A 67,970-nucleotide genomic window follows, 5' to 3' on the forward strand; every position below is an offset into this window, starting at 1 on the left:
GGGCCTATACTGCAAGTCCAGGAAGAGAGGTGGTCCCCTGGGTAGCTTGCAGGGGTCAGAGGCCCCTAGGTTGAGGGACAGGGGGCACCCTGGGGCCTATTCTGCAAGTCCACAAAGAGAGGTGGACATCTGGGTAGCTTGCTGGGGTCAGAGGCCCCTAGGTGGAGGGCCAGGGAGCACTCTGGGGCCTATACTGCAAGTCCAGGGAGAGAGGTGGAACCCTGGTTCGCTTGCTTATGTCAGAAGCCCCTAGGTAAAGGGAAAGGGGGCACCCTGGGGCCTATACTGCAAGTCCAGGGAGAGAGGTGGACCCCTGGGTAGCTTTCTGGGGTCAGAGGCCCCTAGGTAGAGGGCCATGGGGCACCCTGGGGCCTATATTGCAAGTCCAGGGAGAGAGTTGGACCCATAGGTAGCTTGCTGGGGTACGAGGCCTCTAGGTGGAGGGCCAAGGGGCACTCTGGGACCTATACTGCAAGTCCATTGAGAGAGGTGGACCATTAGGTAGCTTGCTGGGGTCAGAGGCCACTAAGTGGAGGGCCAGGGGGCACCCTGGGGCCTATACTGCAAGTCCAGGGAGAGAGGTGGACCCCTGGGTGACTTGCTTGGGTCAGAGTCACCTAGGTTGAGGGCCTGGGGGCACCCTTGGGCCTATGCTGCAAGTCCAGGGAGAGAGGTGGACCCCTGGGTAGCTTGCTGGAGTCAGACGCCCCTAGGTGGAGGGCCAGGGGGCACCCTGGGGCCTATACTGCAAGTCCAGGGAGAGAGGTGGAACCCTGGGTTGCTTGCTGGGGTCAGAAGCCCCGAGGTGGAGGGCCAGGGTTCACCCTGCGGCCTATACTGCAAGTCCAGGGAGAGAAGTGGACCCCTGGGTAGCTTGCTGGAGTCAGAGGCCCCTGGGTTTAGGGCCAGGGGGCACCCTGGGGCCTATACTGCAAGTCCAGGGAGAGAGGTGGACCCCTGGGTTGCTTACTGGGGTCAAAGGCCCCTAGGTGGAGGGCCAGGGTTTACCCTGGGGCCTATAGTGTAAGTCCAGGAAGAGACGTGGACACCTGGGTAGATTGCTAGAGTCAGAGGCCCCTAGGTGGAGGGCCAGGGAGCACTCTGGGGCCTATAGTGTAAGTCCAGGAAGAGACGTGGACACCAGGGTAGCTTGCTAGAGTCAGAGGCCCCTAGCTTCAGGGCCAGTGGGCACCCTGGGGCCTATATTGCAAGTCCAGGGAGAGAGGTGGACTCCTGGGTAGCTTGCTGGGGTCAGAGGCCCCTTGTTGGAAGGCCAGAAGACACCCTTGGGCCTATACTGCAAGTCGAGGGAGAGAGGTGATCCCCAGGGTAGCTTGCAGGGGTCAGAGGCCCCTAGGTAGAGGGACAGGGAGCACCCTGGGGCCTATACTGCAAGTCCACAAAGAGAGGTGGACCCCTGGGTAGCTTGCTGGGGTCAGAGGCCCCTAGGTTGAGGGCCTGGGGGCACCCTGGGGCCTATACTGCAAGTCCAGGGAGAGAGATGGACCCCTGGGTAGCTTGCTGCGGTCAAAGACCCCTTGTTGGAGGGCAAGGGGGCACCCTTGGGCCTATGCTGCAAGTCCAGGGAGAGAGGTGGACCCCTGGGTAGCTTGCTGGGGTCAAAGACCCCTTGTTGGAGGGCAAGGGGGCACCCTTGGGCCTATACTGCAAGTTCATTGAGAGAGGTGGACCCCTGGGTAGCTTGCATTGGTCAGAGGCCACTAGGTGGAGTGCCAGGGGGCACCCTGGGGCCTATACTGCAGGACCAGGGAGAGAGGTGGACCCATGGGTAGCTTGCTGGAGTGAGAGGCCCCTATGTGGAGGGCCAGGGAGCACCCTGGGTTTTAAACTTCAAGTCCAGGGAGAGTGGTGGACAACTGGGTTGCTTGCTGGGGTCAGAGGCCCCTAGGTGGAGGGAAAGGGGGCACCCTGCGGCCTATACTGCAAGTCCAGGGAGAGAGGTGGACCCCTGGGTAGCTTGCTGGGGTCCGAGATCCCTAGGTGGAGGGCCAGGGGGCACTCTGGGGCCTATACTGCAAGTTCATTGAGAGAGGTGGGCCCCTGGGTAGCTTGCAGGGGTCAGAGGCTACTAGGTGGAGGGCCAGGGGGCACCCTGGGGCCTATACTGCAGGACCAGGGAGAGAGGTGGACCCCTGGGTAGCTTGCTGGAGTGAGAGGCCCCTATGTGGAGGGCCAGGGAGCACCCTGGGTTCTAAACTTCAAGTCCAGGGAGAGTGGTGGACAACTGGGTGGCTTGCTTGGGTCAGAGGCCACTAGGTTGAGGGCCCAGGGGCACCCTTTGGCCTATACTGCAAGTCCAGTGAGAGAGGTGGACCCCTGGGTAGCTTACTGGGGTCAGAGTTCCCTAGGTGGAGGGCCAGGGGGCAACCCTGGGGCCTATACTGCAAGTCCAGGGAGAGAGGTGGTCCCCTGGGTAGCTTGCAGGGGTCAGAGGCCCCAAGGTTGAGGGCAAGGGGGCACCCTGGGGCCCATACTGTAAGTCCACAAAGAAAGGTGGACCCCTGGGTAGCTTGCTGGGGTCAAAGGCCCCTAGGTGGAGGGCCAGGGGGCACTCTGGGGCCTATACTGCAAGTCCAGGGAGAGAGGTGGAACCCTGGGTCGCTTGCTGGGTTCAGAAGCCCCTAGGTGGAGAGAAAGTGGGCACCCTGGGGCTTATACTGCAACTCCAGGGAGAGAGGTGGACCCCTGGGTAGCTTGCTGGGGTCAGAGGCCCCTAGGTGGAGGGCCAGGGGGCACTCTGGGGCCTATACTGCAAGTCCAGGGAGAGAGGTGGAACCCTCGGTCGCTTGCTGGGGTCAGATGCCCCTTGTTGGAAGGCCAGAAGGCACCCTGGGGCCTATACTGCAAGTCCAGGGAGAGAGGTGGTCCCCTGGGTAGCTTGCAGGGGTCAGAGGCCCCTAGGTTGAGGGACAGGGGGCAAACTTGGGCCTTTTCTGCAAGTCCACAAAGAGAAGTGGACCCCTGGGTAGCTTGCTGGGGTCAGAGGCCCCTAGGTGGAGGGCCAGGGAGCACTCTGGGGCCTATACTGCAAGTTCAGGGAGAGAGGTGGAACCCTGGGTTGATTGCTTGGGTCAGAAGCTCCTAGGTGGAGGGAAAGGGGGCACCCTGGGGCCTATACTGCAAGTCCAGGGAGAGAGGTTGACCCCTGGGTAGCTTGCTGGGGTCAGACGCCCCTAGGTGGAGGGCCATGGGGCACCCTGGGGCCTATATTGCAGTTCCAGGGAGAGAGTTGGACTCCTGGGTAGCTTGCTGGGGTACGAGGCTTCTAGGTGGAGGGCCAGAGGGCACTCTGGGGCCTATACTGCAAGTCCATTGAGAGAGGTGGACCCCTGGGTAGCTTGCTGGGGTCCGAGGCCACTAGGTGGAGGGCCAAGGGGCACCCTGGGGCCTATACTGCAAGTCCAGGGAGAGAGGTGGACCCCTGGGTGGCTTGCTTGGGTCAGAGTCCCCTAGGTTGAGGGCCAGGGGGCACCCTGGAGCCTATACTGCAAGTCCAGGGAGAGAGGTGGACCCCTGGGTAGCTTGCTGGGGTCAGAGGCCCCTAGGTGGAGGGCCAGGGTTCACCCTGGGGCCTGTAGTGCAAGTCCACAAAGAGAAGTGGAACCCTTGGTCGCTTGCTGGGGTCAGAATCCCCTAGGTGGAGGGCCAGTGGGCACCCTGGGGCCTATACTTCAAGTCCAGGGAGAGAGGTGAACTCCTGGGTAGCTTGCTGGGGTCAGAGGCCCTTTGTTGGAAGGCCAGATGGCACCCTGGGGCCTATACTGCAAGTCCAGGGAGAGAGGTGATCCCCTGGATAGCTTGCAGGGGTCAGAGGCCCCTAGGTTGAGGGACAGGGGGCACCCTGGGGCCTATACTGCAAGTCCAGGGAGAGAGGTGATCCCCTGGGTAGCTTGCAGGGGTCAGAGGCCCCTATGTTGAAGGACAGGGGGCACCCTGGGGCCTATACTGCAAGTCCACAAAGAGAGGTGGACCCCTGGGTAGCTTGCTGTGGTCAGAGGCCCCTAGGTGGAGGGCCAGGGGCACTTTGGGGCCTATACTGCAAGTCCAGGGAGAGGGGTGGAACCTTGGGTCACTTGCTGGGGTCAGAAGGCCCTAGGAGAAGGGAAAGGGGGCACCCTAGGGGTCTATACTGCAAGTCCAGGGAGAGAGGTGGACCCCTGGGTAGCTTGCTGGGGTCAGAGGCCCCTAGGTTGAGGGGCAGGGGGCACCCTGGGGCCTATACTGCAAGTCCACAAAGAGAGGTGGACCCCTGGGTAGCTTGCTGGGGTCAGAGGCCCCTAGGTGGAGGGCCAGGGGCACTCTGGGGCCTATACTGCAAGTCCAGGGAGAGAGGTGGAACCTTGGGTCACTTGCTGGTGTCAGAAGGCCCAAGGTGAAGGGAAAGGGGGGACCCTGGGGCCTATACTGCAAGTCCAGGGAGAGAGGTGGACCCCTGGGTAGCTTGCTGGGGTCAGAGGCCCCTAGGTGGAGGGCCATGGGGCACCCTGGGGCCTATAGTGCAAGTCCATGGAGAGAGTTGGACCCCTGGGTAGCTTGCTGGAGTACAAGGCCTCTAATTGGAGGGCCAGGGGGCACTCTGGGGCCTATACTGCAAGTCCATTGAGAGATGTGGAGCCCTGGGTAGCTTGCTGGGGTCAGAGGCCACTAGGTGGAGGGCCAGGGGGCACCCTGGGGCCTATACTGCAAGTCCAGGGAGAGAGGTGGACCCCTGGGTGGCTTGCTTGGGTCAGAATCCCCTAGGTTGAGGGCCAGGGGGCACCCTGGAGCCTATACTGCAAGTCCAGGAAGAGAGGTGGACACCTGGGTAGCTTGCTAGAGTCAGAGGCCCCTAGGTGCAGGGCCAGTGGGCATCCTGGAGCCTATACTGCAAGTCCAGGAAGAGAGGTGGACACCTGGGTAGCTTGCTAGAGTCAGAGGCCCCTAGGTGCAGGGCCAGTAGGCATCCTGGGGCCTATACTGCAAGTCCAGGGAGAGGGGTGGACCCCTGGGTAGCTTGCTGGGGTCAGAGGCCCCTTGTTGGAAGGCCAGAACGCAATCTGGGGCCTGTACTGCAAGTCCACAAAGAGAGGTGGTCCCCTGGGTAGCTTGTAGGGATCAGAGGCCCCTAGGTTGAGGGACAGGGGTCACCCTGGGGCTTATTCTGCAAGTCCACAAAGAGAGGGTTAACCCTGGGTCGCTTGCTGGGGTCAGAAGCCCCTAGGTGGAGGGAAAGGGGGCACACTGGGGCCTATACTGCAAGTCCAGGGAGAGAGGTGGAACTCTGGGTCGCTTGCTGGTGTCAGAGGCCCCTAGGTTGAGGGCCAGGGGGCACCCTGGGGCCTATACTGCAAGTCCAGGGAGAGAGGTGGCACCCTGGGTAGCTTGCTGGAGTCAGAGGCTCTAGTTGGAGGGCCAGGGGGCACTCTGGGGCCTATACTGCAAGTTCAGGGAGAGAGGTGGAACCCTGGGTTGATTGCTTGGGTCAGAAGCTCCTAGGTGGAGGGAAAGGGGGCACCCTGGGGCCTATACTGCAAGTCCAGGGAGAGAGGTTGACCCCTGGGTAGCTTGCTGGGGTCAGACGCCCCTAGGTGGAGGGCCATGGGGCACCCTGGGGAATATATTGCAGGTCCAGGGAGAGAGTTGGACTCCTGGGTAGCTTGCTGGGGTCCGAGGCCACTAGGTGGAGGGCCAAGGGGCACCCTGGGGCCTATACTGCAAGTCCAGGGAGAGAGGTGGACCCCTGGGTGGCTTGCTTGGGTCAGAGTCCCCTAGGTTGAGGGCCAGGGGGCACCCTGGAGCCTATACTGCAAGTCCAGGGAGAGAGGTGGACCCCTGGGTAGCTTGCTGGGGTCAGAGGCCCCTAGGTGGAGGGCCAGGGTTCACCCTGGGGCCTGTAGTGCAAGTCCACAAAGAGAAGTGGAACCCTTGGTCGCTTGCTGGGGTCAGAAGCCCCTAGGTGGAGGGCCATGGTTCACCCTGGGGCCTATAGATCAAGTCCAGGAAGAGAGGTGGACACCTGGGTAGCTTGCTAGAGTCAGAGGCCCCTAGGTGTAGGGCCAGTGGGCACCCTGGGGCCTATACTTCAAGTCCAGGGAGAGAGGTGAACTCCTGGGTAGCTTGCTGGGGTCAGAGGCCCTTTGTTGGAAGGCCAGATGGCACCCTGGGGCCTATACTGCAAGTCCAGGGAGAGAGGTGATCCCCTGGATAGCTTGCAGGGGTCAGAGGCCCCTAGGTTGAGGGACAGGGGGCACCCTGGGGCCTATACTGCAAGTCCAGGGAGAGAGGTGATCCCCTGGGTAGCTTGCAGGGGTCAGAGGCCCCTATGTTGAGGGACAGGGGGCACCCTGGGGCCTATACTGCAAGTCCACAAAGAGAGGTGGACCCCTGGGTAGCTTGCTGTGGTCAGAGGCCCCTAGGTGGAGGGCCAGGGGCACTCTGGGGCCTATACTGCAAGTCCAGGGAGAGGGGTGGAACCTTGGGTCACTTGCTGGGGTCAGAAGGCCCTAGGAGAAGGGAAAGGGGGCACCCTAGGGGTCTATACTGCAAGTCCAGGGAGAGAGGTGGACCCCTGGGTAGCTTGCTGGGGTCAGAGGCCCCTAGGTGGAGGGCCAGGGGCACTCTGGGGCCTATACTGCAAGTCCAGGGAGAGAGGTGGAACCTTGGGTCACTTGCTGGTGTCAGAAGGCCCAAGGTGAAGGGAAAGGGGGGACCCTGGGGCCTATACTGCAAGTCCAGGGAGAGAGGTGGACCCCTGGGTAGCTTGCTGGGGTCAGAGGCCCCTAGGTGGAGGGCCATGGGGCACCCTGGGGCCTATATTGCAAGTCCATGGAGAGAGTTGGACCCCTGGGTAGCTTGCTGGAGTACAAGGCCTCTAATTGGAGGGCCAGGGGGCACTCTGGGGCCTATACTGCAAGTCCATTGAGAGATGTGGAGCCCTGGGTAGCTTGCTGGGGTCAGAGGCCACTAGGTGGAGGGCCAGGGGGCACCCTGGGGCCTATACTGCAAGTCCAGGGAGAGAGGTGGAACTCTGGGTGGCTTGCTTGGGTCAGAATTCCCTAGGTTGAGGGCCAGGGGGCACCCTGGAGCCTATACAGCAAGTCCAGGAAGAGAGGTGGACACCTGGGTAGCTTGCTAGAGTCAGAGGCCCCTAGGTGCAGGGCCAGTGGGCATCCTGGAGCCTATACTGCAAGTCCAGGAAGAGAGGTGGACACCTGGGTAGCTTGCTAGAGTCAGAGGCCCCTAGGTGCAGGGCCAGTAGGCATCCTTGGGCCTATACTGCAAGTCCAGGGAGAGGGGTGGACCCCTGGGTAGCTTGCTGGGGTCAGAGGCCCCTTGTTGGAAGGCCAGAACGCAATCTGGGGCCTATACTGCAAGTCCACAAAGAGAGGTGGTCCCCTGGGTAGCTTGTAGGGATCAGAGGCCCCTAGGTTGAGGGACAGGGGGCACCCTGGGGCTTATTCTGCAAGTCCACAAAGAGAGGGTTAACCCTGGGTCGCTTGCTGGGGTCAGAAGCCCCTAGGTGGAGGGAAAGGGGGCACACTGGGGCCTATACTGCAAGTCCAGGGAGAGAGGTGGAACTCTGGGTCGCTTGCTGGTGTCAGAGGCCCCTAGGTTGAGGGCCAGGGGGCACCCTGGGGCCTATACTGCAAGTCCAGGGAGAGAGGTGGCACCCTGGGTAGCTTGCTGGAGTCAGAGGCTCTAGTTAAAGGGCCAGGGGGAACTCTGGGGCCTATACTGCAAGTCCATTGAGAGATGTGGAGCCCTGGGTAGCTTGCTGGGGTCAGAGGCCACTAGGTGGAGGGTCAGGGGGCACCCTGGGGCCTATACTGCAAGTCCAGGGAGAGAGGTGGACCCCTGGGTGGCTTGCTTGGGTCAGAGTCCCCTAGGTTGAGGGCCAGGGGGCACCCTGGAGCCTATACTGCAAGTCCAGGAAGAGAGGTGGACACCTGGGTAGCTTGCTAGAGTCAGAGGCCCCTAGGTGCAGGGCCAGTGGGCATCCTGGAGCTTATACTGCAAGTCCAGGAAGAGAGGTGGACACCTGGGTAGCTTGCTAGAGTCAGAGGCCCCTAGGTGCAGGGCCAGTAGGCATCCTGGGGCCTATACTGCAAGTCCAGGGAGAGGGGTGGACCCCTGGGTAGCTTGCTGGGGTCAGAGGCCCCTTGTTGGAAGGCCAGAAGGCAATCTGGGGCCTATACTGCAAGTCCAGGGAGAGAGGTGGTCCCCTGGGTAGCTTGCAGGGGTCAGAGGCCCCTAGGTTGAGGGACAGGGGGCACCCTGGGGCCTATTCTGCAAGTCCACAAAGAGAGGGTTAACCCTGGGTTGCTTGCTGGGGTCAGAAGCCCCTAGGTGGAGGGAAAGGGGGCACCCTGGGGCCTATACTGCAAGTCCAGGGAGAGAGGTGGAACTCTGGGTCGCTTGCTGGTGTCAGAGGCCCCTAGGTTGAGGGCCAGGGGGCACCCTGGGGCCTATACTGCAAGTCCAGGGAGAGAGGTGGCACCCTGGGTAGCTTGCTGGAGTCAGAGGCTCTAGTTGGAGGGCCAGGGGACATCTTGGGGCCTATTCTGCAAGTCCAGGGAGAGAGGTGGACACCTGGGTAGCTTACTGGGGTCAGAGGCCCCTAGGTGGAGGGCCAGGGGGCAACCCTGGGGCCTATACTGCAAGTCCAGGGAGAGAGGTGGTCCCCTGGGTAGCTTGCAGGGGTCAGAGGCCCCAAGGTTGAGGGCAAGGGGGCACCCTGGGGCCCATACTGCAAGTCCACAAAGAGAGGTGGACCCCTGGGTAGCTTGCTGGGGTCAGAGGCCCCTAGGTGGAGTTCCAGGGGTCACTCTGGGGCCTATACTGCAAGTCCAGGGAGAGAGGTGGAACCCTGGGTCGCTTGCTGGGTTCAGAAGCCCCGAGGTGGAGGGAAAGTGGGCACCCTGGGGCTTATACTGCAACTCCAGGGAGAGAGGTGGACCCCTGGGTAGCTTGCTGGGGTCAGAGGCCCCTGGGTGGAGTGCCAGGGGGCACTCTGGGGCCTATACTGCAAGTCCAGGGAGAGAGGTGGAACCCTCGGTCGCTCGCTGGGGTCAGAAGCCCCTAGGTGGAGGGAAAGGGGGCACCTTGGGGCCTATACTGCAAGTCCAGGGAGAGAGGTGGACCCCTGGGTAGCTTGCTGGGGTCAGAGGCCCCTAGGTGAAGGGCCATGGGGAACGCTGGGGCCTATACTGCAAGTCCAGGGAGAGAGGTGGACCTCTGGATAGCTTTCTGGGGTCAGAGGCCCCTAGTTGGAGGGCCAGGGGGCACCATTTGGCCTATACTGCAAGTCCAGGGAGAGAGGTGGACCCCTGGGTAGCTTGCTGGGGTGATAGGCCTCTACGGGGGTAGGGGGGGCAGGGGGCACCCTGTGGCCTATACTGCAAGTCCAGGGAGAGAGGTGGACCCCTGTGTAGCTTGCTGGGGTGAGAGGCCCCTAGGTGCAGGGCCAGGGGGCACCCTGGGGCCTATACTGCATGTCCAGGGAGAGAGGTGGACCCCTGGGTAGCTTGCCGGGGTCAGAGGCCCCTTGTTGGAAGGCCAGAAGGCACCCTGGGGCCTACACTGCAAGTCCAGGGAGAGAGGTGGTCCCCTGGGTAGCTTGCTGGGGTCAGAGGCCCCTGGGTGGAGGGCCAGGGGGCACTCTGGGGCCTATACTGCAAGTCCAGGGAAAGATGTGGAACCCTCGGTCGCTTGCTGGGGTCAGAAGCCCCTAGGTGGAGGGAAAGGGGGCACCTTGGGGCCTATACTGCAAGTCCAGGGAGAGAGGTGGACCCCTGGGCAGCTTGCTGGAGTCAGAGGCCCCTAGGTGAAGGGCCATGGGGCACGCTGGGGCCTATATTGCAAGTCCAGGGAGAGAGGTGGGCCCCCGGGTAGCTTGCTGGGGTACGAGGCCTCTAGGTGGAGGGCCAGGGGGCACTCTGGGGCCTATACTGCAAGTCCAGGGAGAGAGGCGGACCCTTGGGTGGCTTGCTTGGGTCAGAGGCCCCTATGTTGAGGGCCAGGGGGCACCCTGGGGCCTATACTGCAAGTCCTGGGTGAGAGGTGGACCCCTGAGTAGCTTTCTGGGGTCCGAGGCCCCTAGTTGGAGGGCCAGGGGGCACCATTTGGCCTATACCGCAAGTCCAGGTAGAGAGGTGGACCCCTGGGTAGCTTGCTGGGGTGATAGGCCTCTACGGGGGTAGGGGGGGCGTGGCAGGGGGCACCCTGTGGCCTATACTGCAAGTCCAGGGAGAGAGGTGGACCCCTGTGTAGCTTGCTGGGGTGAGAGGCCCCTAGGTGCAGGGCCAGGGGGCACCCTGGGGCCTATACTGCAAGTCCAGGGAGAGAGGTGGACCCCTGGGTAGCTTGCCGGGGTCAGAGGCCCCTTGTTGGAAGGCCAGAAGGCACCCTGGGGCCTATACTGCAAGTCCAGGGAGAGAGGTGGTCCCCTGGGTAGCTTGCTGGGGTCAGAGGCCCCTAGGTGGAGGGCCAGGGGGCACCCTGGAACCTATAGTGCAAGTCCAGGGAGAGAGGTGGACCCCCGGGTAGTTTGCTGGGGTCAGAGGCCCCTAGGTGGAGGGAAAGGGGGCACCCTTGGGCCTATACTGCAAGTCTAGGGAAAGAGGTGGACCCCTGGGTAGCTTGCTTGGGTCAAAGACCCCTTGTTGGAGGGCCAGGGGGCACCCTTGGTTCTATGCTGCAAGTCCAGGGAGAGAGGTGGAACCCTGGGTAGCTTGCTGGGGTCAGAGGCCCATAGCTGGAGGGAAAGGGGGCACCCTTGGGCCTATACTGCAAGTCCAGGGAGAGAGGTGGACCCCTGGGTAGCTTGCTTGGGTCAAAGACCCCTTGTTGGAGGGCAAGGGGGCACCCTTGGTTCTATGCTGCAAGTCCAGGGAGAGAGGTGGAACCCTGGGTAGCTTGCTGGGGTCAGAGGCCCATAGGTGGAGGGAATGGGGGCACCCTTGGGCCTATACTGCAAGTCCAGGGAGAGAGGTGGACACCAGAGTGGCTTGCTGTTGTCAGAGGAACCTAGGTGGAGGGCCAGGGGGCACCCTGGGGTCTATAGTTCAAGTCCAGGGCGAGATGTGGACCCCTGGGTAGCTTGCAGGGGTCAGAGGCCCCTAGGTGGAGGGCCAGGATTCAGCCTGGGGCCTATAGTGCAAGTCCAGGAAGAGAGGTGGAACCCTTGGTCGCTTGCTGGGGTCAGAAGCCCCTAGGTGGAGGGCCAGGGTTCACCCTGGGGCCTATAGTGCAAGTCCAGGGAGAGAGGTGGACTCCTGGGTAGCTTGCTGGGGTCAGAGGCCCCTTTTTGGAAGGCCAGAAGGCACCCTGGGGCCTATACTGGAAGTCCAGGGAGAGAGGTCATCCCCTGGGTAGCTTGCAGGGGTCAGAGGCCCCTAGGTTGAGGGACAGGGGGCATCCTGGGGCCTATACTGCAAGTCCACAAAGAGAGGTGGACCCCTGGGTAGCTTGCAGGGGTCAGAGGCCCCAAGGTTGAGGGCAAGGGGGCACCCTGGGGCCCATACTGCAAGTCCACAAAGAGAGGTGGACCCCTGGGTAGCTTGCTGGGGTCAGAGGCCCCTAGGTGGAGTTCCAGGGGTCACTCAGGGGCCTATACTGCAAGTCCAGGGAGAGAGGTGGAACCCTGGGTCGCTTGCTGGGTTCAGAAGCCCCGAGGTGGAGGGAAATTGGGCACCCTGGGGCTTATACTGCAACTCCAGGGAGAGAGGTGGACCCCTGGGTAGCTTGCTGGGGTCAGAGGCCCCTGGGTGGAGGGCCAGGGGGCACTCTGGGGCCTATACTGCAAGTCCAGGGAGAGAGGTGGAACCCTCGGTCGCTTGCTGGGGTCAGAAGCCCCTAGGTGGAGGGAAAGGGGGCACCTTGGGGCCTATACTGCAAGTCCAGGGAGAGAGGTGGACCCCTGGGTAGCTTGCTGGGGTCAGAGGCCCCTAGGTGAAGGGCCATGGGGCACGCTGGGGCCTATACTGCAAGTCCAGGGAGAGAGGTGGACCCCTGGATAGCTTTCTGGGGTCAGAGGCCCCTAGTTGGAGGGCCAGGGGGCACCATTTGGCCTATACTGCAAGTCCAGGGAGAGAGGTGGACCCCTGGGTAGCTTGCTGGGGTGATAGGCCTCTACGGGGGTAGGGGGGGCAGGGGGCACCCTGTGGCCTATACTGCAAGTCCAGGGAGAGAGGTGGACCCCTGTGTAGCTTGCTGGGGTTAGAGGCCCCTAGGTGCAGGGCCAGGGGGCACCCTGGGGCCTATACTGCAAGTCCAGGGAGAGAGGTGGACCCCTGGGTAGCTTGCCGGGGTATGAGGCCTCTAGGTGGAGGGCCAAGGGGCACTCTGGGACCTATACTGCAAGTCCATTGAGAGAGGTGGACCATTAGGTAGCTTACTGGGGTCAGAGGCCACTAAGTGGAGGGCCAGGGGGCACCCTGGGGCCTATACTGCAAGTCCAGGGAGAGAGGTGGACCCCTGGGTGACATGCTTGGGTCAGAGTCACCTAGGTTGAGGGCCTGGGGGCACCCTTGGGCCTATGCTGCATGTCCAGGGAGAGAGGTGGACCCCTGGGTAGCTTGCTGGAGTCAGACGCCCCTAGGTGGAGGGCCAGGGGGCACCCTGGGGCCTATACTGCAAGTCCAGGGAGAGAGGTGGAACCCTGGGTTGCTTGCTGGGGTCAGAAGCCCCGAGGTGGAGGGCCAGGGTTCACCCTGCGGCCTATACTGCAAGTCCAGGGAGAGAAGTTGACCCCTGGGTAGCTTGCTGGAGTCAGAGGCCCCTGGGTTTAGGGCCAGGGGGCACCCTGGGGCCTATACTGAAAGTCCAGGGAGAGAGGTGGACCCCTGGGTTGCTTACTGGGGTCAAAGGCCCCTAGGTGGAGGGCCAGGGTTTACCCTGGGGCCTATAGTGTAAGTCCAGGAAGAGACGTGGACACCTGGGTAGATTGCTAGAGTCAGAGGCCCCTAGGTGGAGGGCCAGGGAGCACTCTGGGGCCTATAGTGTAAGTCCAGGAAGAGACGTGGACACCAGGGTAGCTTGCTAGAGTCAGAGGCCCCTAGCTTCAGGGCCAGTGGGCACCCTGGGGCCTATATTGCAAGTCCAGGGAGAGAGGTGGACTCCTGGGTAGCTTGCTGGGGTCAGAGGCCCCTTGATGGAAGGCCAGAAGACACCCTTGGGCCTATACTGCAAGTCGAGGGAGAGAGGTGATCCCCAGGGTAGCTTGCAGGGGTCAGAGGCCCCTAGGTAGAGGGACAGGGAGCACCCTGGGGCCTATACTGCAAGTCCACAAAGAGAGGTGGACCCCTGGGTAGCTTGCTGGGGTCAGAGGCCCCTAGGTTGAGGGCCTGGGGGCACCCTGGGGCCTCTACTGCAAGTCCAGGGAGAGAGATGGACCCCTGGGTAGCTTGCTGCGGTCAAAGACCCCTTGTTGGAGGGCAAGGGGGCACCCTTGGGCCTATGCTGCAAGTCCAGGGAGAGAGGTGGACCCCTGGGTAGCTTGCTGGGGTCAAAGACCCCTTGTTGGAGGGCAAGGGGGCACCCTTGGGCCTATACTGCAAGTTCATTGAGAGAGGTGGACCCCTGGGTAGCTTGCATTGGTCAGAGGCCACTAGGTGGAGTGCCAGGGGGCACCCTGGGGCCTATACTGCAGGACCAGGGAGAGAGGTGGACCCCTGGGTAGCTTGCTGGATTGAGAGGCCCCTATGTGGAGGGCCAGGGAGCACCCTGGGTTTTAAACTTCAAGTCCAGGGAGAGTGGTGGACAACTGGGTTGCTTGCTGGGGTCAGAGGCCCCTAGGTGGAGGGAAAGGGGGCACCCTGCGGCCTATACTGCAAGTCCAGGGAGAGAGGTGGACCCCTGGGTAGCTTGCTGGGGTCCGAGATCCCTAGGTGGAGGGCCAGGGGGCACTCTGGGGCCTATACTGCAAGTTCATTGAGAGAGGTGGGCCCCTGGGTAGCTTGCAGGGGTCAGAGGCTACTAGGTGGAGGGCCAGGGGGCACCCTGGGGCCTATACTGCAGGACCAGGGAGAGAGGTGGACCCCTGGGTAGCTTGCTGGAGTGAGAGGCCCCTATGTGGAGGGCCAGGGAGCACCCTGGGTTCTAAACTTCAAGTCCAGGGAGAGTGGTGGACAACTGGGTGGCTTGCTTGGGTCAGAGGCCACTAGGTTGAGGGCCCAGGGGCACCCTTTGGCCTATACTGCAAGTCCAGTGAGAGAGGTGGACCCCTGGGTAGCTTACTGGGGTCAGAGTTCCCTAGGTGGAGGGCCAGGGGGCAACCCTGGGGCCTATACTGCAAGTCCAGGGAGAGAGGTGGTCCCCTGGGTAGCTTGCAGGGGTCAGAGGCCCCAAGGTTGAGGGCAAGGGGGCACCCTGGGGCCCATACTGCAAGTCCACAAAGAGAGGTGGACCCCTGGGTAGCTTGCTGGGGTTAAAGGCCCCTAGGTGGAGGGCCAGGGGGCACTCTGGGGCCTATACTGCAAGTCCAGGGAGAGAGGTGGAACCCTGGGTCGCTTGCTGGGTTCAGAAGCCCCTAGGTGGAGAGAAAGTGGGCACCCTGGGGCTTATACTGCAACTCCAGGGAGAGAGGTGGACCCCTGGGTAGCTTGCTGGGGTCAGAGGCCCCTAGGTGGAGGGCCAGGGGGCACTCTGGGGCCTATACTGCAATTCCAGGGAGAGAGGTGGAACCCTCGGTCGCTTGCTGGGGTCAGAAGCCCCTAGGTGGAGGGAAAGGGGGCACCTTGGGGCCTATACTGCAAGTCCAGGGAGAGAGGTGGACCCCTGGGTAGCTTTCTGGGGTCAGAGGCCCCTAGTTGGAGGGCCAGGGGGCACCATTTGGCCTATACTGCAAGTCCAGGGAGAGAGGTGGACCCCTGGGTAGCTTGCTGGGGTGATAGGCCTCTACGGGGGTAGGGGGGGGGGCAGGGGGCACCCTGTGGCCTATCCTGCAAGTCTAGGGAGAGAGGTGGACCCCTGGGTAGCTTGCTGGGGTCAGCGGCCCCTAGGTGGAGGGCCAGGCGGCACCCTGGGGCCTATAGTGCAAAACCAGGGAGAGAGGTGGACCCCTGGGTAGCTTGCTGGGGTCAGAGGCACCTAGGTGGAGGGCCAGGGGGCACCCTGGAGCCTATACTGCAAGTCCAGGGAGAGAGATGGAACAATGGATAGCTTGCTGGGGTCAGTGTTCCCTAGGTGGAGGGCCATGGGGCAACCCTGGGGCCTTTACTGCAAATCCAGGGAGAGAGGTGGACCCCAGGGTAGCTTGCTGGAGTCAGAGGCCAATAGGTGCAGGGCCAAGGAGCACCCTGGGGAATATAGTGCAAAACCAGGGAGAGAGGTGGACCCCTGGGTAGCTTGCTGGGGTCAGATTCCCCCAGGTTGAGGGCCAGGGGGCACCCTTGAGCCTATACTGCAAGTCCAGGGAGAGAGGTGCACCCCTGGGTAGCTTACTGGATTCAGAGGCCCCTTGTTGGGGCGCAAGGGGGCACCCTTGGGCCTTTACTGCAAGTCCAGGGAGAGAGGTGGACCCATGGGTTGCTTGCTGGGGTCAGAGGCCCCTAGGTGGAGGGCCAGGGGGCACCCTATAACCTATAGTGCAAGTCCAGGGAGAGAGGTGGACCCCTGGGTAGCTTTCTGGGGTCAGTGGCCCTTAGGTGGAGGGCTAGGGGCACCCTGGGGCCTATACTGCTAGTTCAAGTAGAGAGGTGGACCCCTGGGTAGCTTGCTGGAGTCAGAGACCCCTAGGTGCAGGGCCTGGGGGCACCCTTGGGACTATACTGCAAGTCCAGGGAGAGAGGTGGACCCCTGGGTAGCTTGCTGGAGTCAGAGGCCAATTGTTGCAGGGCCAAGGCGCACCCTGGGGCCTATACTGCAAGTCCAGGGTGAGAGGTGGACCCCTGGGTAGCTTTTTGTGGTCAAAGGCCCCTAGGTGGAAGGCAAGGGGGCACCCTGGGGCCTATACTGCAAGTCCAGGGAGAGAGGTGGACCCCTGGGTAGCTTGCTGGGGTCAGAGACCCCTTGTTGGAGCGAAAGGGGGCACCCTTGGGCCTATACTGCAAGTCCAGGGAGAGAGGTGGACCCATGGGTAGCTTGCTGAGGTCAGAGGCGCCTAGGGGGAGGGCCAGGGGGCACCCTATAACCTATAGTGCAAGTCCAGGGAGAGAAGTGGACCCCTGGGTAGCTTTCTGGGGTCAGTGGCCCTTAGGTGGAGGGCTAGGGGCACCCTGGGGCCTATACTGCTAGTCCAAGTAGAGAGGTGGACCCCAGGGTAGCTTGCTGGAGTCAGAGACCCCTAGGTGCAGGGCCTGGGGGCACCCTTGGGACTATACTGCAAGTCCAGGGAGAAAGGTGGACCCCTGGGTAGCTTGCTGCGGTCAAAGACCCCTAGGTGGAAGGCCAGGGGGCAACTTGAGGTCTATACTGCAAGTCCAGGGAGAGAGGTGGACCCCTGGGTATCTTGCTGGGGTCAGAGGCCCCTAGGTGGAGGGCCATGGGGCACCCTGGGGCCTATATTGCAAGTCCAGGGAGAGAGGTGGACCCCTGGGTAGCTTGCTGGGGTGATAGGCTTCTACATGGGGGGCCAGGGGGCACCATGGGGCCTATACTGCAAGTCCAGGGAGAAAGGTGGACCCCTGGGTAGCTTGCTGCGGTCAAAGACCCCTAGGTGGAAGGCCAGGGGGCACCTTGAGGTCTATACTGCAAGTCCAGGGAGAGAGGTGGACCCCTGGGTATCTTGCTGGGGTCAGAGGCCCCTAGGTGGAGGGCCATGGGGCACCCTGGGGCCTATATTGCAAGCCCAGGGAGAGAGGTGGACCCCTGGGTAGCTTGCTGGGGTGATAGGCTTCTACATGGGGGGCCAGGGGGCACCATGGGGCCTATACTGCAAGTCCAGGGAGAAAGGTGGACCCCTGGGTAGCTTGCTGCGGTCAAAGACCCCTAGGTGGAAGGCCAGGGGGCACCTTGAGGTCTATACTGCAAGTCCAGGGAGAGAGGTGGACCCCTGGGTATCTTGCTGGGGTCAGAGGCCCCTAGGTGGAGGGCCATGGGGCACCCTGGGGCCTATATTGCAAGTCCAGGGAGAGAGGTGGACCCCTGGGTAGCTTGCTGGGGTCAGAGGCCCTTAGGTGGAGGGCTAGGGGCACTCTGGGGGATATACTGCAAGTCCATGGAGAGAGGTGGACCTCTGGGTAGCTTGCTGGTGTCAAAGGCCCATAGGTGCAGGGCCTGAGGGCACCCTGGGGCCTTAACTGCAAGTCCAGGGAGAGAGGTGGACCCCTGGGTAGCTTGCTGGGGTCAGAGACCCCTTGTTGGAGCGCAAGGGGGCACTCTTGGGCCTATACTGCAAGTCCAGGAAGAGAGGTGGACGCCTGGGTAGCTTGCTGGGGTCAGAGGCCCCTTGTTGGAAGGCCAGAAGGCACCCTGGGGTTTGTACTGCAAGTCCAGAAAGAGAGGTGGACCCCTTGGTAGCTTGCTGGGGTCAGAGGCCCGTTGGTGGAGAGCCAGGGGGCACTCTGGGGCCTATACTACAGTTCCAGGGAGAGAGGTGGAACCCTGGGTCGCTTGCTGGGGTCAGAAGCCCCTAGGTGGAGGGAAAGGGGGCACCCTGGGGCCTATACTGCAAATCCAGGGAAAGATGTGGACCCCTGGGTAGCTTGCTGGAGTCAGAGGCCCCTAGTTGGAGGTCTAGGGAGCACCCTGGGTTCTATACTGCAAGTCCAGGTAGAGAGGTGGACCCCTGCGTGGCTTTCTTGGGGTCAGAGGCCCTTAGGTTGAGGGCCAGGGGGCACCCTGGGGCCTATACTGCAAGTCCAGGGAGAGAGGTGGACCCCTGGGTAGCTTGCTGGAGTCGGAGGACCCTAGTTGGAGGGCCAGTGGGCACCTTGGGGCCTATTCTGCAAGTCCAGGGAGAGAGGTGGACCCCTGCGTAGCTTGCTGGGGTCAGAGGCCCCAAGGTGGAGGCAAGGGGGACACCCTGGGGCTTTTACTGCAAGTCCAGGGAGAGAGGTGGACCCCTGGGTAGCTTGCTGGGGTTAGAGGCCCCTAGGTGGAGGGCCAGGGGGCAACCTGGAACCTATAGTGCAAGTCCATTGAGAGAGGTGGACCCCTGGGTAGCTTGCTGGGGTCAGAGGCCCCTAGGTGGAGGCAAGGAGGCAACCCTCGGGCCTTTACTGCAAGTCCAGGGAGAGAGGTGGACCCCTGGGTAGCTTGCTGGGGTCAGAGGCCCCTAGGTTGAGGAAAAGGGGTCACCCTGGGGCCTATACTGCAAGTCCACGGAGAGAGGTGGACCCCTGGGTAGCTTGCTGCGGTCAAAGACCCCTAGGTGGAAGGCCAGGGGGCACCTTGAGGTCTATACTGCAAGTCCAGGGAGAGAGGTGGACCCCTGGGTAGCTTGCTGGGGTCAGAGGCCCCTAGGTGGAGGGCCAGGGGGCCCCCAAGGGTCTATACTGCAAGTCCAGGAAGAGAGGTGGACACCTGGGTAGCTTGCTAGAGTCAGAGGCCCCTAGGTGCAGCGCCAGTGGGCATCCTGGGGCCTATACTGCAAGTCCAGGGAGAGAGGTGGACCCCTGGGTAGCTTGCTGGAGTCAGAGGCCAATAAGTGCAGGGCCAAGGCGCAACCTGGGGCCTTTACTGCAAGTACAGGGTGAGAGGTGGACCCCTGGGTAGCTTTTTTGGGATCAAAGGCCCCTAGGTGGAGGGCAAGGGGGCACCCTGGGGCCTATACTGCAAGTCCAGGGAGAGAGGTGGACCCCTGGGTAGCTTGCTGGGGTCAGATGCCCCTTGTTGGAAGGCCAGAAGGCACCCTGGGGCCTATACTGCAAGTCCAGGGAGAGAGGTGGTCCCCTGTGTAGCTTACAGGGGTCAGTGGCCCCAAGGGTGAGGGACAGGGTGCACCCTGTGGCCTATTCTGCAAGTCCACAAAGAGAGGTGGACCCCTGGGTAGCTTGCTGGGGTCAGAGGCCCCTAGGTGGAGGGCCAGGGGGCCCCCAAGGGTCTATACTGCAAGTCCAGGAAGAGAGGTGGACCCTTGGGTAGCTTGCTGGGGTCAGAGGCCCCTAGGTGGAGGGCCAAGGGGCCCCCAAGGATCTATACTGCAATTCCAGGAAGAGAGGTGGACACCTGGGTAGCTTGCTGGAGTCAGAGGCCCCTATGTGCAGCGCCAGTGGGCATCCTGGGGCCTATACTGCAAGTCCAGGGAGAGAGGTGGACCCCTGGGTAGCTTGCTGGAGTCAGAGGCCAATATGTGCAGGGCCAAGGCGCACCCTGGGGCCTTTACTGCAAGTACAGTGTGAGAGGTGGACCCCTGGGTAGCTTGCTGGGGTCAGATGCCCCTTGTTGGAAGGCCAGAAGGCACCCTGGGGCCTATACTGCAAGTCCAGGGAGAGAGGTGGTCCCCTGGGTAGCTTACAGGGGTCAGAGGCCCCAAGGGTGATGGACAGGGTGCACCCTGGGGCCTATTCTGCAAGTCCACAAAGAGAGGTGGACCCCTGGGTAGCTTGCTGGGGTCAGAGGCCCCTAGGTGGAGGGCCAGGGGGCCCCCAAGGGTCTATACTGCAAGTCCAGGGAGAGAGGTGGACCCTTGGGTAGCTTGCTGGGGTCAGAGGCCCCTAGGTGGAGGGCCAGGGGGCCCCCAAGGGTCTATACTGCAAGTCCAGGAAGAGAGGTGGACACCTGGGTAGCTTGCTAGAGTCAGAGGCCCCTAGGTGCAGCGCCAGTGGGCATCCTGGGGCCTATACTGCAAGTCCAGGGAGAGCGGTGGACCCCTGGGTAGATTGCTGGGTCAGAGGCCCCTTGTTGGAAGGCCAGAAGGCAATTTGGGGCCTATACTGCAAGTCCAGGAAGAGAGGTGGTCCCCTGGGTAGCTTGCAGGGGTCAGAGGCCCCTAGGCTGAGGGACAGGGGGCACCCTGGGGCCTATTCTGCGAGTCCACAAAGAGAGGTGGAACCCTGGGTCGCTTGCTGGGGTCAGAAGACCCTAGGTGGAGGGAAAGGGGGCACGCTTAGGCCTATACTGCAAGTCCAGGGAGAGAGGTGGAACTCTGGGTCGCTTGCTGGTGTCAGAGGCCCCTAGGTTGAGGGCCAGGGGGCACCCTGGGGCCTATACTGCAAGTCCAGGGAGAGAGGTGGACCCCTGGGTAGCTTGCTGGGGTCAGAGGCCCCAAGGTGGAGGCAAGGGGGACACCCTGGGGCTTTTACTGCAAGTCCAGGGAGAGAGGTGGACCCCTGGGTAGCTTGCTGGGGTTAGAGGCCCCTAGGTGGAGGGCCAGGGGGCAACCTGGAACCTATAGTGCAAGTCCATTGAGAGAGGTGGACCCCTGGGTAGCTTGCTGGGGTCAGAGACCCCTAAGTGGAGGGCAAGAAGACAACCCTGGGGCCAATACTGCAAGTCCAGGGAGAGAGGTGGACCACTGGGTAGCTTGCTGGAGTCAGAGGCCCTTAGGTGCAGGGCCTGGGGGCACCCTGGGGCCTATACTGCAAGTCCAGGGAGAGAGGTGGACCCCTGGGTAGCTTGCTGGGGTCAGAGGCCCCTAGGTGGAGGGCCAGGGGGCAAACTGGAACCTATAGTGCAAGTCCAAGGAGAGAGGTGGACCCCTGGGTAGCTTTCTGGGGTCAGAGGCCTTTAGGTGGAGGGCTCGGGGCACCCTGGGGCCTATACTGCAAGTCCAGGGAGCGAGGTGGACCCCTGAGTAGCTTGCTGCGGTCAAAGACAACTTGTTGGAAGGCAAGGGGGCACCCTTGGGCCTATGCTGCAAGTCCAGGGAGAGAGGTGGACCCCTGGGTAGCTTGCTGAGGTCAGAGGCCCCTAGGTGGAGGGAAAGGGGGCACCCTGCGGCCTATACTGCAAGTCCAGGGAGAGAGGTTGGCCCCTGGGTAGCTTGCTGGGGTACGAGGCCTCTAGGTGGAGGGCCAGGGGGCACTCTGGGGCCTATAGTGCAAGTCCAGGGAGAGAGGTGGACCGCTGGGTAGCTTTCTGGGGTCAGAGGCCCCTAGTTGGAGGGCCAGGGGGCACCCTTTGGCCTATACTGCAAGTCCAGGGAGAGAGGTGGTCCCCTGGGTAACTTGCTGGGGTGAGAGGCCCCTAGGTGTACGGCCAGGGGGCACCCTGGGGCCTATACTGCAAGTCCAGGGAGAGAGGTGGACCCCTGGGTAGCTTGCTGGGGTCAGAGGCCCCTAGGTGAAAGGCCATGGTGCACCTTGTGGTCTATACTGCAAGTACTGGGAGAGAGGTGGAACCCTGGGTCGCTTGCTGGGGTCAGAGGCCCCTAGGTGGAGGGCCAGGGGGCACTCTGGGGCCTATACTGCAAGTCCAGGGAGAGACGTGGAACCCTCGGTCGCTTGCTGGGGTCAAAAGCCCCTAGGTGGAAGGAAAGGGGGCACCCTGGGGCCTATACTGCAAGTCCAGGGAGAGAGGTGGACCCCTGGGTAGCTTGCTGGGGTCAGAGGCCCCTAGGTGAAGGGCCATGGGGCACGCTGGGGCCTATATTGCAAGTCCAGGGAGAGAGGTGGGCCCCCGGGTAGCTTGCTGGGGTACGAGGCCTCTAGGTGGAAGGCCAGGGGGCACTCTGGGACCTATACTGCAAGTCCAGGGAGAGAGGCGGACCCTTGGGTGGCTTGCTTGGGTCAGAGGCCCCTATGTTGAGGGCCAGGGGGCACCCTGGGGCCTATACTGCAAGTCATGGGTGAGAGGTGGACCCTTGGGTAGCTTTCTGGTGTCAGAGGCCCCTAGTTGGAGGGCCAGGGGGCACCATTTGGCCTATACTGCAAGTCCAGGGAGAGAGGTGGACCCCTGGGTAGCTTGCTGGGGTGATAGGCCTCTACGTGGGGGGGGGCAGGGGCACCCTGTGGCCTATACTGCAAGTCCAGGGAGAGAGGTGGACCCCTGGGTAGCTTGCTGGGGTCAGAGGCCCCTGGATGGAGGGCCAGGGGGCACCCTTGGGCCTATATTGCAAGTCCAGGGAGAGAGGTGGACCCCTGGGTAGCTTGCTGGGGTCAGAGGCCCCTAGGTTGAGGGCCAGGGGGCACCCTGGGGCCTATACTGCAAGTCCATGGAGAGATGTGGACCCCTGGGTAGCTTGCTGGGGTCAGAGGCCCCTAGGTGGAGGGCCAGGGGGCACTCTGGGGCCTATACTGCAAGTCCATGGAGAGAGGTAGAACCCTGGGTCTCTTGCTGGGGTCAGAGGCCCCTAGGAGGAGGGCCAGGAGGCACAGGGGGCCCTATACTGCAAGTCCAGGGAGAGAGGTGGACCCCTGGGTAGCTTGTTGGGGTCAGCGGCCCCTTGGTGGAGAGCCAGGGGGCACCCTGTGGTCTATACTGCAAGTCCACAAAGAGAGGTGGACCCCTGGGTAGCTTGCTGGGGTCAGAGGCCGCTAGGTGGAGGGCCAGGGGGCACCCTGGAGCATATACTGCAAGTCCAGGGAGAGAGTTGGACCCGTTGGTAGCTTGCTGGGGTCAGAGGCCCCTAGGTGGAGGTCCAGGGGGCACCCTGGAACATATAGTGCAAGTCCAAGGAGAGTGGTGGACCACTGGGTAGCTTGATGGAGTCAGAGGCCCCTAGGTGAAGGGCGTGGGGGCACCCTGGGGCCTATACTGCAAGTCCAGGGAGAGAGGTGGACCCCTGGGTAGCTTACTGGGGTCAGAGGCAGCTGGATGGAGGGCCAGGGGGCACCATTGGGCCTATATTGCAAGTCCAGGGAGAGAGGTGGACCCCTGGGTAGCTTGCTGGGGTCAGAGGCCCCTAGGTTGAGGGCCAGGGGGCACCCTGGGGCCTATATTGCAAGTCCAGGGAGAGAGGTGGACCCCTGGGTAGCTTGCTGGGGTCAGAGGCCCCTAGGTTGAGGGCCAGGGGGCACCCTGGGGCCTATTCTGCAAGTCCATGGAGAGATATGGACCCCTGGGTAGCTTGCTGGGGTCAGAGGCCCCTAGGTGGAGGGCCAGGGGGCACCCTGGAGCATATACTGCAAGTCCAGGGAGAGAGTTGGACCCGTGGGTAGCTTGCTTGGGTCAGAGGCCCCTAGGTGTAGGGCCAGGGGGCAGCCTGGAACATATAGTGCAAGTCCAAGTAGAGTGGTGGACCACTGGGTAGCTTGCTGGAGTCAGAAGCCCCTAGGTGGAGGGCCTGGGGGCACCCTGGGGCCTATACTGCAAGTCCAGGGAGAGAGGTGGACCCCTGGGTAGCTTGCTGGGGTCAGAGGCCCCTGGATGGAGGGCCAGGGGGCACTCTGGGGCCTATACTGCAAGTCCAGGGAGAGAGGTGGAACCCTGGGTAGCTTGCTGGGGTCAGAGGCCCCTAGGTGGAGGGAAAGGGGGCACCCTGGGGCCTATACTGCAAGTCCAGGGAGAGAGGTGGACACCAGGGTAGCTTGCTGGGGTCAGAGACCCCTAGGTGGAGGTCCATTGGGCACCCTGGGGCCTATATTGTAAGTCCAGGGAGAGAGGTGGACCCCTGGGTAGCTTGCTGGGGTACGAGGCCTCTAAGTGGAGGGCCAGGGGGCACCCTGGGGCCTATACTGCAAGTCCAGGGAGAGAGGTTGACCCGTGGGTAGCTTGCTGGGGTCAGAGACCCCTAGGTGGAGGGCCAGGAGGCACCCTGGGTCCTATACTGCAAGTCCAGGGAGAGAGGTGGACCCCTGGGTAGCTTGCTGGGGTCAGAGACCCCTTGTTGGAGCACATGGGGGCACCCTTGGGCCTATACTGCAAGTCCAGGGAGAGAGGTGGACCCCTGGGTAGCTTGCTTGGGTCAAAGGCCCCCTGTTGGAAGGCAAGAAGGCACCCTGGGGCCTATACTGCAAGTCCAGGGAGAGAGGTAGTCCCCTGGGTAGCTTACAGGTGTCAGAGGCCCCTAGGTTGAGGGCCAGTGGGCACCCTGTGGCCTATACTGCAAGTCCACAGAAAGAGGTGGACCCCTGGGTAGCTTGATGGGGTCAGAGGCCCCTAAGTGGAGGGCCAGGGGGCACTCTGGGGCCTATACTGCAAGTCCAGGAAGAGAGGTGGAACCCTGGGTAGTTTGCTGGGGTCAGAGGCCCCTAGATGGAGGGAAAGGGGGCACCCTGGGGCCTATACTGCAAGTCCAGGGAGAGAGGTGGACACCAGGGTAGCTTGCTGGGGTCAGAGGCCCCTAGGTGGAGGTCCATGGGGCACCCTGGGGCCTATATTGCAAGTCCAGGGAGAGAGGTGGACCCCTGGGTAGCTTGCTGGGGTACGAGGCCTCTAAGTGGAGGGCCAGGGGGCACCCTGGGGCCTATACTGCAAGTACAGGGAGAGAGGTGGACCCCTGGGTGGTTTGCTTGGGTCATATGCCCCTAGGTTGAGAGCCAGGGGGCGATCTGGAGCCTATACTGCAAGTAAAGGGAGAGAGGTGGACCCCTGGGTAGCTTGCAGGGGTCAGAGTTCCCTGGGTGGAGGGCCAGGGGGCAACTCTGGGGCCTTTACTGCAAATCTAGGGAGAGAGGTGGACCCCTGGGTCGCTTGCTAGAGTCAGAGGCCCCTAGGTGCAGGGCCAGGGGGGCCCCCTGGGGCCTATACTGCAAGTCCAGGGAGAGAGGTGGACACCAGGGTAGCTTGCTGGGGTCAGAGACCCCTAGGTGGAGGTCCATTGGGCACCCTGGGGCCTATATTGCAAGTCCAGGGAGAGAGGTGGACCCCTGGGTAGCTTGCTGGGGTCAGAGGCCCCTAGGTTGAGGGCCAGGGGGCACCCTGGGGCCTATACTGCAAGTCCATGGAGAGATATGGACCCCTGGGTAGCTTGCTGGGGTCAGAGGCCCCTAGGTGGAGGGCCAGGGGGCACTCTGGGGCCTATACTGCAAGTCCATGGAGAGAGGTGGAACCCTGGGTCGCTTGCTGGGGTCAGAGGCCCCTAGGAGGAGTGCCAGGAGGCACCCTGGGGCCCTATACTGCAAGTCCAGGGAGAGAGGTGGACCCCTGGGTAGCTTGTTGGGGTCAGCGGCCCCTTGGTGGAGTGCCAGGGGGCACCCTGTGGTCTATACTGCAAGTCCAGGGAGAGAGGTGGACCCCTGGGTAGCTTGCTGGGGTCAGAGGCCGCTAGGTGGAGGGCCAGGGGGCACCCTGGAGCATATACTGCAAGTCCAGGGAGAGAGTTGGACCCGTGGGTAGCTTGCTGGGGTCAGAGGCCCCTAGGTGGAGGGCCAGGGGGCACCCTGGAACATATAGTGCAAGTCCAAGGAGAGTGGTGGACCAATGGGTAGCTTGATGGAGTCAGCGGCCCCTTGGTGGAGTGCCAGGGGGCACCCTGTGGTCTATACTGCAAGTCCAGGGAGAGAGGTGGACCCCTGGGTAGCTTGCTGGGGTCAGAGGCCGCTAGGTGGAGGGCCAGGGGGCACCCTGGAGCATATACTGCAAGTCCAGGGAGAGAGTTGGACCCGTTGGTAGCTTGCTGGGGTCAGAGGCCCCTAGGTGGAGGTCCAGGGGGCACCCTGGAACATATAGTGCAAGTCCAAGGAGAGTGGTGGACCACTGGGTAGCTTGATGGAGTCAGAGGCCCCTAGGTGAAGGGCGTGGGGGCACCCTGGGGCCTATACTGCAAGTCCAGGGAGAGAGGTGGACCCCTGGGTAGCTTACTGGGGTCAGAGGCAGCTGGATGGAGGGCCAGGGGGCACCATTGGGCCTATATTGCAAGTCCAGGGAGAGAGGTGGACCCCTGGGTAGCTTGCTGGGGTCAGAGGCCCCTAGGTTGAGGGCCAGGGGGCACCCTGGGGCCTATATTGCAAGTCCAGGGAGAGAGGTGGACCCCTGGGTAGCTTGCTGGGGTCAGAGGCCCCTAGGTTGAGGGCCAGGGGGCACCCTGGGGCCTATTCTGCAAGTCCATGGAGAGATATGGACCCCTGGGTAGCTTGCTGGGGTCAGAGGCCCCTAGGTGGAGGGCCAGGGGGCACCCTGGAGCATATACTGCAAGTCCAGGGAGAGAGTTGGACCCGTGGGTAGCTTGCTTGGGTCAGAGGCCCCTAGGTGTAGGGCCAGGGGGCAGCCTGGAACATATAGTGCAAGTCCAAGTAGAGTGGTGGACCACTGGGTAGCTTGCTGGAGTCAGAAGCCCCTAGGTGGAGGGCCTGGGGGCACCCTGGGGCCTATACTGCAAGTCCAGGGAGAGAGGTGGACCCCTGGGTAGCTTGCTGGGGTCAGAGGCCCCTGGATGGAGGGCCAGGGGGCACTCTGGGGCCTATACTGCAAGTCCAGGGAGAGAGGTGGAACCCTGGGTAGCTTGCTGGGGTCAGAGGCCCCTAGGTGGAGGGAAAGGGGGCACCCTGGGGCCTATACTGCAAGTCCAGGGAGAGAGGTGGACACCAGGGTAGCTTGCTGGGGTCAGAGACCCCTAGGTGGAGGTCCATTGGGCACCCTGGGGCCTATATTGTAAGTCCAGGGAGAGAGGTGGACCCCTGGGTAGCTTGCTGGGGTACGAGGCCTCTAAGTGGAGGGCCAGGGGGCACCCTGGGGCCTATACTGCAAGTCCAGGGAGAGAGGTTGACCCGTGGGTAGCTTGCTGGGGTCAGAGACCCCTAGGTGGAGGGCCAGGAGGCACCCTGGGTCCTATACTGCAAGTCCAGGGAGAGAGGTGGACCCCTGGGTAGCTTGCTGGGGTCAGAGACCCCTTGTTGGAGCACATGGGGGCACCCTTGGGCCTATACTGCAAGTCCAGGGAGAGAGGTGGACCCCTGGGTAGCTTGCTTGGGTCAAAGGCCCCCTGTTGGAAGGCAAGAAGGCACCCTGGGGCCTATACTGCAAGTCCAGGGAGAGAGGTGGTCCCCTGGGTAGCTTACAGGTGTCAGAGGCCCCTAGGTTGAGGGCCAGTGGGCACCCTGTGGCCTATACTGCAAGTCCACAGAAAGAGGTGGACCCCTGGGTAGCTTGATGGGGTCAGAGGCCCCTAAGTGGAGGGCCAGGAGGCACTCTGGGGCCTATACTGCAAGTCCAGGAAGAGAGGTGGAACCCTGGGTAGTTTGCTGGGGTCAGAGGCCCCTAGATGGAGGGAAAGGGGGCACCCTGGGGCCTATACTGCAAGTCCAGGGAGAGAGGTGGACACCAGGGTAGCTTGCTGGGGTCAGAGGCCCCTAGGTGGAGGTCCATGGGGCACCCTGGGGCCTATATTGCAAGTCCAGGGAGAGAGGTGGACCCCTGGGTAGCTTGCTGGGGTACGAGGCCTCTAAGTGGAGGGCCAGGGGGCACCCTGGGGCCTATACTGCAAGTACAGGGAGAGAGGTGGACCCCTGGGTGGTTTGCTTGGGTCATATGCCCCTAGGTTGAGAGCCAGGGGGCGATCTGGAGCCTATACTGCAAGTAAAGGGAGAGAGGTGGACCCCTGGGTAGCTTGCAGGGGTCAGAGTTCCCTGGGTGGAGGGCCAGGGGGCAACTCTGGGGCCTTTACTGCAAATCTAGGGAGAGAGGTGGACCCCTGGGTCGCTTGCTAGAGTCAGAGGCCCCTAGGTGCAGGGCCAGGGGGGCCCCCTGGGGCCTATACTGCAAGTCCAGGGAGAGAGGTGGACACCAGGGTAGCTTGCTGGGGTCAGAGACCCCTAGGTGGAGGTCCATTGGGCACCCTGGGGCCTATATTGCAAGTCCAGGGAGAGAGGTGGACCCCTGGGTAGCTTGCTGGGGTCAGAGGCCCCTAGGTTGAGGGCCAGGGGGCACCCTGGGGCCTATACTGCAAGTCCATGGAGAGATATGGACCCCTGGGTAGCTTGCTGGGGTCAGAGGCCCCTAGGTGGAGGGCCAGGGGGCACTCTGGGGCCTATACTGCAAGTCCATGGAGAGAGGTGGAACCCTGGGTCGCTTGCTGGGGTCAGAGGCCCCTAGGAGGAGTGCCAGGAGGCACCCTGGGGCCCTATACTGCAAGTCCAGGGAGAGAGGTGGACCCCTGGGTAGCTTGTTGGGGTCAGCGGCCCCTTGGTGGAGTGCCAGGGGGCACCCTGTGGTCTATACTGCAAGTCCAGGGAGAGAGGTGGACCCCTGGGTAGCTTGCTGGGGTCAGAGGCCGCTAGGTGGAGGGCCAGGGGGCACCCTGGAGCATATACTGCAAGTCCAGGGAGAGAGTTGGACCCGTGGGTAGCTTGCTGGGGTCAGAGGCCCCTAGGTGGAGGGCCAGGGGGCACCCTGGAACATATAGTGCAAGTCCAAGGAGAGTGGTGGACCAATGGGTAGCTTGATGGAGTCAGCGGCCCCTTGGTGGAGTGCCAGGGGGCACCCTGTGGTCTATACTGCAAGTCCAGGGAGAGAGGTGGACCCCTGGGTAGCTTACTGGGGTCAGAGGCACCTGGATGGAGGGCCAGGGGGCACCATTGGGCCTATATTGCAAGTCCAGGGAGAGAGGTGGACCCCTGGGTAGCTTGCTGGGGTCAGAGGCCCCTAGGTTGAGGGCCAGGGGGCACCCTGGGGCCTATTCTGCAAGACCCAGGAAGGAGGTGTACCCCTGGGTAGCTTGCTGGGGTCTGAGACCCCTGGGTGGAGGGCCAGGGGGCACCCTGGAGCACTCTGGGGTCTATACTGCAAGTCCAGGGAGAGAGGTGGACCCCTGGGTAGCTTGTTGGGGTCAGCGGCCCCTTGGTGGAGAGCCAGGGGGCACCCTGTGGTCTATACTGCAAGTCCAGGGAGAGAGGTGGACCCCTGGGTAGCTTGCTGGGGTCAGAGGTCCTTAGGTGGAGGGCCAGGGGGCACCCTGGAGCATATACTGCAAATCCAGGGAGAGAGTTGGACCCTGGGTAGCAAGCTGGGGTCAGAGGCCCCTAGGTGGAGGGCCAGGGGGCACCCTGGAACATATAGTGCAAGTCCAAGGAGAGTGGTGGACCACTGGGTAGCTTGCTGGGGTCAGAGGCACCTGGATGGAGGGCCAGGGGGCACCATTGGGCCTATATTGCAAGTCCAGGGAGAGAGGTGGACCCCTGGGTAGCTTGCTGGGGTCAGAGGCCCCTAGGTTGAGGGCCAGGGGGCACCCTGGGGCCTATTCTGCAAGTCCATGGAGAGAGGTGTAACCCTGGGTAGCTTGCTGGGGTCAGAGGCCCCTAGGTGGAGGGCCAGGGGGCACTCTGGGGCCTATACTGCAAGTCCAGGGAGAGAGGTGGAACCCTGGGTCGCTTGCTGGGTTCAGAAGCCCCTAGGTGGAGAGAAAGTGGGCACCCTGGGGCTTATACTGCAACTCCAGGGAGAGAGGTGGACCCCTGGGTAGCTTGCTGGGGTCAGAGGCCCCTAGGTGGAGGGCCAGGGGGCACTCTGGGGCCTATACTGCAAGTCCAGGGAGAGAGGTGGAACCCTGGGTAGTTTGCTGGGGTCAGAGGCCCCTAGATGGAGGGAAAGGGGGCACCCTGGGGCCTATACTGCAAGTCAAGGGAGAGAGGTGGACACCAGGGTAGCTTGCTGGGGTCAGAGGCCCCTAGGTGGAGGTCCATGGGGCACCCTGGGGCCTATATTGCAAGTCCAGGGAGAGAGGTGGACCCCTGGGTAGCTTGCTGGGGTACGAGGCCTCTAAGTGGAGGGCCAGGGGGCACCCTGGGGCCTATACTGCAAGTACAGGGAGAGAGGTGGACCCCTGGGTGGTTTGCTTGGGTCATATGCCCCTAGGTTGAGAGCCAGGGGGCGATCTGGAGCCTATACTGCAAGTAAAGGGAGAGAGGTGGACCCCTGGGTAGCTTGCAGGGGTCAGAGTTCCCTGGGTGGAGGGCCAGGGGGCAACTCTGGGGCCTTTACTGCAAATCTAGGGAGAGAGGTGGACCCCTGGGTCGCTTGCTAGAGTCAGAGGCCCCTAGGTGCAGGGCCAGGGGGGCCCCCTGGGGCCTATACTGCAAGTCCAGAGAGAGAGGTGGACACCAGGGTAGCTTGCTGGGGTCAGAGACCCCTAGGTGGAGGTCCATTGGGAACCCTGGGGCCTATATTGCAAGTCCAGGGAGAGAGGTGGACCACTGGGTAACTTGCTGGGGTCAGAGGCCCCTAGGTTGAGGGCCAGGGGGCACCCTGGGGCCTATACTGCAAGTCCATGGAGAGATATGGACCCCTGGGTAGCTTGCTGGGGTCAGAGGCCCCTAGGTGGAGGGCCAAGGGGCACTCTGGGGCCTATACTGCAAGTCCATGGAGAGAGGTGGAACCCTGGGTCGCTTGCTGGGGTCAGAGGCCCCTAGGAGGAGTGCCAGGAGGCACCCTGGGGCCCTATACTGCAAGTCCAGGGAGAGAGGTGGACCCCTGGGTAGCTTGTTGGGGTCAGCGGCCCCTTGGTGGAGTGCCAGGGGGCACCCTGTGGTCTATACTGCAAGTCCAGGGAGAGAGGTGGACCCCTGGGTAGCTTGCTGGGGTCAGAGGCCGCTAGGTGGAGGGCCAGGGGGCACCCTGGAGCATATACTGCAAGTCCAGGGAGAGAGTTGGACCCGTGGGTAGCTTGCTGGGGTCAGAGGCCCCTAGGTGGAGGGCCAGGGGGCACTCTGGGGCCTATACTGCAAGTCCAGGGAGAGAGGTGGAACCCTGGGTCGCTTGCTGGGTTCAGAAGCCCCTAGGTGGAGAGAAAGTGGGCACCCTGGGGCTTATACTGCAACTCCAGGGAGAGAGGTGGACCCCTGGGTAGCTTGCTGGGGTCAGAGGCCCCTAGGTGGAGGGCCAGGGGGCACTCTGGGGCCTATACTGCAAGTCCAGGGAGAGAGGTGGAACCCTGGGTAGTTTGCTGGGGTCAGAGGCCCCTAGATGGAGGGAAAGGGGGCACCCTGGGGCCTATACTGTAAGTCCAGGGAGAGAGGTGGACACCAGGGTAGCTTGCTGGGGTCAGAGGCCCCTAGGTGGAGGTCCATGGGGCACCCTGGGGCCTATATTGCAAGTCCAGGGAGAGAGGTGGACCCCTGGGTAGCTTGCTGGGGTACGAGGCCTCTAAGTGGAGGGCCAGGGGGCACCCTGGGGCCTATACTGCAAGTACAGGGAGAGAGGTGGACCCCTGGGTGGTTTGCTTGGGTCATATGCCCCTAGGTTGAGAGCCAGGGGGCGATCTGGAGCCTATACTGCAAGTAAAGGGAGAGAGGTGGACCCCTGGGTAGCTTGCAGGGGTCAGAGTTCCCTGGGTGGAGGGCCAGGGGGCAACTCTGGGGCCTTTACTGCAAATCTAGGGAGAGAGGTGGACCCCTGGGTCGCTTGCTAGAGTCAGAGGCCCCTAGGTGCAGGGCCAGGGGGGCCCCCTGGGGCCTATACTGCAAGTCCAGGGAGAGAGGTGGACACCAGGGTAGCTTGCTGGGGTCAGAGACCCCTAGGTCGAGGTCCATTGGGCACCCTGGGGCCTATATTGCAAGTCCAGGGAGAGAGGTGGACCCCTGGGTAGCTTGCTGGGGTCAGAGGCCCCTAGGTTGAGGGCCAGGGGGCACCCTGGGGCCTATACTGCAAGTCCATGGAGAGATATGGACCCCTGGGTAGCTTGCTGGGGTCAGAGGCCCCTAGGTGGAGGGCCAGGGGGCACTCTGGGGCCTATACTGCAAGTCCATGGGAAGAGGTGGAACCCTGGGTCGCTTGCTGGGGTCAGAGGCCCCTAGGAGGAGTGCCAGGAGGCACCCTGTGGTCTATACTGCAAGTCCAGGGAGAGAGGTGGACCCCTGGGTAGCTTGCTGGGGTCAGAGGCCGCTAGGTGGAGGGCCAGGGGGCACCCTGGAGCATATACTGCAAGTCCAGGGAGAGAGTTGGACCCGTGGGTAGCTTGCTGGGGTCAGAGGCCCCTAGGTGGAGGGCCAGGGGGCACCCTGGAACATATAGTGCAAGTCCAAGGAGAGTGGTGGACCAATGGGTAGCTTGATGGAGTCAGAGGCCCCTAGGTGAAGGGCCTGGGGGCACCCTGGGGCCTATACTGCAAGTCCAGGGAGAGAGGTGGACCCCTGGGTAGCTTACTGGGGTCAGAGGCGCCTGGATGGAGGACCAGGGGGCACCATTGGGCCTATATTGCAAGTCCAGGGAGAGAGGTGGACCCCTGGGTAGCTTGCTGGGGTCAGAGGCCCCTAGGTTGAGGGCCAGGGGGCACCCTGGGGCCTATTCTGCAAGACCCAGGAAGGAGGTGTACCCCTGGGTAGCTTGCTGGGGTCAGAGACCCCTGGGTGGAGGGCCAGGGGGCACCCTGGAGCACTCTGGGGCCTATACTGCAAGTCCAGGGAGAGAGGTGGACCCCTGGGTAGCTTGTTGGGGTCAGCGGCCCCTTGGTGGAGAGCCAGGGGGCACCCTGTGGTCTATACTGCAAGTCCAGGGAGAGAGGTGGACCCCTGGGTAGCTTGCTGGGGTCAGAGGCCCCTAGGTGGAGGGCAAGGGGGCACCCTGGGGCCTATACTGCAAGTCCAGGGAGAGAGGTGGACCCCTGGGTAGCTTGCTGGGGTCAGAGACCCCTTGTTGGAGCGCAAGGGGGCACCCTTGGGCCTATACTGCAAGTCCAGGGAGAGAGGTGGACCCCTGGGTAGCTTGCTGGGGTCAAAGGCCCCCTGTTGGAAGGCAAGAAGGCACCCTGGGGCCTCTACTGCAAGTCCAGGGAGAGAGGTGGTCCCCTGGGTAGCTTACAGGTGTCAGAGGCCCCTAGGTTGAGGGCCAGTGGGCACCCTGGGGCCTATACTGCAAGTCCACAGAAAGAGGTGGACCCCTGGGTAGCTTGCTGGGGTCAAAGGCCCCCTGTTGGAAGGCAAGAAGGCACCCTGGGGCCTATACTGCAAGTCCAGGGAGAGAGGTGGTCCCCTGGGTAGCTTACAGGTGTCAGAGGCCCCTAGGTTGAGGGCCAGTGGGCACCCTGTGGCCTATACTGCAAGTCCGTCCACAGAAAGAGGTGGACCCCTGGGTAGCTTGATGGGGTCAGAGGCCCCTAAGTGGAGGGCCAGGGGGCACTCTGGGGACTATACTGCAAGTCCAGGAAGAGAGGTGGAACCCTGGGTAGTTTGCTGGGGTCAGAGGCCCCTAGATGGAGGGAAAGGGGGCACCCTGGGGCCTATACTGCAAGTCCAGGGAGAGAGGTGGACACCAGGGTAGCTTGCTGGGGTCAGAGGCCCCTTGGTGGAGGTCCATGGGGCACCCTGGGGCCTATATTGCAAGTCCAGGGAGAGAGGTGGACCCCTGGGTAGCTTGCTGGGGTACGAGGCCTCTAAGTGGAGGGCCAGGGGGCACCCTGGGGCCTATACTGCAAGTACAGGGAGAGAGGTGGACCCCTGGGTGGTTTGCTTGGGTCATATGCCCCTAGGTTGAGAGCCAGGGGGCGATCTGGAGCCTATACTGCAAGTAAAGGGAGAGAGGTGGACCCCTGGGTAGCTTGCAGGGGTCAGAGTTCCCTGGGTGGAGGGCCAGGGGGCAACTCTGGGGCCTTTACTGCAAACCTAGGGAGAGAGGTGGACCCCTGGGTCGCTTGCTAGAGTCAGAAGACCCTAGGTGCAGGGCCAGGGGGGCACCCTGGGGCCTATATTGCAAGTCCAGGGAGATGGGTGGACCCCTGGGTAGCTTGCTGGGGTACGAGGCCTCTAAGTGGAGGGACAGGGGGCACCCTGGGGCCTATACTGCAAGTCCAGGGAGAGAGGTGGACCCGTGGGTAGCTTGCTGGGGTCAGAGACCCCTAGGTGGAGGGCCAGGAGGCACCCTGGGTCCTATACTGCAAGTCCAGGGAGAGAGGTGGACCCCTGGGTAGCTTGCTGGGGTAAGAGGCCCCTAGGTGGAGGGTCAGGGGGCACCCTTGGGCCTATATTGCAAGTCAGGGGAGAGATGTGGACCCCTGGGTAGCTTGCTGGGGTCAGAGGCCCCTGGATGGAGGGCCAAGGGGCACCCTTGGGCCTATATTGCAAGTCCAGGGAGAGAGGTGGACCCCTGGGTAGCTTGCTGGGGTGATAGGCTTCTGCAAGGTGGGGGGACAGGGGGCAACTTGTGGCCTATACTGCAAGTCTAGGGAGAGAGGTGGACCCCTGGGTAGCTTGCTGGGGTCAGCGGCCCCTAGGTGGAGGGCCAGGGAGCACCCTGGAGTCTATACTGCAAGTCCAGGGAGAGAGGTGGAACAATGGGTAGCTTGCTGGGGTAAGTGTTCCCTAGGTGGAGGGCCATGGGGCAACCCTGGGGCCTTTACTGCAAATCCAGGGAGAGAGGTGGACCCCTGGGTAGCTTGCTAGAGTCAGAGGCCAATAGGTGCAGGGCCAGGGGGGCCCCTGGGGCCTATACTGCAAGTACAGGGTGAGAGGTGGACCCCTGGGTAGCTTTTTGGGGTCAGAGGCCCCTAGGTGGAGGGCCAGGGGGCACCCTGGGGCCTGAACTGCAAGTCCAGGGAGAGAGGTGGACACCTGGGTAGCTTGCTGGGCTCAGAGGCCCCTAGGTGGAGGGCCAGGGGGCACCCTATAGCATATACTGCAAGTCCAGGGAGAGAGTTGGACCCATGGGTAGCTTGCTGGGGTCAGAGGATCCTAGGTGGAGGGCCAGGGGGCACCCTATAACCTATAGTACAAGTCCAGGGAGAGAAGTGGACCCCTGGGTAGCTTTCTGGGGTCAGTGGCCCTTAGGTGGAGGGCTAGGGGCACCCTGGGGCCTATACTGCTAGTCCAAGTAGAGAAGTGGACCCCTGGGTAGCTTGCTGGAGTCGGAGACCCCTAGGTGCAGGGCCTGGGGGCACCCTGGGCCTATACTGCAAGTCCAGGGAGAGAGGTGGACCCCTGGGTGACTTGCTGGGGTCAGCGGCCCCTAGGTGGAGGGCCAGTGGGCACCCTGGGGCCTATACTGCAAGTCCAGGGAGAGAGGTGGACCCCTGGGTAGCTTGCTGCGGTCAAAGACCCCTAGGTGGAGGGCCAGGGGGCACCTTGGGGTCTATACTGCAAGTCCATGGAGAGATATGGACCCCTGGGTAGCTTGCTGGGGTCAGAGGCCCCTAGGTGGAGGGCCAGGGGGCACGCTGGGGCCTATACTGCAAGTCCATGGAGAGAGGTGGAACCCTGGGTCGCTTGCTGGGGTCAGAGGCCCCTAGGAGGAGTGCCAGGAGGCACCCTGTGGTCTATACTGCAAGTCCAGGGAGAGAGGTGGACCCCTGGGTAGCTTGCTGGGGTCAGAGGCCGCTAGGTGGAGGGCCAGGGGGCACCCTGGAGCATATACTGCAAGTCCAGGGAGAGAGTTGGACCCGTGGGTAGCTTGCTGGGGTCAGAGGCCCCTAGGTGGAGGGCCAGGGGGCACCCTGGAACATATAGTGCAAGTCCAAGGAGAGTGGTGGACCAATGGGTAGCTTGATGGAGTCAGAGGCCCCTAGGTGAAGGGCCTGGGGGCACCCTGGGGCCTATACTGCAAGTCCAGGGAGAGAGGTGGACCCCTGGGTAGCTTACTGGGGTCAGAGGCGCCTGGATGGAGGACCAGGGGGCACCATTGGGCCTATATTGCAAGTCCAGGGAGAGAGGTGGACCCCTGGGTAGCTTGCTGGGGTCAGAGGCCCCTAGGTTGAGGGCCAGGGGGCACCCTGGGGCCTATTCTGCAAGACCCAGGAAGGAGGTGTACCCCTGGGTAGCTTGCTGGGGTCAGAGACCCCTGGGTGGAGGGCCAGGGGGCACCCTGGAGCACTCTGGGGCCTATACTGCAAGTCCAGGGAGAGAGGTGGACCCCTGGGTAGCTTGTTGGGGTCAGCGGCCCCTTGGTGGAGAGCCAGGGGGCACCCTGTGGTCTATACTGCAAGTCCAGGGAGAGAGGTGGACCCCTGGGTAGCTTGCTGGGGTCAGAGGCCCCTAGGTGGAGGGCAAGGGGGCACCCTGGGGCCTATACTGCAAGTCCAGGGAGAGAGGTGGACCCCTGGGTAGCTTGCTGGGGTCAGAGACCCCTTGTTGGAGCGCAAGGGGGCACCCTTGGGCCTATACTGCAAGTCCAGGGAGAGAGGTGGACCCCTGGGTAGCTTGCTGGGGTCAAAGGCCCCCTGTTGGAAGGCAAGAAGGCACCCTGGGGCCTCTACTGCAAGTCCAGGGAGAGAGGTGGTCCCCTGGGTAGCTTACAGGTGTCAGAGGCCCCTAGGTTGAGGGCCAGTGGGCACCCTGGGGCCTATACTGCAAGTCCACAGAAAGAGGTGGACCCCTGGGTAGCTTGCTGGGGTCAAAGGCCCCCTGTTGGAAGGCAAGAAGGCACCCTGGGGCCTATACTGCAAGTCCAGGGAGAGAGGTGGTCCCCTGGGTAGCTTACAGGTGTCAGAGGCCCCTAGGTTGAGGGCCAGTGGGCACCCTGTGGCCTATACTGCAAGTCCACAGAAAGAGGTGGACCCCTGGGTAGCTTGATGGGGTCAGAGGCCCCTAAGTGGAGGGCCAGGGGGCACTCTGGGGACTATACTGCAAGTCCAGGAAGAGAGGTGGAACCCTGGGTAGTTTGCTGGGGTCAGAGGCCCCTAGATGGAGGGAAAGGGGGCACCCTGGGGCCTATACTGCAAGTCCAGGGAGAGAGGTGGACACCAGGGTAGCTTGCTGGGGTCAGAGGCCCCTTGGTGGAGGTCCATGGGGCACCCTGGGGCCTATATTGCAAGTCCAGGGAGAGAGGTGGACCCCTGGGTAGCTTGCTGGGGTACGAGGCCTCTAAGTGGAGGGCCAGGGGGCACCCTGGGGCCTATACTGCAAGTACAGGGAGAGAGGTGGACCCCTGGGTGGTTTGCTTGGGTCATATGCCCCTAGGTTGAGAGCCAGGGGGCGATCTGGAGCCTATACTGCAAGTAAAGGGAGAGAGGTGGACCCCTGGGTAGCTTGCAGGGGTCAGAGTTCCCTGGGTGGAGGGCCAGGGGGCAACTCTGGGGCCTTTACTGCAAACCTAGGGAGAGAGGTGGACCCCTGGGTCGCTTGCTAGAGTCAGAAGACCCTAGGTGCAGGGCCAGGGGGGCACCCTGGGGCCTATATTGCAAGTCCAGGGAGATGGGTGGACCCCTGGGTAGCTTGCTGGGGTACGAGGCCTCTAAGTGGAGGGACAGGGGGCACCCTGGGGCCTATACTGCAAGTCCAGGGAGAGAGGTGGACCCGTGGGTAGCTTGCTGGGGTCAGAGACCCCAAGGTGGAGGGCCAGGAGGCACCCTGGGTCCTATACTGCAAGTCCAGGGAGAGAGGTGGACCCCTGGGTAGCTTGCTGGGGTAAGAGGCCCCTAGGTGGAGGGTCAGGGGGCACCCTTGGGCCTATATTGCAAGTCAGGGGAGAGATGTGGACCCCTGGGTAGCTTGCTGGGGTCAGAGGCCCCTGGATGGAGGGCCAAGGGGCACCCTTGGGCCTATATTGCAAGTCCAGGGAGAGAGGTGGACCCCTGGGTAGCTTGCTGGGGTGATAGGCTTCTGCAAGGTGGGGGGACAGGGGGCAACTTGTGGCCTATACTGCAAGTCTAGGGAGAGAGGTGGACCCCTGGGTAGCTTGCTGGGGTCAGCGGCCCCTAGGTGGAGGGCCAGGGAGCACCCTGGAGTCTATACTGCAAGTCCAGGGAGAGAGGTGGAACAATGGGTAGCTTGCTGGGGTAAGTGTTCCCTAGGTGGAGGGCCATGGGGCAACCCTGGGGCCTTTACTGCAAATCCAGGGAGAGAGGTGGACCCCTGGGTAGCTTGCTAGAGTCAGAGGCCAATAGGTGCAGGGCCAGGGGGGCCCCCTGGGGCCTATACTGCAAGTACAGGGTGAGAGGTGGACCCCTGGGTAGCTTTTTGGGGTCAGAGGCCCCTAGGTGGAGGGCCAGGGGGCACCCTGGGGCCTGAACTGCAAGTCCAGGGAGAGAGGTGGACACCTGGGTAGCTTGCTGGGCTCAGAGGCCCCTAGGTGGAGGGCCAGGGGGCACCCTATAGCATATACTGCAAGTCCAGGGAGAGAGTTGGACCCATGGGTAGCTTGCTGGGGTCAGAGGATCCTAGGTGGAGGGCCAGGGGGCACCCTATAACCTATAGTACAAGTCCAGGGAGAGAAGTGGACCCCTGGGTAGCTTTCTGGGGTCAGTGGCCCTTAGGTGGAGGGCTAGGGGCACCCTGGGGCCTATACTGCTAGTCCAAGTAGAGAAGTGGACCCCTGGGTAGCTTGCTGGAGTCAGAGACCCCTAGGTGCAGGGCCTGGGGGCACCCTGGGCCTATACTGCAAGTCCAGGGAGAGAGGTGGACCCCTGGGTGACTTGCTGGGGTCAGCGGCCCCTAGGTGGAGGGCCAGTGGGCACCCTGGGGCCTATACTGCAAGTCCAGGGAGAGAGGTGGACCCCTGGGTAGCTTGCTGCGGTCAAAGACCCCTAGGTGGAGGGCCAGGGGGCACCTTGGGGTCTATACTGCAAGTCCAGGGAGAGAAGTGGACCCCTGGGTATCTTGCTGGGGTCAGAGGCCCCTAGGTGGAGGGCCATGGGGCACCCTGGGGCCTATATTGCAAGTCCAGGGAGAGAGGTGGACCCCTGGGTAGCTTGCTGGGGTGATAGGCTTCTACATTGGGGGCCAGGGGGCACCCTGTGGCCTATACTGCAAGTCCAGGGAGAGAGGTGGACCCCGGGGTAGCTTGCTGGGGTCAGAGGCCTCTAGGTGGAGGGCTAGGGGCACTCTGGGGCCTATACTGCAAGTCCAAGGAGAGAGGTGGACCCCTGGGTAGCTTGCTGGTGTCAAAGGCCCCTAGGTGCAGGGCCTGAGGGCACCCTGGGGCCTTAACTGCAAGTCCAGGGAGAGAGGTGGACCCCTGGGTAGCTTGCTGGGGTCAGAGACCCCTTGTTGGAGCGCAAGGGGGAACCCTTGGGCCTATACTGCAAGTCCAGGGAGAGAGGTGGACCCCTGGGTAGCTTGCTGGGGTCAGAGGCCCCTTGTTGGAAGGCCAGAAGGCACCCTGGGGCCTATACTGCAAGTCCACAAAGAGAGCTGGACCCCTGGGTAGCTTGCTGGGGTCAGAGGCCCGTTGATGGAGAACCAGGGGGCACTCTGGGGCCTATACTACAAGTCCAGGGAGAGAGGTGGAACCCTGGGTCGCTTGCTGGGGTCAGAAGCCCCTAGGTGGATGGAAAGGGGGCACCCTGGGGCCAATACTGCAAATGCAGGGAGAGAGCTGGACCCCTGGGTAGCTTGCTGGAGTCAGAGGCCCCTAGGTGGAGTGCTAGGGAGCACCCTGGGTTCTATACTGCAAGTTCAGGTAGAGAGGTGGACCCCTGCATGGCTTTCTTGGGTCAGAGGCCCCTAGGTTGAGGGCCAGGGGTCACCCTGGGGCCTATATTGCAAGTCCAGGGAGAGAGGTGGACCCCTGGGTAGCTTGCTGGGGTCAGAGGCCCCTGGATGGAGGGCCAGCGGGCACCCTTGGGTCTATATTGCAAGTCCAGGGAGAGAGGTGGACCCCTGGGTAGCTTGCTGGGGTCAGATGCCCCTAGGTTGAGGGCCAGGGGGCACCCTGGGGCCTATCCTGCAAGTCCATGGAGAGAGGTGGACCCCTGGGTAGCTTGCTGGGGTCAGAGGCCCCTAGGTGGAGGGCCAGGGGGCACTCTGGGGCCTATACTGCAAGTCCAGGGAGAGAGGTGGAACCCTGGGTCGCTTGCTGGGGTCAGAGGCCCCTAGGAGGAGGGCCAGGAGGCACCCTGGGGCCCTATACTGCGAGTCCAAGGAGAGAGGTGGACCCCTGGGTAGCTTGTTGGGGTCAGCGGCCCTTTGGTGGAGAGCCAGGGGGCACCCTTTGGTCTATACTGCAAGTCCAGGGAGAGAGGTGGGCCCCTGGGTAGCTTGCTGGGGTCAGAGGCCCCTAGGTGGAGGGCTAGGGAGCACCCTTGGTTCTATACTGCAAGTCCAGGTAGAGAGGTGGACCCCTGCGTGGCTTTCTTGGGTCAAAGGCCCCTAGGTTGAGGGCCAGGGGGCACCCTGGGGACTATACTGCAAGTCCAAGGAGAGAGGTGGACCCCTGGGCAGCTTGCTGGAGTCAGAGACCCTAGTTGGAGGGCCAGGGGGCACCTTGGGGCCTTTACTGCAAGTCCAGGGAGAGAGGTGGACCCCTGGGTGGCTTGCTGGGGTCAGAGGCCCCTAGGTTGAGGAAAAGGGTTCACCCTGGGGCCTATACTGCAAGTCCACGGAGAGAGGTGGACCCCTGGGTAGCTTGCTGGGGTCAGTGGCCATTAGGTGGAGTCAAGGGGGCACTCTTGGGCCTAGACTGCAAGTCCAGGGAGAGAGGTGGACCCCTGGGTAGCTTGCTGGGGTCAGAGGCCCCTAGGTGGAGGGCCAGTGGGCACCTTATGGTCTATACTGCAAATCCAGGGAGAGAGGTGGACCCCTGAGTACCTTGCAGGGGTCAGAGATCCCTAGGTGGAGGGCAATGGGGCAACCCTTTGGCCTATACTGCAAGTCCAGGGAGAGAGGTGGACCCCTGGGTAGCTTGCTGGGGTCAGAGGCCCCTAGGTGGAGGGCCTGGGGGCCCCCAAGGGTCTATACTGCAAGTCCAGGAAGAGAGGTGGACCCCTGGGTAGCTTGCTGGGGTCAGAGACCCCTAGGTGGAGGGCAATGGGGCAACCTTTTGGCCTATACTGCAAGTCCAGGGAGAGAGGTGGACCCCTGGGTAGCTTGCTGGGGTCAGAGGCCCCTAGGTGGAGGGAATGGGGGCCCCCAAGGGTCTATACTGCAAGTCCAGGGAGAGAGGTGGACCCCTGGGTAGCTTGCTGGGGTCAGAGGCCCCTAGGAGGAGGGCCAAGGGGCACCTTGGGTTTTATACTGCAAGTCCAGGGAGAGAGGTGGACCCCTGAGTAGCTTGCTGGGGTCAGAGACCCCTAGGTGGAGGGCAAGGGGGCAACCCTGGGGCTTATACTGCAAGTCCAGGGAGAGAGGTGGACCCCTGGGTAGCTTGCTGGGGGCAGAAGCCCTTAGGTGGAGGGCCAGGGGGCCCCCAGGGGTCTATACTGAAAGTCCAAGGAGAGAGGTTGACCCCTGGGTAGCTTGCTGGGGTCAGAAACTACTAGGTGGAGGGCCAGGGGGCCCCCAGGGGCCTATACTGCAAGTCCAGGGAGAGAGGTGGTCCCCTGGTTAGCTTGCTGGGGTCAGAGGCGCCTAGGTTAAGGGCCATGGGGCACACTGGGGCCTATACTGCAAATCCTGGGAGAGAGGTGGACCCCTGGGTAGCTTGCTGGGGTCAGAGGCCCCTAGGTGGAGGGCCAGGGGCACCCTGGGGCCTATACTGCAAGTCCAGGGAGAGAGGTGGTCCCCTGGGTAGCTTGCTGGGGTCAGAGGCCCCTAGGTAGAGGGCCAGGGGGCATCCTGGGGCCTATACTAAAAGTCCATGGAGAGAGGTGGACCCCTGGGAAGCTTGCTGGGGTCAGAGGCCCCTAGGATGAGGGCCAGGTGGCACTCTGGGGCCTATACTGCAAGTCCAGGGAGAGAGGTGGAACCTTGGGTCGCTTGCTGGGGTCAAAAGCCCCTAGGTGGAGGGAAAGGGGGCACCCTGGGTTCTATATTGCAAGTCCAGGGAGAGAGGTGGAACCCTGGGTCGCTTGCTGGGGTCAGAGGCCCCTAGGAGGAGGGCCAGGAGGCACCCTGGGGCCCTATACTGCAAGTCCAGGGAGAGAGGTGGACCCCTGGGTAGCTTGTTGGGGTCAGCGGCCCTTTGGTGGAGAGCCAGGGGGCACCCTGTGGTCTATACTGCAAGTCCAGGGAGAGAGGTGGGCCCCTGGGTAGCTTGCTGGGGTCAGAGGCCCCTAGGTGGAGGGCTAGGGAGCACCCTTGGTTCTATACTGCAAGTCCAGGTAGAGAGGTGGACCCCTGCGTGGCTTTCTTGGGTCAAAGGCCCCTAGGTTGAGGGCCAGGGGGCACCCTGGGGACTATACTGCAAGTCCAAGGAGAGAGGTGGACCCCTGGGCAGCTTGCTGGAGTCAGAGACCCTAGTTGGAGGGCCAGGGGCACCTTGGGGCCTTTACTGCAAGTCCAGGGAGAGAGGTGGACCCCTGGGTGGCTTGCTGGGGTCAGAGGCCCCTAGGTTGAGGAAAAGGGTTCACCCTGGGGCCTATACTGCAAGTCCACGGAGAGAGGTGGACCCCTGGGTAGCTTGCTGGGGTCAGTGGCCATTAGGTGGAGGCAAGGGGGCACTCTTGGGCCTACACTGCAAGTCCAGGGAGAGAGGTGGACCCCTGGGTAGCTTGCTGGGGTCAGAGGCCCCTAGGTGGAGGGCCAGTGGGCACCTTATGGTCTATACTGCAAATCCAGGGAGAGAGGTGGACCCCTGAGTACCTTGCAGGGGTCAGAGATCCCTAGGTGGAGGGCAATGGGGCAACCCTTTGGCCTATACTGCAAGTCCAGGGAGAGAGGTGGACCCCTGGGTAGCTTGCTGGGGTCAGAGGCCCCTAGGTGGAGGGCCTGGGGGCCCCCAAGGGTCTATACTGCAAGTCCAGGAAGAGAGGTGGACCCCTGGGTAGCTTGCTGGGGTCAGAGACCCCTAGGTGGAGGGCAATGGGGCAACCTTTTGGCCTATACTGCAAGTCCAGGGAGAGAGGTGGACCCCTGGGTAGCTTGCTGGGGTCAGAGGCCCCTAGGTGGAGGGAATGGGGGCCCCCAAGGGTCTATACTGCAAGTCCAGGGAGAGAGGTGGACCCCTGGGTAGCTTGCTGGGGTCAGAGGCCCCTAGGAGGAGGGCCAAGGGGCACCTTGGGTTTTATACTGCAAGTCCAGGGAGAGAGGTGGACCCCTGGGTAGCTTGCTGGGGGCAGAAGCCCTTAGGTGGAGGGCCAGGGGGCCCCCAGGGGTCTATACTGAAAGTCCAAGGAGAGAGGTTGACCCCTGGGTAGCTTGCTGGGGTCAGAAACTACTAGGTGGAGGGCCAGGGGGCCCCCAGGGGCCTATACTACAAGTCCAGGGAGAGAGGTGGTCCCCTGGTTAGCTTGCTGGGGTCAGAGGCGCCTAGGTTAAGGGCCATGGGGCACACTGGGGCCTATACTGCAAATCCTGGGAGAGAGGTGGACCCCTGGGTAGCTTGCTGGGGTCAGAGGCCCCTAGGTGGAGGGCCAGGGGGCACCCTGGGGCCTATACTGCAAGTCCAGGGAGAGAGGTGGTCCCCTGGGTAGCTTGCTGGGGTCAGAGGCCCCTAGGTTGAGGGCCAGGGGGCATCCTGGGGCCTATACTAAAAGTCCATGGAGAGAGGTGGACCCCTGGGAAGCTAGCTGGGGTCAGAGGCCCCTAGGATGAGGGCCAGGTGGCACTCTGGGGCCTATACTGCAAGTCCAGGGAGAGAGGTGGAACCTTGGGTAGCTTGCTGGGGTCAAAAGCCCCTAGGTGGAGGGAAAGGGGGCACCCTGGGTTCTATATTGCAAGTCCAGGGAGAGAGGTGGACCCCTGGGTAGCTTGCTGGGGTCAGAGGTCAATAGGTGGAGGGCCAGGGGGCACCCTGGGGGCTATACTGCAAGTCCAGGGAGAGAGGTGGACCCCTGGGTAGCTTGCTGGAGTCAGAGGCCAATAGGTGCAGGGCCAAGACACACCCTGGGGCCTATACTGCAAGTCCAGGGTGAGAGGTGGACCCCTGGGTAGCTTTTTTGGGGTCAATGGCCCCTAGGTGGAAGGCAAGGGGGCACCCTGGGGCCTATACTGCAAGTCCAGGGAGAGAGGTGGACCCCTGGGTAGCTTGCTGGGGTCAGATGCCCCTTGTTGAAAGGCCAGAAGGCACCCTGGGGCCTATACTGCAAGTCCAGGGAGAGAGGTGGTCCCCTGGGTAGCTTACAGGGGTCAGAGGCCCCAAGGTTGAGGGACAGGGGGCACCCTGGAACCTATTCTGCAAGTCCACAAAGAGAGGTGGACCCCTGGGTAGCTTGCTGGGGTCAGAGGCCCCTAGGTGGAGGGCCAGGGGGCCCCCAAGGGTCTATACTGCAAGTCCAGGGAGAGAGGTGGACCCCTGGGTAGCTTGCTGGGGTCAGAGGCCCCTAGGTGGAGGGCCAGGGGGCCCCCAAGGGTCTATACTGCAAGTCCAGGAAGAGAGGTGGACACCTGGGTAGCTTGCTAGTGTCAGAGGCCCCTAGGTGCAGCGCCAGTGGGCATCCTGGGGTCTATACTGCAAGTCCAGGGAGAGGGGTGGACCCCTGGGTAGCTTGCTGGGTCAGAGGCCCCTTGTTGGAAGGCTAGAAGGCAATCTGGGGCCTACACTGCAAGTCCAGGGAGAGAGGTGGTCCCCTGGGTAGCTTGCTGGAGTCAGAGGCCAATAGGTGCAGGGCCAAGACACACCCTGGGGCCTAAACTGCAAGTCCAGGGTGAGAGGTGGACCCCTGGGTAGCTTTTTTGGGGTCAAAGGCCCCTAGGTGGAGGGCAAGGGGGCACCCTGGGGCCTATACTGCAAGTCCAGGGAGAGAGGTGGACCCCTGGGTAGCTTGCTGGGGTCAGATGCCCCTTGTTGAAATGCCAGAAGGCACCCTGGGGCCTATACTGCAAGTCCAGGGAGAGAGGTGGACCCATGGGTAGCTTGCTGGGGTCAGATGCCCCTTGTTGAAATGCCAGAAGGCACCCTGGGGCCTATACTGCAAGTCCAGGGAGAGAGGTGGTCCCCTGGATATCTTACAGGGTTCAGAGGCCCCAAGGTTGAGGGACAGGGGGCACCCTGGAACCTATTCTGCAAGTCCACAAAGAGAGGTGGACCCCTGGGTAGCTTGCTGGGGTCAGAGGCCCCTAGGTGGAGGGCCAGGGGGCCCCCAAGGGTCTATACTACAAGTCCAGGTAGAGAGGTGGACCCCTGGGTAGCTTGCTGGGGTCAGAGGCCCCTAGGTGGAGGGCCAGGGGGCCCCCAAGGGTCTATACTGCAAGTCCAGGAAGAGAGGTGGACACCTGGGTAGCTTGCTAGAGTCAGAGGCCCCTAGGTGCAGCGCCAGTGGGCATCCTGGGGTCTATACTGCAAGTCCAGGGAGAGGGGTGGACCCCTGGGTAGCTTGCTGGGTCAGAGGCCGTTTGTTGGGAGGCCAGAAGGCAATCTGGGGCCTATACTGCAAGTCCAGGGAGAGGGGTGGACCCCTGGGTAGCTTGCAGGGGTCAGAGGCCCCTAGGTTGAGGGACAGGGGGCACCCTGGGGCCTATTCTGCAAGTCCACAAAGAGAGGTGGAACCCTGGGTTGCTTGCTGGGGTCAGAAGACCCTAGGTGGAGGGAAAGGGGGCACCCTGGGGCCTATACTGCAAGTCCAGGGAGAGAGGTGGAACTCTGGGTCGCTTGCTGGTGTCAGAGGCCCCTAGGTTGAGGGCCAGGGGTCACCCTGGGGCCTATACTGCAAGTCCAGGGAGAGAGGTGGCACCCTGGATAGCTTGCTGGAGTCAGATGCTCTAGTTGGAGGGCCAGGGGACACCTTGGGGCCTATTCTGCAAGTCCAGGGAGAGAGGTGGACCCCTGGGTAGCTTGCTGGGGTCAGAGGCCCCTAGGTGGAGACAAGAGGGCAACCCTGGGGCTTTTACTGCAAGTCCAGGGAGAGAGGTGGACCCCTGGGTAGCTTGCAGGGGTCAGAGGCCCCAAGGTGGAGGGCCAGGGGGCAACCTGGAACCTATAGTGCTAGTCCATTGAGAGAGGTGGACCCCTGGGTAGCTTGCTGGGGTCAGAGACCCCTAAGTGGAGGGCAAGAAGGCAACCCTGGGGCCAATACTGCAAGTCCAGGGAGAGAGGTGGACCACTGGGTAGCTTGCTGGGGTCAGAGGCCCTTAGGTGAAGGGCCTGGGGGCACCCTGGGGCCTATACTGCAAGTCCAGGGAGAGAGGTGGACCCCTGGGTAGCTTGTTGGGGTCAGCAGCCCCTTGGTGGAGAGCCAGGGGGCACCCTGTGGTCTATACTGCAAGTCCAGGGAGAGAGGTGGACCCCTGGGTAGCTTGCTGGGGTCAGAGGCCCCTAGGTGGAGGGCCATGGGGTACCCTTGGGCCTACGTTGCAAGTCAAGGGAGAGAGGTGGACCCCTGGGTAGCTTGCTGGGGTCAGAGGCCCCTGGATGGAGGGCAAGGGGGCACCCTTGGGCCTATATTGCAAGTCCAGGGAGAGAGGTGGACCCCTGGGTAGCTTGCTGGGGTGATAGGCTTCTGCGTGTTGGGGGGGCAGGGGGCAGGGGGCAACTTGTGGCCTATACTGCAAGTCTAGGGAGAGAGGTGGACCCCTGGGTAGCTTGCTGGGGTCAGCGGCCCCTAGGTGGAGGGCCAGGCGGCACCCTGGGGCCTATAGTGCAAGTCCAGGGAGAGTAGTGGACCCCTGGGTAGCTTGCTGGGGTCAGAGGCCCCTAGGTGGAGGGCCAGGGGGCACCCTGGAGTCTATACTGCAAGTCCAGGGAGAGAGGTGGAACAATGGGTAGCTTGCTGGGGTCAGTGTTCCCTAGGTGGAGGGCCATGGGGCAACCCTGGGGCCTATACTGCAAGTCCATGGAGAGAGGTGGAACCCTGGGTAGTTTGCTGGGGTCAGAGGCCCCTAGATGGAGGGAAAGGGGGCACCCTGGGTCCTATACTGCAAGTCCAGGGAGAGAGGTGGACACCAGGGTAGCTTGCTGGGATCAGAGGCCCCTAGGTGGAGGTCCATGGGGCACCCTGGGGCCTATATTGCAAGTCCAGGGAGAGAGGTGGACCCCTGGGTGGTTTTCCTGGGTCATATGCCCCTAGGTTGAGTACCAGGGGGCGATCTGGAGCCTATACTGCAATTAAAGGGAGAGAGGTGGACCCCTGGGTAGTTTGCAGGGGTCAGAGTTCCCTGGGTGGAGGGCCAGGGGGCAACTCTGGGGCCTTTACTGCAAACCTAGGGAGAGAGGTGGACCCCTGGGACGCTTGCTAGAGTCAGAGGCCCCTAGGTACAGGGCCAGGGGGCACCCTGGGGCCTATTCTGCAAGTACAGTGTGAGAGTTGGACCCCTGGGTAGCTTTCTGGGGTCAGAGGCCCCTAGGTGGAGGGCCAGGGGGCACCCTGGGGCCTATACTGTAAGTCCAGGGAGGGAGGTGGACACCTGGGTAGCTTGCTGGGCTCAGAGGCCCCTAGGTGGAGGGCCAGGGGGCACCCTGGAGCATATACTGCAAGTCCAGAGAGAGAGTTGGACCCATGGGTAGCTTGCTGGGGTCAGAGGATCCCAGGTGGAGGGCCAGGGGGCACCCTATAACCTATAGTACAAGTCCAGGGAGAGAAGTGGACCCCTGGGTAGCTTTCTGGGGTCAGTGGCCCTTAGGTGGAGGGCTAGGGGCACCCTGGGGCCTATACTGCTAGTCCAAGTAGAGAGGTGGACCCCTGGGTAGCTTGCTGGAGTCAGAGACCCCTAGGTGCAGGGCCTGGGGGCACCCTGGGCCTATACTGCAAGTCCAGGGAGAGAGGTGGACCCCTGGGTAACTTGCTGGGGTCAGCGGCCCCTAGGTGGAGGGCCAGTGGGCACCCTGGGGCCTATACTGCAAGTCCAGGGAGAGAGGTGGACCCCTGGGTAGCTTGCTGGGGTCAGAGGCCTCTAGGTGGAGGGCAAGGGGGCACCCTAGGGCCTATAGTGCAAGTCCAGGGAGAGAGGTGGACCCCTGGGTAGCTTGCTGGGGTCAGAGGCCCTTAGGTGGAGGGCTAGGGGCACTCTGGGGCCTATACTGCAAGTCCAAGCAGAGAGGTGGACCCCTGGGTAGCTTGCTGGTGTCAAACGCCCCTAGGTGCAGGGCCTGAGGGCACCCTGGGGCCTTAACTGCAAGTCCAGGGAGAGAGCTGGACCCCTGAGTAGCTTGCTGGGGTCAGAGACCCCTAGGTGAAGGGCAAGGGGGCAACCCTGGGGCTTATACTGCAAGTTCAGGGAGAGAGGTGGACCCCTGGGTAGCTTGCTGGGTGCAGAAGCCCTTAGGTGGAGGGCCAGGGGGCCCCCAGGGGTCTATACTGAAAGTCCAGGGAGAGAGGTTGACCCCTAGGTAGCTTGCTGGGGTCAGAAACCACTAGGTGGAGGGCCAGGGGGCCCCCAGGAGCCTATACTGCAAGTCCAGGGAGAGAGGTGGTCCCCTGGTTAGCTTGCTGGGGTCAGAGGCGCCTAGGTTAAGGGCCAGGGGGCACCCAGGGGCCTATACTGCAAATCCTGGGAGAGAGGTGGACCCCTGGGTAGCTTGCTGGGGTCAGAGGCCCCTAGGTGGAGGGCCAGGGGGCACCCTGGGGCCTATACTGCAAGTCCAGGGACAGAGGTGGTCCCCTGGGTAGCTTGCTGGGGTCAGAGGCCCCTAGGTTGAGGGCCAGGGGGCATCCTGGGGCCTATACTAAAAGTCCATGGAGAGAGGTGGACCCCTGGGTGGCTTGCTGGGGTCAGAAGCCCCTAGGATGAGGGCCAGGTGGCACTCTGGGGCCTATACCGCAAGTCCAGGGAGAGAGGTGGAACCCTGGGTCGCTTGCTGGGGTCAAAAGCCCCTAGGTGGAGGGAAAGGGGGCACCCTGGGTTCTATATTGCAAGTCCAGGGAGAGAGGTGGACCCCTGGGTAGCTTGCTGGGGTCAGAGGTCAATAGGTGGAGGGCCAGGGGGCACTCTGGGGGCTATACTGCAAGTCCAGGGAGAGAGGTGGACCCCTGGGTAGCTTGTTGGAGTCAGAGGCCAATAGTTGCAGGGCCAAGACGCACCCTGGGGCCTATACTTTAAGTCCAGCGTGAGAGGTGGACCCCTGGGTAGCTTTTTTGGGGTCAAAGGCCCCTAGGTGGAGGGCAAGGGGGCACCCTGGAGCCTATACTGCAAGTCCAGGGAGAGAGGTGGTCCCCTGGGTAGCTTACAGTGGTCAGAGGCCCCAAGGTTGAGGGACAGGGGGCACCCTGGGGCCTATTCTGCAAGTCCACAAAGAGAGGTGGACCCCTGGGTAGCTTGCAGGGGTCAGAGGCCCCTAGGTGGAGGGCCAGGGGGCCCCCAAGGGTCTATACTGCAAGTCCAGGGAGAGAGGTGGACCCCCGGGTAGCTTGCTGGGGTCAGAGGCCCCTGGGTGGAGGGCCAGGGGGCCCCCAAGGGTCTATACTGCAAGTCCAGGAAGAGAGGTGGACACCTGGGTAGCTTGCTAGAGTCAGAGGCCCCTAGGTGCAGCGCCAGTGGGCATCCTGGGGCCTATACTGCAAGTCCAGGGAGAGGGGTGGACCCCTGGGTAGCTTGCTGGGTCAGAGGCCCCTTGTTGGAAGGCCAAAAGGCAATCTGGGGCCTATACTGCAAGTCCAGGGAGAGAGTTGGTCCCCTGGGTAGCTTGCAGGGGTCAGAGGCCCCTAGGTTGAGGGACAGGGGGCACCCTGGGGCCTATTCTGCAAGTCCACAAAGAGAGGTGGAACCCTGGGTCGCTTGCTGGGGTGAGAAGACCCTAGTTGGAGGGAAAGGGGGCACCCTGGGGCCTACACTGCAAGTCCAGGGAGAGAGGTGGAACTCTGGGTCGCTTGCTGGTGTCAGAGGCCCCTAGGTTGAGGGCCAGGGGGCACCCTGGGGCCTATACTGCAAGTCCAGGGAGAGAGGTGACACCCTGGGTAGCTTGCTGGAGTCAGAGGCTCTAGTTGGAGGGCCAGGGGACACCTTGGGGCCTATTCTGCAAGTATAGGGAGAGAGGAGGACCCCTGGGTAGCTTGCTAGGGGTCAGAGGCCCCTAGGTGGAGGCAAGAGGGCAACTCTGGGGCTTTTACTGCAAGTCCAGGGAGAGAGGTGGACCCCTGGGTAGCTTGCTGGGGTCAGAGGCCCCTAGGTGGAGGGCCAGGGGGCAACCTGGAACCTATAGTGCTAGTCCATTGAGAGAGGTGGACCCCTGGGTAGCTTGCTGGGGTCAGAGACCCCTAAGTGGAGGGCAAGAAGGCAACCCTGGGGCCAATACTGCAAGTCCAGGGAGAGAGGTGGACCACTGGGTAGCTTGCTGGAGTCAGAGGCCCTTAGGTGAAGGGCCTAGGGGCACCCTGGAGCCTATACTGCAAGTCCGGGGAGAGAGGTGGACCCCTGGGTAGCTTGCTGGGGTCAGAGGCCCCTATGTGGAGGGCCAGGGAAAACTCTGGGGCCTATACTGCAAGTCAAGGAAGAGAGGTGGACACCTGGGTAGCTTGCTAGAGTCAGAGGCCCCTAGGTGGAGGGCCACGGGGCACCCTGGAGCATATACTGCAAGTCCAGAGAGAGAGTTGGACCCATGGGTAGCTTGCTGGGGTCAGAGGATCCCAGGTGGAGGGCCAGGGGGCACCCTATAACCTATAGTACAAGTCCAGGGAGAGAAGTGGACCCCTGGGTAGCTTTCTGGGGTCAGTGGCCCTTAGGTGGAGGGCTAGGGGCACCCTGGGGCCTATACTGCTAGTCCAAGTAGAGAGGTGGACCCCTGGGTAGCTTGCTGGAGTCAGAGACCCCTAGGTGCAGGGCCTGGGGGCACCCTGGGCCTATACTGCAAGTCCAGGGAGAGAGGTGGACCCCTGGGTAACTTGCTGGGGTCAGCGGCCCCTAGGTGGAGGGCCAGTGGGCACCCTGGGGCCTATACTGCAAGTCCAGGGAGAGAGGTGGACCCCTGGGTAGCTTGCTGGGGTCAGATGCCCCTTGTTGAAAGGCCAGAAGGCACCCTGGGGCCTATACTGCAAGTCCAGGGAGAGAGGTGGTCCCCTGGGTAGCTTACAGGGGTCAGAGGCCCCAAGGTTGAGGGACAGGGGGCACCCTGGAACCTATTCTGCAAGTCCACAAAGAGAGGTGGACCCCTGGGTAGCTTGCTGGGGTCAGAGGCCCCTAGGTGGAGGGCCAGGGGGCCCCCAAGGGTCTATACTGCAAGTCCAGGGAGAGAGGTGGACCCCTGGGTAGCTTGCTGGGGTCAGAGGCCCCTAGGTGGAGGGCCAGGGGGCCCCCAAGGGTCTATACTGCAAGTCCAGGAAGAGAGGTGGACACCTGGGTAGCTTGCTAGTGTCAGAGGCCCCTAGGTGCAGCGCCAGTGGGCATCCTGGGGTCTATACTGCAAGTCCAGGGAGAGGGGTGGACCCCTGGGTAGCTTGCTGGGTCAGAGGCCCCTTGTTGGAAGGCCAGAAGGCAATCTGGGGCCTACACTGCAAGTCCAGGGAGAGAGGTGGTCCCCTGGGTAGCTTGCTGGAGTCAGAGGCCAATAGGTGCAGGGCCAAGACACACCCTGGGGCCTAAACTGCAAGTCCAGGGTGAGAGGTGGACCCCTGGGTAGCTTTTTTGGGGTCAAAGGCCCCTAGGTGGAGGGCAAGGGGGCACCCTGGGGCCTATACTGCAAGTCCAGGGAGAGAGGTGGACCCCTGGGTAGCTTGCTGGGGTCAGATGCCCCTTGTTGAAATGCCAGAAGGCACCCTGGGGCCTATACTGCAAGTCCAGGGAGAGAGGTGGTCCCCTGGATATCTTACAGGGTTCAGAGGCCCCAAGGTTGAGGGACAGGGGGCACCCTGGAACCTATTCTGCAAGTCCACAAAGAGAGGTGGACCCCTGGGTAGCTTGCTGGGGTCAGAGGCCCCTAGGTGGAGGGCCAGGGGGCCCCCAAGGGTCTATACTACAAGTCCAGGTAGAGAGGTGGACCCCTGGGTAGCTTGCTGGGGTCAGAGGCCCCTAGGTGGAGGGCCAGGGGGCCCCCAAGGGTCTATACTGCAAGTCCAGGAAGAGAGGTGGACACCTGGGTAGCTTGCTAGAGTCAGAGGCCCCTAGGTGCAGCGCCAGTGGGCATCCTGGGGTCTATACTGCAAGTCCAGGGAGAGGGGTGGACCCCTGGGTAGCTTGCTGGGTCAGAGGCCCTTTGTTGGGAGGCCAGAAGGCAATCTGGGGCCTATACTGCAAGTCCAGGGAGAGGGGTGGACCCCTGGGTAGCTTGCAGGGGTCAGAGGCCCCTAGGTTGAGGGACAGGGGGCACCCTGGGGCCTATTCTGCAAGTCCACAAAGAGAGGTGGAACCCTGGGTTGCTTGCTGGGGTCAGAAGACCCTAGGTGGAGGGAAAGGGGGCACCCTGGGGCCTATACTGCAAGTCCAGGGAGAGAGGTGGAACTCTGGGTCGCTTGCTGGTGTCAGAGGCCCCTAGGTTGAGGGCCAGGGGTCACCCTGGGGCCTATACTGCAAGTCCAGGGAGAGAGGTGGCACCCTGGATAGCTTGCTGGAGTCAGATGCTCTAGTTGGAGGGCCAGGGGACACCTTGGGGACTATTCTGCAAGTCCAGGGAGAGAGGTGGACCCCTGGGTAGCTTGCTGGGGTCAGAGGCCCCTAGGTGGAGACAAGAGGGCAACCCTGGGGCTTTTACTGCAAGTCCAGGGAGAGAGGTGGACCCCTGGGTAGCTTGCTGGGGTCAGAGGCCCCAAGGTGGAGGGCCAGGGGGCAACCTGGAACCTATAGTGCTAGTCCATTGAGAGAGGTGGACCCCTGGGTAGCTTGCTGGGGTCAGAGACCCCTAAGTGGAGGGCAAGAAGGCAACCCTGGGGCCAATACTGCAAGTCCAGGGAGAGAGGTGGACCACTGGGTAGCTTGCTGGGGTCAGAGGCCCTTAGGTGAAGGGCCTGGGGGCACCCTGGGGCCTATACTGCAAGTCCAGGGAGAGAGGTGGACCCCTGGGTAGCTTGTTGGGGTCAGCAGCCCCTTGGTGGAGAGCCAGGGGGCACCCTGTGGTCTATACTGCAAGTCCAGGGAGAGAGGTGGACCCCTGGGTAGCTTGCAGGGGTCAGAGGCCCCTAGGTGGAGGGCCATGGGGTACCCTTGGGCCTACGTTGCAAGTCAAGGGAGAGAGGTGGACCCCTGGGTAGCTTGCTGGGGTCAGAGGCCCCTGGATGGAGGGCAAGGGGGCACCCCTGGGCCTATATTGCAAGTCCAGGGAGAGAGGTGGACCCCTGGGTAGCTTGCTGGGGTGATAGGCTTCTGCGTGTTGGGGGGGCAGGGGGCAGGGGGCAACTTGTGGCCTATACTGCAAGTCTAGGGAGAGAGGTGGACCCCTGGGTAGCTTGCTGGGGTCAGCGGCCCCTAGGTGGAGGGCCAGGCGGCACCCTGGGGCCTATAGTGCAAGTCCAGGGAGAGTAGTGGACCCCTGGGTAGCTTGCTGGGGTCAGAGGCCCCTAGGTGGAGGGCCAGGGGGCACCCTGGAGTCTATACTGCAAGTCCAGGGAGAGAGGTGGAACAATGGGTAGCTTGCTGGGGTCAGTGTTCCCTAGGTGGAGGGCCATGGGGCAACCCTGGGGCCTATACTGCAAGTCCATGGAGAGAGGTGGAACCCTGGGTAGTTTGCTGGGGTCAGAGGCCCCTAGATGGAGGGAAAGGGGGCACCCTGGGTCCTATACTGCAAGTCCAGGGAGAGAGGTGGACACCAGGGTAGCTTGCTGGGATCAGAGGCCCCTAGGTGGAGGTCCATGGGACACCCTGGGGCCTATATTGCAAGTCCAGGGAGAGAGGTGGACCCCTGGGTGGTTTTCCTGGGTCATATGCCCCTAGGTTGAGTACCAGGGGGCGATCTGGAGCCTATACTGCAAGTAAAGGGAGAGAGGTGGACCCCTGGGTAGTTTGCAGGGGTCAGAGTTCCCTGGGTGGAGGGCCAGGGGGCAACTCTGGGGCCTTTACTGCAAACCTAGGGAGAGAGGTGGACCCCTGGGACGCTTGCTAGAGTCAGAGGCCCCTAGGTACAGGGCCAGGGGGCACCCTGGGGCCTATTCTGCAAGTACAGTGTGAGAGTTGGACCCCTGGGTAGCTTTCTGGGGTCAGAGGCCCCTAGGTGGAGGGCCTGGGGGCACCCTGGGCCTATACTGCAAGTCCAGGGAGAGAGGTGGAACCCTGGGTAACTTGCTGGGGTCAGCGGCCCCTAGGTGGAGGGCCAGTGGGCACCCTGGGGCCTATACTGCAAGTCCAGGGAGAGAGGTGGACCCCTGGGTAGCTTGCTGGGGTCAGAGGCCTCTAGGTGGAGGGCAAGGGGGCACCCTAGGGCCTATAGTGCAAGTCCAGGGAGAGAGGTGGACCCCTGGGTAGCTTGCTGGGGTCAGAGGCCCTTAGGTGGAGGGCTAGGGGCACTCTGGGGCCTATACTGCAAGTCCAAGCAGAGAGGTGGACCCCTGGGTAGCTTGCTGGTGTCAAACGCCCCTAGGTGCAGGGCCTGAGGGCACCCTGGGGCCTTAACTGCAAGTCCAGGGAGAGAGGTGGACCCCTGAGTAGCTTGCTGGGGTCAGAGACCCCTAGGTGAAGGGCAAGGGGGCAACCCTGGGGCTTATACTGCAAGTTCAGGGAGAGAGGTGGACCCCTGGGTAGCTTGCTGGGTGCAGAAGCCCTTAGGTGGAGGGCCAGGGGGCCCCCAGGGGTCTATACTGAAAGTCCAGGGAGAGAGGTTGACCCCTAGGTAGCTTGCTGGGGTCAGAAACCACTAGGTGGAGGGCCAGGGGGCCCCCAGGGGCCTATACTGCAAGTCCAGGGAGAGAGGTGGTCCCCTGGTTAGCTTGCTGGGGTCAGAGGCGCCTAGGTTAAGGGCCAGGGGGCACCCAGGGGCCTATACTGCAAATCCTGGGAGAGAGGTGGACCCCTGGGTAGCTTGCTGGGGTCAGAGGCCCCTAGGTGGAGGGCCAGGGGGCACCCTGGGGCCTATACTGCAAGTCCAGGGACAGAGGTGGTCCCCTGGGTAGCTTGCTGGGGTCAGAGGCCCCTAGGTTGAGGGCCAGGGGGCATCCTGGGGCCTATACTAAAAGTCCATGGAGAGAGGTGGACCCCTGGGTAGCTTGCTGGGGTCAGAAGCCCCTAGGATGAGGGCCAGGTGGCACTCTGGGGCCTATACCGCAAGTCCAGGGAGAGAGGTGGAACCCTGGGTCGCTTGCTGGGGTCAAAAGCCCCTAGGTGGAGGGAAAGGGGGCACCCTGGGTTCTATATTGCAAGTCCAGGGAGAGAGGTGGACCCCTGGGTAGCTTGCTGGGGTCAGAGGTCAATAGGTGGAGGGCCAGGGGGCACCCTGGGGGCTATACTGCAAGTCCAGGGAGAGAGGTGGACCCCTGGGTAGCTTGTTGGAGTCAGAGGCCAATAGTTGCAGGGCCAAGACGCACCCTGGGGCCTATACTTTAAGTCCAGCGTGAGAGGTGGACCCCTGGGTAGCTTTTTTGGGGTCAAAGGCCCCTAGGTGGAGGGCAAGGGGGCACCCTGGAGCCTATACTGCAAGTCCAGGGAGAGAGGTGGTCCCCTGGGTAGCTTACAGTGGTCAGAGGCCCCAAGGTTGAGGGACAGGGGGCACCCTGGGGCCTATTCTGCAAGTCCACAAAGAGAGGTGGACCCCTGGGTAGCTTGCAGGGGTCAGAGGCCCCTAGGTGGAGGGCCAGGGGGCCCCCAAGGGTCTATACTGCAAGTCCAGGGAGAGAGGTGGACCCCCGGGTAGCTTGCTGGGGTCAGAGGCCCCTGGGTGGAGGGCCAGGGGGCCCCCAAGGGTCTATACTGCAAGTCCAGGAAGAGAGGTGGACACCTGGGTAGCTTGCTAGAGTCAGAGGCCCCTAGGTGCAGCGCCAGTGGGCATCCTGGGGCCTATACTGCAAGTCCAGGGAGAGGGGTGGACCCCTGGGTAGCTTGCAGGGGTCAGAGGCCCCTAGGTTGAGGGACAGGGGGCACCCTGGGGCCTATTCTGCAAGTCCAGGGAGAGAGGTGGACCCCTGGGTAGCTTGCTGGGGTCAGAGGCCCTTAGGTGGAGGGCTAGGGGCACTCTGGGGCCTATACTGCAAGTCCAAGCAGAGAGGTGGACCCCTGGGTAGCTTGCTGGTGTCAAACGCCCCTAGGTGCAGGGCCTGAGGGCACCCTGGGGCCTTAACTGCAAGTCCAGGGAGAGAGGTGGACCCCTGAGTAGCTTGCTGGGGTCAGAGACCCCTAGGTGAAGGGCAAGGGGGCAACCCTGGGGCTTATACTGCAAGTTCAGGGAGAGAGGTGGACCCCTGGGTAGCCTGCTGGGTGCAGAAGCCCTTAGGTGGAGGGCCAGGGGGCCCCCAGGGGTCTATACTGAAAGTCCAGGGAGAGAGGTTGACCCCTAGGTAGCTTGCTGGGGTCAGAAACCACTAGGTGGAGGGCCAGGGGGCCCCCAGGGGCCTATACTGCAAGTCCAGGGAGAGAGGTGGTCCCCTGGTTAGCTTGCTGGGGTCAGAGGCGCCTAGGTTAAGGGCCAGGGGGCACCCAGGGGCCTATACTGCAAATCCTGGGAGAGAGGTGGACCCCTGGGTAGCTTGCTGGGGTCAGAGGCCCCTAGGTGGAGGGCCAGGGGGCACCCTGGGGCCTATACTGCAAGTCCAGGGACAGAGGTGGTCCCCTGGGTAGCTTGCTGGGGTCAGAGGCCCCTAGGTTGAGGGCCAGGGGGCATCCTGGGGCCTATACTAAAAGTCCATGGAGAGAGGTGGACCCCTGGGTAGCTTGCTGGGGTCAGAAGCCCCTAGGATGAGGGCCAGGTGGCACTCTGGGGCCTATACCGCAAGTCCAGGGAGAGAGGTGGAACCCTGGGTCGCTTGCTGGGGTCAAAAGCCCCTAGGTGGAGGGAAAGGGGGCACCCTGGGTTCTATATTGCAAGTCCAGGGAGAGAGGTGGACCCCTGGGTAGCTTGCTGGGGTCAGAGGTCAATAGGTGGAGGGCCAGGGGGCACCCTGGGGGCTATACTGCAAGTCCAGGGAGAGAGGTGGACCCCTGGGTAGCTTGTTGGAGTCAGAGGCCAATAGTTGCAGGGCCAAGACGCACCCTGGGGCCTATACTTTAAGTCCAGCGTGAGAGGTGGACCCCTGGGTAGCTTTTTTGGGGTCAAAGGCCCCTAGGTGGAGGGCAAGGGGGCACCCTGGAGCCTATACTGCAAGTCCAGGGAGAGAGGTGGTCCCCTGGGTAGCTTACAGTGGTCAGAGGCCCCAAGGTTGAGGGACAGGGGGCACCCTGGGGCCTATTCTGCAAGTCCACAAAGAGAGTTGGACCCCTGGGTAGCTTGCAGGGGTCAGAGGCCCCTAGGTGGAGGGCCAGGGGGCCCCCAAGGGTCTATACTGCAAGTCCAGGGAGAGAGGTGGACCCCCGGGTAGCTTGCTGGGGTCAGAGGCCCCTGGGTGGAGGGCCAGGGGGCCCCCAAGGGTCTATACTGCAAGTCCAGGAAGAGAGGTGGACACCTGGGTAGCTTGCTAGAGTCAGAGGCCCCTAGGTGCAGCGCCAGTGGGCATCCTGGGGCCTATACTGCAAGTCCAGGGAGAGGGGTGGACCCCTGGGTAGCTTGCAGGGGTCAGAGGCCCCTAGGTTGAGGGACAGGGGGCACCCTGGGGCCTATTCTGCAAGTCCACAAAGAGAGGTGGAACCCTGGGTCGCTTGCTGGTGTCAAACGCCCCTAGGTGCAGAGCCTGAGGGCACCCTGGGGCCTTAACTGCAAGTCCAGGGAGAGAGGTGGACCCCTGAGTAGCTTGCTGGGGTCAGAGACCCCTAGGTGAAGGGCAAGGGGGCAACCCTGGGGCTTATACTGCAAGTTCAGGGAGAGAGGTGGACCCCTGGGTAGCTTGCTGGGTGCAGAAGCCCTTAGGTGGAGGGCCAGGGGGCCCCCAGGGGTCTATACTGAAAGTCCAGGGAGAGAGGTTGACCCCTAGGTAGCTTGCTGGGGTCAGAAACCACTAGGTGGAAGGCCAGGGGGCCCCCAGGGGCCTATACTGCAAGTCCAGGGAGAGAGGTGGTCCCCTGGTTAGCTTGCTGGGGTCAGAGGCGCCTAGGTTAAGGGCCAGGGGGCACCCAGGGGCCTATACTGCAAATCCTGGGAGAGAGGTGGACCCCTGGGTAGCTTGCTGGGGTCAGAGGCCCCTAGGTGGAGGGCCAGGGGGCACCCTGGGGCCTATACTGCAAGTCCAGGGACAGAGGTGGTCCCCTGGGTAGCTTGCTGGGGTCAGAGGCCCCTAGGTTGAGGGCCAGGGGGCATCCTGGGGCCTATACTAAAAGTCCATGGAGAGAGGTGGACCCCTGGGTAGCTTGCTGGGGTCAGAAGCCCCTAGGATGAGGGCCAGGTGGCACTCTGGGGCCTAAACCGCAAGTCCAGGGAGAGAGGTGGAACCCTGGGTCGCTTGCTGGGGTCAAAAGCCCCTAGGTGGAGGGAAAGGGGGCACCCTGGGTTCTATATTGCAAGTCCAGGGAGAGAGGTGGACCCCTGGGTAGCTTGCTGGGGTCAGAGGTCAATAGGTGGAGGGCCAGGGGGCACCCTGGGGGCTATACTGCAAGTCCAGGGAGAGAGGTGGACCCCTGGGTAGCTTGTTGGAGTCAGAGGCCAATAGTTGCAGGGCCAAGACGCACCCTGGGGCCTATACTTTAAGTCCAGCGTGAGAGGTGGACCCCTGGGTAGCTTTTTTGGGGTCAAAGGCCCCTAGGTGGAGGGCAAGGGGGCACCCTGGAGCCTATACTGCAAGTCCAGGGAGAGAGGTGGTCAACTGGGTAGCTTACAGTGGTCAGAGGCCCCAAGGTTGAGGGACAGGGGGCACCCTGGGGCCTATTCTGCAAGTCCACAAAGAGAGGTGGACCCCTGGGTAGCTTGCAGGGGTCAGAGGCCCCTAGGTGGAGGGCCAGGGGGCCCCCAAGGGTCTATACTGCAAGTCCAGGGAGAGAGGTGGACCCCCGGGTAGCTTGCTGGGGTCAGAGACCCCTGGGTGGAGGGCCAGGGGGCCCCCAAGGGTCTATACTGCAAGTCCAGGAAGAGAGGTGGACACCTGGGTAGCTTGCTAGAGTCAGAGGCCCCTAGGTGCAGCGCCAGTGGGCATCCTGGGGCCTATACTGCAAGTCCAGGGAGAGGGGTGGACCCCTGGGTAGCTTGCTGGGTCAGAGGCCCCTTGTTGGAAGGCCAAAAGGCAATCTGGGGCCTATACTGCAAGTCCAGGGAGAGAGTTGGTCCCCTGGGTAGCTTGCAGGGGTCAGAGGCCCCTAGGTTGAGGGACAGGGGGCACCCTGGGGCCTATTCTGCAAGTCCACAAAGAGAGGTGGAACCCTGGGTCGCTTGCTGGGGTCAGAAGACCCTAGTTGGAGGGAAAGGGGGCACCCTGGGGCCTATACTGCAAGTCCAGGGAGAGAGGTGGAACTCTGGGTCGCTTGCTGGTGTCAGAGGCCCCTAGGTTGAGGGCCAGGGGGCACCCTGGGGCCTATACTGCAAGTCCAGGGAGAGAGGTGACACCCTGGGTAGCTTGCTGGAGTCAGAGGCTCTAGTTGGAGGGCCAGGGGACACCTTGGGGCCTATTCTGCAAGTATAGGGAGAGAGGAGGACCCCTGGGTAGCTTGCTAGGGGTCAGAGGCCCCTAGGTGGAGGCAAGAGGGCAACCCTGGGCTTTTACTGCAAGTCCAGGAAGAGAGGTGGACCCCTGGGTAGCTTGCTGGGGTCAGAGGCCCCTAGGTGGAGGGCCAGGGGGCAACCTGGAACCTATAGTGCTAGTCCATTGAGAGAGGTGGACCCCTGGGTAGCTTGCTGGGGTCAGAGACCCCTAAGTGGAGGACAAGAAGGCAACCCTGGGGCCAATACTGCAAGTCCAGGGAGAGAGGTGGACCACTGGGTAGCTTGCTGGAGTCAGAGGCCCTTAGGTGAAGGGCCTAGGGGCACCCTGGAGCCTATACTGCAAGTCCGGGGAGAGAGGTGGACCCCTGGGTAGCTTGCTGGGGTCAGAGGCCCCTATGTGGAGGGCCAGGGAAAACTCTGGGGCCTATACTGCAAGTCAAGGAAGAGAGGTGGACACCTGGGTAGCTTGCTAGAGTCAGAGGCCCCTAGGTGGAGGGCCAGGGGGCACCCTGGAGCATATACTGCAAGTCCAGAGAGAGAGTTGGACCCATGGGTAGCTTGCTGGGGTCAGAGGATCCCAGGTGGAGGGCCAGGGGGCACCCTATAACCTATAGTACAAGTCCAGGGAGAGAAGTGGACCCCTGGGTAGCTTTCTGGGGTCAGTGGCCCTTAGGTGGAGGGCTAGGGGCACCCTGGGGCCTATACTGCTAGTCCAAGTAGAGAGGTGGACCCCTGGGTAGCTTGCTGGAGTCAGAGACCCCTAGGTGCAGGGCCTGGGGGCACCCTGGGCCTATACTGCAAGTCCAGGGAGAGAGGTGGACCCCTGGGTAACTTGCTGGGGTCAGCGGCCCCTAGGTGGAGGGCCAGTGGGCACCCTGGGGCCTATACTGCAAGTCCAGGGAGAGAGGTGGACCCCTGGGTAGCTTGCTGCGGTCAAAGACCCCTAGGTGGAAGGCCAGGGGGCACCTTGGGGTCTCTACTGCAAGTCCAGGGAGAGAGGTGGACCCCTGGGTAGCTTGCTGGGGTCAGAGGCCTCTAGGTGGAGGGCAAGGGGGCACCCTAGGGCCTATAGTGCAAGTCCAGGGAGAAAGGGGGACCCCTGGGTAGCTTGCTGGGGTCAGAGGCCCTTAGGTGGAGGGCTAGGGGCACTCTGGGGCCTATACTGCAAGTCCAAGCAGAGAGGTGGACCCCTGGGTAGCTTGCTGGTGTCAAACACCCCTAGGTGCAGGGCCTGAGGGCACCCTGGGGCCTTAACTGCAAGTCCAGGGAGAGAGGTGGACCCCTGAGTAGCTTGCTGGGGTCAGAGACCCCTAGGTGGAGGGCAAGGGGGCAACCCTGGGGCTTATACTGCAAGTTCAGGGAGAGAGGTGGACCCCTGGGTAGCTTGCTGGGGGCAGAAGCCCTTAGGTGGAGGGCCAGGGGGCCCCCAGGGGTCTATACTGAAAGTCCAGGGAGAGAGGTTGACCCCTAGGTAGCTTGCTGTTGTCAGAAACCACTAGGTGGAGGGCCAGGGGGCCCCCAGGGGCCTATACTGCAAGTCCAGGGAGAGAGGTGGTCCCCTGGTTAGCTTGCTGGGGTCAGAGGCGCCTAGGTTAAGGGCCAGGGGGCACCCAGGGGCCTATACTGCAAATCCTGGGAGAGAGGTGGACCCCTGGGTAGCTTGCTGGGGTCAGAGGCCCCTAGGTGGAGGGCCAGGGGGCACCCTGGGGCCTATACTGCAAGTCCAGGGACAGAGGTGGTCCCCTGGGTAGCTTGCTGGGGTCAGAGGCCCCTAGGTTGAGGGCCAGGGGGCATCCTGGGGCCTATACTAAAAGTCCATGGAGAGAGGTGGACCCCTGGGTAGCTTGCTGGGGTCAGAGGCCCCTAGGATGAGGGCCAGGTGGCACTCTGGGGCCTATACCGCAAGTCCAGGGAGAGAGGTGGAACCCTGGGTCGCTTGCTGGGGTCAAAAGCCCCTAGGTGGAGGGAAAGGGGGCACCCTGGGTTCTATATTGCAAGTCCAGGGAGAGAGGTGGACCCCTGGGTAGCTTGCTGGGGTCAGAGGTCAATAGGTGGAGGGCCAAGACGCACCCTGGGGCCTATACTTTAAGTCCAGCGTGAGAGGTGGACCCCTGGGTAGCTTTTTTGGGGTCAAAGGCCCCTAGGTGGAGGGCAAGGGGGCACCCTGGAGCCTATACTGCAAGTCCAGGGAGAGAGGTGGTCCCCTGGGTAGCTTACAGTGGTCAGAGGCCCCAAGGTTGAGGGACAGGGGGCACCCTGGGGCCTATTCTGCAAGTCCACAAAGAGAGGTGGACCCCTGGGTAGCTTGCAGGGGTCAGAGGCCCCTAGGTGGAGGGCCAGGGGGCCCCCAAGGGTCTATACTGCAAGTCCAGGGAGAGAGGTGGACCCCCGGGTAGCTTGCTGGGGTCAGAGGCCCCTAGGTGGAGGGCCATGGGCCCCCCAAGGGTCTATACTGCAAGTCCAGGAAGAGAGGTGGACACCTGGGTAGCTTGCTAGAGTCATAGGCCCCTAGGTGCAGCGCCAGTGGGCATCCTGGGGCCTATACTGCAAGTCCAGGGAGAGGGGTGGACCCCTGGGTAGCTTGCAGGGGTCAGAGGCCCCTAGGTTGAGGGACAGGGGGCACCCTGGGGCCTATTCTGCAAGTCCACAAAGAGAGGTGGAACCCTGGGTCGCTTGCTGGGGTCAGAAGACCCTAGTTGGAGGGAAAGGGGGCACCCTGGGGCCTATACTGCAAGTCCAGGGAGAGAGGTGACACCCTGGGTAGCTTGCTGGAGTCAGAGGCTCTAGTTGGAGGGCCAGGGGACACCTTGGGGAGTCTTCTGCAAGTATAGGGAGAGAGGAGGACTCCTGGGTAGCTTGCTAGGGGTCAGAGGCCCCTAGGTGGAGGCAAGAGGGCAACCCTGGGGCTTTTACTGCAAGTCCAGGGAGAGAGGTGGACCCCTGGGTAGCTTGCTGGGGTCAGAGGCCCCTAGGTGGAGGGCCAGGGGGCAACCTGGAACCTATAGTGCTAGTCCATTGAGAGAGGTGGACCCCTGGGTAGCTTGCTGGGGTCAGAGACCCCTAAGTGGAGGGCAAGAAGGCAACCCTGGGGCCAATACTGCAAGTCCAGGGAGAGAGGTGGACCACTGGGTAGCTTGCTGGAGTCAGAGGCCCTTATGTGAAGGGCCTGGGGGCACCCTGGAGCCTATACTGCAAGTCCGGGGAGAGAGGTGGACCCCTGGGTAGCTTGCTGGGGTCAGAGGCCCCTATGTGGAGGGCCAGGGGAAACTCTGGGGCCTATACTGCAAGTCAAGGAAGAGAGGTGGACACCTTTGTAGCTTGCTAGAGTCAGAGGCCCCTAGGTGGAGGGCCAGTGGGCATCCTGGGGCCTTTACTGCAATTCCAGGGAGAGGGCTGGACCCCTGGGTAGCTTGCTGGGGTCAGAGGCCCCTTGTTGGAAGGCCAGAAGGCAGTCTGGGGCCTATACTGCAAGTCCAGGAAGAGAGGTGGTCCCCTGGGTAGCTTGCAGGGGTCAGAGGCCCCTAGGTTGAGGGACAGGGGGCACCCTGGGGCCTATTCTGCAAGTCCACAAACATAGGTGGACTACAGGGTAGCTTACTGGGGTCAGAGGCCCCTAGGTGGAGGGCCAGGGGGCACTCTGGGGCCTATACAGCAAGTCCAGTGAGAGACGTGGAAACTGGGTCGCTTGCTGGGGTCAGAAGCCCCTAGGTGGAGGGAAAGGGGGCACCCTGGGGCCTATAGTGCAAGTCCAGGGAGAGAGGTGGACCCCTGGGTAGCTTGCTGGGTTCAGAGGCACCTAGGCGGAGGGCCAGGATTCACCCTGGGGCCTATAGTGCAAGTCCAGGAAGAGAGGTGGACACCTGGGTAGCTTGCTAGAGTCAGTGGCCCCTAGGTGCAGGGCCAGTGGGCACCCTGGGGCATATACTGCAAGTCCAGGAAGAGAGGTGGACACCTGGGTAGCTTGCTAGAGTCAGATGCCCCTAGGTGCAGGGCCAGTGGGCACCCTGGGGCATATACTGCAAGTCCAGGTAGAGAGGTTGACCCCTGGGTAGCTTGCTGGGGTCATATGCCCCTTGTTGGAAGGCCAGAAGGCACCCTGGGGCTTATACTGCAAGTCCAAGGAGAGAAGTGGTCCCCTGGGTAGCTTGCAGGGGTCAGAGGCCCCTAGGTTGAGGGACAGGGGGCACCCTGGGACCTATTCTGCAAGTCCACAAAGAGAGGTGGACCCCTGGGTAGCTTGCTGGGGTCAGAGGCCCCTAGGTGGAGGGCCAGGGAGCACTCTGGGGCCTATACTGCAAGTCCACGGAGAGAGGTGGAACCCTGGGTGGTTTGCTTGGGTCATATGCCCCTAGGTTGAGAGCCAAGGGGCGATCTGGAGCCTATACTGCAAGTAAAGGGAGAGAGGTGGACCCCTGGGTAGCTTGCAGGGGTCAGAGTTCCCTGGGTGGAGGGCCAGGGGGCAACTCTGGGGCCTTTACTGCAAACCTAGGGAGAGAGGTGGACCCCTGGGTCGCTTGCTAGAGTCAGAGGCCCCTAGGTGCAGGGCCAGGGGGGCCCCCTGGGGCCTATACTGCAAGTCCAGGGAGAGAGGTGGACACCAGGGTAGCTTGCTGGGGTCAGAGACCCCTAGGTGGAGGTCCATTGGGCACCCTGGGGCCTATATTGCAAGTGCAGGGAGAGAGGTGGACCACTGGGTAGCTTGCTGGGGTACGAGGCCCCTAGGTGGAGGGCCAGGGGGAACCCTTGGGCCTATATTGCAAGTCCAGGGAGAGAGGTGGACCCCTGGGTAGCTTGCTGGGGTCAGAGGCCCCTAAGTTGAGGGCCAGGGGGCACCCTGGGGCCTATACTGCAAGTCCATGGAGAGATGTGGACCCCTGGGTAGCTTCCTGGGGTCAGAGGCCCCTAGGTGGAGGGCCAGGGGGCACTCTGGGGCCTATACTGCAAGTCCATGGAGAGAGGTGGAACCCTGGGTCGCTTGCTGGGGTCAGAGGCCCCTAAGAGGAGGGCCAGGAGGCACCCTGGGGCCCTATACTGCAAGTCCAGGGAGAGAGGTGGACCCCTGGGTAGCTTGTTGGGGTCAGCGGCCCCTTGGTGGAGAGCCAGGGGGCACCCTGTGGTCTATACTGCAAGTCCAGGGAGAGAGGTGGACCCCTGGGTAGCTTGCTGGGGTCAGAGGCCGCTAGGTGGAGGGCCAGGGGGCACCCTGGAACATATAGTGCAAGTCCAAGGAGAGTGGTGGACCACTGGGTAGCTTGATGGAGTCAGAGGCCCCTAGGTGAAGGGCCTGGGGGCACCCTGGGGCCTATACTGCAAGTCCAGGGAGAGAGATGGACCCCTGGGTAGCTTACTGGGTTCAGAGGCGCTTGGATGGAGGGCCAGGGGGCACCATTGGGCCTATATTGCAAGTCCAGGGAGGGAAGTGGACCCCTGGGTAGCTTGCTGGGGTCAGAGGCCCCTAGGTTGAGGGCCAGGGGGCACCCTGGGGCCTATTCTGCAAGTCCATGGAGAGAGGTGTACCCCTGGGTAGCTTGCTGGGGTCAGAGGCCCCTAGGTGGAGGGCCAGGGGGAACTCTGGGGCCTATACTGCAAGTCCAGGGAGAGAGGTGGACCCAAGGGTAGCTTGTTGGGGTCAGCGGCCCCTTGGTGGAGAGCCAGGGGGCACCCTGTGGTCTATACTGCAAGTCCAGGGAGAGAGGTGGACCCCTGGGTAGCTTGCTGGGGTCAGAGGTCCCTAGGTGGAGGGCCAGGGGGCACCCTGGAGCATATACTGCAAGTCCAGGGAGAGAGTTGGACCCGTGGGTAGCTTGCTGGGGTCAGAGGCCCCTAGGTGTAGGGCCAGGGGGCACCCTGGAACATATAGTGCAAGTCCAAGGAGAGTGGTGGACCACTAGGTAGCTTGCTGGAGTCAGAAGCCCCTAGGTGGAGAGCCTGGGGGCACCCTGGGACCTATACTGCAAGTCCAGGGAGAGACGTGGACCCCTGGGTAGCTTGCTGGGGTCAGAGGCCCCTGGATGCAGGGCCAGGGGGCACTCTGGGGCCTATACTGCAAGTCCAGGGAGAGAGGTGGAACCCTGGGTAGCTTGCTGGGGTCAGAGGCCCCTAGGTGGAGGGAAAGGGGGCACCCTGGGGCCTATACTGCAAGTCCAGGGAGAGAGGTGGACACCAGGGTAGCTTGCTGGGGTCAGAGACCCCTAGGTGGAGGGCCAGGGGGCACCCTGGGGCCTATACTGCAAGTCCAGGGAGAGAGGTGGACCCGTGGGTAGCTTGCTGGGGTCAGAGACCCCTAGGTGGAGGGCCAGGAGGCACCCTGGGTCCTATACTGCAAGTCCAGGGAGAGAAACGGACCCCTGGGTGGTTTGCTTGGGTCATATACCCTAGGTTGAGGGCCAGGGGGCGCCCTGGAGCCTATACTGCAATTAAAGGGAGAGAGGTGGATCCCTGGGTAGCTTGCAGGGATCAGAGTTCCCTGGGTGGAGGGCTAGGGGGCAACTCTAGGGCCTTTACTGCAAACCTAGGGAGAGAGGTGGACCCCTGGGTCGCTTGCTAGAGTCAGAGACCCCTAGGTGCAGGGCCAGGGGGCACCCTGGGGCCTATACTGCAAGTACAGGGTGAGAGGTGGACCCCTGGGTAGCTTTTTGGGGTCAGAGGCCCCTAGGTGGAGGTTCAGGGGGCACCATGGGGCCTATAATGCAAGTCCAGGGAGAGAGGTGGACACCTGGGTAGCTTGCTGGGGTCAGAGGCCCCTAGGTTGAGGGCAAGGGGGCACCCTGGGGCCTATTCTGCAAGTCCATGGAGAGAGGTGGACCCCTGGGTAGCTTGCTGGGGTCAGAGGCCCCTAGGTGGAGGGCCAGGGGGCACCCTTGGGCCTATATTGCAAGTCAAGGGAGAGATGTGGACCCCTGGGTAGCTTGCTGGGGTCAGAGGCCCCTGAATGGAGGGCCAGGGGGCTCCCTTGGGCCTATATTGCAAGTCCAGGGAGAGAGGTGGACCCCTGGGTAGCTTGCTGGGGTGATAGGCTTCTGCGTGGTGGGGGGACAGGGGGCAACTTGTGGCCTATACTGCAAGTCTAGGGATAGAGGTGGACCCCTGGGTAGCTTGCTGGGGTCAGCGGTCCCTAGGTGGAGGGCCAGGGAGCACCCTGGAGTCTATACTGCAAGTCCAGGGAGAGAGGTGGAACAATAAGTAGCTTGCTGGTGTAAGTGTTCCCTAGGTGGAGTTCCATGGGGCAACCCTGGGGCCTTTACTGCAAATCCAGGGAGAGAGGTGGACCCCTGGGTAGCTTGCTGGGGTACGAGGCCCCTAGGTGGAGGGCCAGGGGGAACCCTTGGGCCTATATTGCAAGTCCAGGGAGAGAGGTGGACCCCTGGGTAGCTTGCTGGGGTCAGAGGCCCCTAAGTTGAGGGCCAGGGGGCACCCTGGGGCCTATACTGCAAGTCCATGGAGAGATGTGGACCCCTGGGTAGCTTCCTGGGGTCAGAGGCCAATAGGTGCAGGGCCAAGGCGCACCCTGGGGCCTATACTGCAAGTCCAGGGTGAGAGGTGGACCCCTGGTTAGCTTTTTGTGGTCAAAGGCCCCTAGGTGGAGGGCAAGGGGGCACCCTGGGGCCTATACTGCAAGTCCAGGGAGAGAGGTGGACCCCTGGGTAGCTTGCTGGGGTCAGACACCCCTTGTTGGAGCGCAAGGGGGCACCCTTGGGCCTATACTGCAAGTCCAGGGAGAGAGGTGGACCCCTTGTTAGCTTGCTGGGGTCAAAGGCCCCCTGTTGAAAGGCAAGAAGGCAACCTGGGGCCTATACTGCAAGTCCAGGGAGAGAGATGGTCCCCTGGGTAGCTTACAGGTGTCAGAGGCCCCTAGGTTGAGGGCCAGTGGGCACCCTGGGGCCTATACTGCAAGTCCACAGAAAGAGGTGGACCCCTGGGTAGCTTGATGGGGTCAGAGGCCCCTAAGTGGAGGGCCATGGGGCACTCTGGGGCCTATACTGCAAGTCCAGGGAGAGAGGTGGAACCCTGGGTAGTTTGCTGGGGTCAGAAGCCCCTAGATGGAGGGAAAGGGGGCACCCTGGGGCCTATACTGCAATTCCAGGGAGAGAGGTGGACACCAGGGTAGCTTGCTGGGGTCAGAGTTCCCTAGGTGGAGGTCCATGGGGCACCCTGGGGCCTATATTGCAAGTCCAGGGAGAGAGGTGGACCCCTGGGTAGCTTGCTGGGGTACGAGGCCTCTAAGTGGAGGGCCAGGGTGCACCCTGGGGCCTATACTGCAAGTACAGGGAGAGAGGTGGACCCCTGGGTGGTTTGCTTGGGTCATATGCCCCTAGGTTGAGAGCCAGGGGGCGATCTGGAGCCTATACTGCAAGTAAAGGGAGAGAGGTGGACCCCTGGGTAGCTTGCAGGGGTCAGAGTTCCCTGGGTGGAGGGCCAGGGGGCAACTCTGGGGCCTTTACTGCAAACCTAGGGAGAGAGGTGGACCCCTGGGTCGCTTGCTAGAGTCAGAGGCCCCTAGGTGCAGGGCCAGGGGGGCCCCCTGGGGCCTATACTGCAAGTCCAGGGAGAGAGGTGGACACCAGGGTAGCTTGCTGGGGTCAGAGACCCCTAGGTGGAGGTCCATTGGGCACCCTGGGGCCTATATTGCAAGTCCAGGGAGAGAGGTGGACCCCTGGGTAGCTTGCTGGGGTACGAGGCCTCTAAGTGGAGGGCCAGGGGGCACCCTGGGGCCTATACTGCAAGTCCAGGGAGAGAGGTGGACCCGTGGGTAGCTTGCTGGGGTCAGAGACCCCTAGGTGGAGGGCCAGGAGGCACCCTGGGTCCTATACTGCAAGTCCAGGGAGAGAGGTGGACCCCTGGTTAGCTTGCTGGGGTCAGAGGCCCCTAGGTGGATGGCCAGGGGGCACCCTTGGGCCTATATTGCAAGTCAAGGGAGAGATGTGGACCCCTGGGTAGCTTGCTGGGGTCAGAGGCCCCTGGATGGAGGGCCAGGGGGCACCCTTGGGCCTATATTGCAAGTCCAGGGAGAGAGGTGGACCCCTGGGTAGCTTGCTGGGGTG

Source organism: Danio rerio, chromosome 13 (genome assembly GCF_049306965.1).
Source record: "Danio rerio strain Tuebingen ecotype United States chromosome 13, GRCz12tu, whole genome shotgun sequence".
Classification (NCBI taxonomy): domain Eukaryota; kingdom Metazoa; phylum Chordata; class Actinopteri; order Cypriniformes; family Danionidae; genus Danio; species Danio rerio.